General features: G+C 38.0%; 1 protein-coding gene and 1 pseudogene across 6 annotated transcripts; one reads left to right on the forward strand and one right to left on the reverse strand.

Moving 5' to 3' along the window:
- Window positions 1-14: 14 nt before the first annotated feature.
- LOC311176734 (large ribosomal subunit protein eL15-like) lies at window positions 15-4,769 on the reverse strand (annotated as a pseudogene). The gene is made up of 2 exons: window positions 4,181-4,769; window positions 15-279 (listed from the first exon to the last, which is right to left on the reverse strand). The product of its transcript is annotated as a large ribosomal subunit protein eL15-like (transcript).
- A 20,407-nt stretch (window positions 4,770-25,176) lies between these two features.
- Window positions 25,177-56,169, forward strand: CNOT6 (CCR4-NOT transcription complex subunit 6; the record flags this gene model as incomplete). Of its 5 annotated transcripts, none has more annotated exons than XM_084241916.1 (11): window positions 25,177-25,288; window positions 36,361-36,592; window positions 38,466-38,551; window positions 47,963-48,067; window positions 48,149-48,217; window positions 49,282-49,454; window positions 50,267-50,421; window positions 51,014-51,168; window positions 52,071-52,301; window positions 53,806-54,008; window positions 55,957-56,169. In XM_084241916.1, the coding sequence occupies 11 exons, from the start codon at window positions 25,177-25,179 to the stop codon at window positions 56,167-56,169; spliced, it is 1,734 nt and encodes a 577-aa protein (XP_084098042.1). The 5 variants fall into 5 exon arrangements, with proteins under 5 accessions (XP_084098042.1, XP_084098041.1, XP_084098043.1 ...); XM_084241915.1 differs by having other exon boundaries at window positions 36,406-36,592; window positions 38,466-38,569; window positions 47,885-48,067; window positions 49,297-49,454; XM_084241917.1 differs by having other exon boundaries at window positions 36,406-36,592; window positions 49,297-49,454.
- Window positions 56,170-72,089: the final 15,920 nt, after the last annotated feature.

Here is a 72,089-nt window from a genome sequence, read left to right on the forward strand (position 1 = left end):
GCGGCGGCCGGGCGCTAGCTGGCTGGAGGGCGGCCGCCGCCATGATGCTTGTTTGCTTTCAATGAAAACGAGGGGGGCGCGGAGGAGGAGGCGGCGGCGTCGGTGGCGGCGGCGTCGGCGGCGCGGCGGGCGCAGCGAGGAGGGCGAGGCCCGGGGCCGACCGTGCCGCGGGGCGTAGTGGCGCCCGTCGGGGCGGCGGAGGCGGGCGGCTGACGCGGTGGCGCTCGGAGGGGGAACAAAGAGCGCGGCGGCGGCGGCGGAGGCGCGGCGGCGGCGGCGCTGCAGCGGCGGGCGGGACTGGTATGGTGGTTCCACAGGGCAGACCCCGCTGCGCTCACAGGGAGGAGGCGGCGGCGGCGGGCGGCGCGCCCCGTGAGGTGAGCGAGGCGGCCGGGCCCGGGGGGGCTGCTGCGCTCGGCCGTGCCCGGGACGCGGCGCGCGGGGCCGGGCGCGCGCCTGGAGTTCTGCGGGCGGCGGGCGGGGCCGGCGGCTGTTGGGGCCCCGGGCGGCGGCGCCGTCCCGATCCGGCCGCTCGCGGGCCGCACCCCCGGGCCGCGCCGGGGCGGGGGCGCTGACGGACGGCGGCCGCGCGCAGGGGCCGGGGGGGCGCCGGGGCCCGCGGACCCCGCTGCGGTCGCCGGGACGGGCGGGCGCGGGCGGCAACTTGGGAGGCGCGGCCGCGGGGCCGGCGCTGCGGAGCGCGGAACTCGGCGGTTGCCTGCGAGCGGGAAGCCAACGGCCCCCCCGCCCCCCGGCCGCGCAGATTCAGTTGGGAGCAGATGGGGCGGGGGCGGGGGCGGCGGTGACAGGTTCCGGGGGGCTGCGCCCCGCGGGGGAGATGGACGGCCCCGCCGAGGGCTCGGGGGCGGCCGCGGCCCAGAAGCGGTTTGCTGCGGAGCCCGGAGCCCGTCCTCCCGTCGCCGCCTCTCTCAGCACCCGTCGTCATTTTTTTGGAAACTTTTTTTTCTTTGACTCTTACTCTTCACCTTCCCCGAAGAGGCTGCTAACGCTAGTAAAACACCTGTAACCTTGTGAGCTGTGACTGCACGCGACAGCGTCGTGAATGGTCATTTGCTTGACCTTGTTGGGTTTGTTAGTGTCTTAAGCTGAGGTTGGAGTAATTTGATGGAATTTGAGTTCCCCTACTTAACCTGTTTTTCGGCTGTATTGCCCCGTTAGTTGGTGTGTAAAGTTAATTTTGAAGAGGAAGAGAGTGACTTATGAATAAGTGAAAAATGAAATGGTGTGTGTTAGCACGTTGTATTTTCCAGGATACACTTAAAAAAAGTTTTGTATGCTGTAGGCGCTAGTGTGGCCATTGATGAAAAGGTCTTGAAGACTTTTGTAATCTGTGTCAGAGGGACTTTCAGGTTTTAGAATGTGATGAATTTGAGAATAAAATCCCTTAAATATTTTTAGACCAGTGATTTAGGCCATCTGATTACTTTAAACAAAATATTGAATAGCTACTGATGAGGAAACTGAGGGGAAAGGTTAAAGGGACTTGCTCAAGAAACACAGAGGGAAAGGCCCTGGCTTATGTGAATATGAGAGTGTATGGGAATGTGATAGAATTGCTGTAGATCAGTTCATTTGGGAGGGCAGATAGAAGTTAATTAAGATGCTTGAGTCTGGTCACTTCTTAGTAGTTTAACAGGATTATTAACGAAACCGTTGAAAAAGATGTGAAAAAAGGTATGTGAAATTTCTTCCGAGAGTCAGAAGAGTCTCCCTGAAAGTCCATCCTTGCATAGTTCAAAAATATTTTGATCAGTGGTAATGTAGCTGAAAAAGTTGCTTTTGAATGCCTAGTTGATTTACAGGTATTTCCTTGGTGGCTAGTAAAACTACAATTATTGGGAAATTTTAAGACTGTTTCCTTTTGAACAGACAAGTGGTTGGACTATATAGAACTTTGTCCTGACTGTGACTAAAAGGTTTATAGGAATTTGCCTACTGTACTTGTAATTTATAAATAAGCATTTTGGCTAAGTGTACCATGGTTGCTTTGATTTCTTATATTAGCCTTCTTGTATTCTTTATTTTTTTTAAAGATTTATTTTGCATAAAAGAGCTGGGGTACAGGCCAGAGGTGTGGGAGGTGAGAGAGGATTCCTCAGAGACACTGGGGAACAGAACAGGCAGACTGACAAATACACTGCTGAGGGGAGCAGTGGGTGAAGCAGGAGAGGTCTGCTGTACCATATGGGTTGCTCTCTGGCTGGCTGGGGATTGAACTCATGCTGTAGAGACTGCGATTGCTTCATATTGCTGTGCTTAATCCCTTGTGCCACCAGGGAGGCCCCCATCCTTCTTGTATTTTTTTTTTAAAGATTTATTTATTTATACAAGAACTGGGGTACAGTCAGAGGCGTGGGAGGATGAGAGAATTCACCAGAGACAGAGCAGGAGAGATCTGCCACGCCATGTGTGTTTCTCCCTGGCCAGCCAGGAATCGAACCGGTGCTGCAGAGAGCTCCGCACTCAACCTGCTGCGCCACCGCGGAGGCCCCCTTCTTGTATTCTTTAAAGCATAAACCTTTTTCATATCATGTTGCAACAGAAAGGGATAATACATGTAAGTTGTGCTGGAATAAATGGTCAAGACTTCTCAAAGCTGTAGCTTTTGGGCCATGAGGAGTGAAGGGACTAATATCTACAATACACCTGAAACTTTCCCATACCTTGGTTGGAAAATGCTTTTAAGGTGTCTGTCACTTTGGAAATGTCCAAATAGGTTCATCTAAAAACTTGTATTTTAGTGGAGAAAATGCATGGATTTGTGAGTATGCAATACTGTATTTCACTTTTGATTGGAAGTTAATGATAGGTTATCTAGGAAAAAATTCCCAATTTTAATTTTCAGGTCCCTAGCTTCCACAGAATCTTTTGTTGATGTACTTTTTTTTTTTTTTTTAAAGATTTATTTATTTATTTATACAAGCACTGGGTACAGTCAGAAGTGCAGGAGGGTGAGAGAGAATTCACCAGAGCCAGAGCAGGGAGCAGAACAGGCAGAAGAACCGAAGCACACTGCTGAGGGGAGCAGCGGGCAGCAGGAGAGGTCTGCACACCATGTGGGACCCTCCTCCGGTGGCCGGGGAGCAGCCGGGGATCGAACTGGCACTGCAGAGGCTGCGGGCAGCTTCACAGCCCAGCGCTCAACCGCTGCGCCACCGGGGAGGCCCGATGTACTTTTTCCTTTAACCTTACCTGCTATTCTGTTTTGGAAGGTAGCCATTTTAAGATGATGTATGATTAATAAAACACTATATGTGAAAATTTCTATATATGAAATTAAGAAACGTTGAATAAGCTGTTAACTTATTGTCTATCTAGCTTCTGTACATCAAAGTTATGAAGGGATGTGCCATATTTTGGTATATAAATAAATAGGTAAAGAGAAGGTTATTTGGATCCAAGATAGTATCAATTGAGGCTGCCTTGTCTTTAATTTCTGGGTTTTACCTCTCCGTCATGTGTTTGTATTTTGCATAAGGAATAGTATATGCTGCATGCAGTGTTGGATTCTGAGAATTAAAAGATGACATTTATTTCTGCCTTGTAGTCTCTCAGCTGTAGTTGGTATAGAGTGCTGTGAAAGAACAGAGGAGAGAATGATTAAATTTGTACAAGGTGTGGGAGCAGTTTACAGAAAATAACACTGAGTACTAGGTCTTTGCCAAATTGGAGGGTGGGGGGCATTTCAAACAGAAGGAACTGTGGGTGTGAAGTGTTGGGTAAGGTCTATGGTGAGGTAATACAGGAACAAGAAGAGTGGCTGGAGATGAACCTGCAAAGTGTGTTTAGCCTTGATTTTTTTTTTTTTTTTGACCATCCTAATTTGTTACTATGTAGGTAAGAATTTTACAAATATGAGGCTTCCCTCGTGGGGGAGAGGTTAAAGACAGTGCTATCAAGCTGTTGACAGCCACTGCAGCATGACCACTGCAGCATGAATTCGATCTCCAGCCAGCCAGCGAACAACCCATATGGCGAAGCAGACCTCTCCTCCCTCATCCGCTGTTCCCCTCAGCAACCTATTTCAGTAGATCTGCCTGTTCCGCTCCCCACCCTCTCTGGTGAATCCTCTCACCCCCTGCACCTCTGGCTTACACCCCAGTTCTTGTATGTATAAATAATCTTTAAAAAAAGAAAGAATTTTACAAACATTACTTACTAGTGGTAATGGTGGTGCTGGAGAGTATTGTGTGTTCTCCAAGCTGCGCTGTGAGAACCACTCATAACGTGGTGGAATTTGTGGCCCTTTCCAAGCTCTTGTGGCCTGCAGATGTCAGCCCTCGAATCTCATTGTCCTTGTGGACTGGTTTAGGACAGTGATCCACTGGGTATCAGAATTTCTTTGGATGGCTTTGTGGAATGGATTGATGAGGATAACCTCAAAAATTTTGTATGTGGAATCTTCACCTACCCATTAAGAATTTGGGGCTCTCCCACAGTGGCATCCAGCTCGTTCCCCAGCAGCAGATTGAAGGCCTCTAGCAAACTTCTGCTGATTAACACTATGATGGGCAGGCTTGCCATAGGTTGCAGCCTTTGGAACTGGATGTGACCATCACAGCACACACTACTGTGATGTATGACAAACCTTGCTTGACCTTACATCCCAGTTTGCTTTATCTGGCCAGGTGAGGCAGTGTGCCCTGTGAAGGGCTGGCAGCACTGCTAGCAGTGCCCCCTGAGAGGAAAATGCATCACATTGGACTGCTTCTTCCTCATAGTTCCTGAATGTGCTTGTAAGTGCCCATTTTGACTTACCTGATGGCTTCCTTCAGGAGGAAAGGAAAGAGCCCCAGCCTTGATTTTGAAGGATCAAGCTTGCTAAGCTCAAAGTGAAGTTCATATCTTTATCCTCTAGCAAAGGAGGGAGCTGAAATATTTTAGTAGGGGAACAAGGTGATTTAAACATCACTTTCACATAGGTGTGAAGATACAGTGAATATAAAAATCAAGTCATATTTGCCATAGAGTATTACTGATTCCAGATCTGTTTAACTTGGGTATAGTGTCTCTTGTGTCTTTTGCAATGGGCTTGAGGACTACCCAATTGCTCTGTAGTATAGGGAATTTTTGGAAGAAGTTTAAAGCAATCGAAACAGTGAAACTTACAAAATGGTACACATGGAAAGGGAGGCATTGAGAATGCCATTGTTTTCTCAGACTTGCACAGGTTCTAGAGCTGAAGCTGGAAAAATTCAATCCTGTGCCCACCAGAAGTGAGAGCTACCAAGATTAAAAGATTATGACTCTCCTTATGGTCTGTTGTAATATGGGCAATGAACATTTTGTGAAATTTGGGGGACAGCAGAGTTCTCCCCTGAGTAGATGATTAAAATTGGAGTATTGAAACTTTCCTACATCGGAGAAGTCTTTATAAAGCTGTTAATTTTATACAATGCTGCTATAAAGCAACATCTAGGTTCCTTAAAGTCAGCATGCTGTGCAAAATTGTGCAGTAAAATAACATACAGGGTTTATGGGCGGGTGAGATTAGGGAACAACAATCAAAAACTTGTCAGTTATTTTTTAAAGAGGAGCCTATAAAAATAGCAGTTTTACACATGTTAAATGGCTAAGAAATACATAAATACTACAGTAAACCAGCATTGTACTTTGAGAAAGACTTGGTTTGCTTGTGGAATGGGCATTAGAAGGGTTGCTGCTTGTGAATTATTGTGAAGTGTGGTGGAAGGAGGGTTACCTAAAATCAGTTAGAATGTTAGATTAATAGCAGTTATGGATTGGTGTGATGCACACACCCCAGATAGTGAACTGATTTAGCTGTTTTGTGTATCTCCATGCCACTCAGTTTAGCTGGGTACACTTTACTACCTTTATCTTGTGTTTTTTGGAGACAGAACCACATATAAGCAATTGGGAATTTGGGGTTACACTCAAATTCCCTGTTATGTCCATCATTTTGGAACAAATTCACATTTTCAAAGTAAGTGATGTAGCATAACTGATTATACTTAAATATGGCATTTAAAAGTACTTCTAAAATTCAGTTCCAAAAATAATCATTCAACACCCATGTATCAGTCTCCATGTATATAGACTTAGAGGGCTATGATCTTTTGTCCAAGTGGTTACACAGTGTTGCATAGAGAAAGACAAATGACAGGTTATATAGGAATTAGTAATATAAAGAACATTTGATATAAATGCTTTTGATATAAATTAATGTAAAAAGCAATTAGTAATATAAAAAACATTCAGGTTACTTGGGAAACCTGAAATTGTCTTCTCAGAGATCTTTGAGCTGAATTTTTAAAGAGTGAATAAGGACCTGTCAGACTGAGTAGGACAGTTCAGAGGGAAGGAACAGCATGTGCAAAGTTAAGTTACAGACAACTTGGGTTGTGAAACATGGCATTCATGGGTGTGAAGGATAGGAAGGTAGACCAGAAACAGCTTGAGATAGTCCTGGTTTTTTTTTTTCTTAAAGTGTTGGGATTTTGTTTTTTCTGTATATAATGAGGTCATAGAGAATTCAGTTGAATAGAGGAGGGAAAATTATGTGTGTGAGCAGAGAAAATTCTTCTGGGACTAGGTATGTAAAAGTCAGATTGTAGATTAGCCTGAAAGCAAGTGGGAGGGTAAAATGAAAAAGACTGCAGACTGCTATTTGGAAAAATGTAAAGTAGAGGAGAAGGAAAAAGGGGAATTATTTCATGAGGAGGTCAAGAGAGTCTTGGCACCTATGTCGGTTGCCAGCCTTCTTTTTGTTGCCTTCAAGTCCAAAGCTTAGCAAATTAATTTTTAATATATATGTACATTTTTCAAATGTTTCCCTGAAATGATTGACTTTTAATCACATAAAACTGTTTTCTTTGTGGAATTTTATGATTTCAAAACTAAAATTTCTTCACTCAAGGTGATATGATATTAAAACTTTATTAAAGACTAATATTTTTTTTTATCAGAAGAAGGTAATATAAATAGGGAAAAAAATAAGAAATTGCCTGAAAACACAATTGGCGTGAATTAGTTCTGAAAAAGAGTTTCATGGCTTGGTAACCATGATTATTGTAAGAATTAAGAGAGAAATAAAAATGCAAATGCTTAAGAATTTGTGAGTTATTTGCAAATTATTTCAGGAGTGGAAGAATCCTTGGTCATTTATTAATATCAAAATTTACGTGGGTTTCTCTCTTAATTATCTATCGTCTACATTTAAAGAGGCAGTCATACTGTGTTTCCCTATTTTCCATATGGGATACATTCTGTAAGCCAACTCCCAATAGAGGGGTAACCTGGTACGCCTTCACCTAGACAAAGTGCATTGGAATATTCCATTTTGTTAATTTATAGATGTCTTCATAGGTATCCTCATCAATTTCTATAGTAGTCACTTTCTTTCACATCTCCCAATATCATATTTAAATGTTGATTATAAGTGTGTAATCTGCCTTCAAGTTGTCATTTCTCATTTTCTCATAAATTTGTTCCTCTAGATTGAGTCTGAGATTCAGGGTTTCTTCTACAGTGTTTGTAGTTTGTTGCTGGTTCATGTTATCACCATGTTTCAAACCTCACAACTCTAATACTTGCTTTGTATGTTTCCTGTGCTAGGTTAGTGCTCAGCCGCCCAAAGCTCTGTTAAATACTTTATGCAATTTTAAACATGCAATAGTAGCAAGCAGAGAGTTGTTTGTTACAAATAAGATTATCTCTGCAGAGTAATGTTGTGAAGACTTAAAACAGAAAATAGACAGTGATCTTGGTATGCAAAAAGAGTTACTGGTGATTTTCTAGAAGCATCCTGTGATTGCATATAGATTTTTTCTAGGCTGACTTTGAGTTGAGAAATGTGTAGGGTGGTAGGTGAAAAGAGACAGGCTATTAGGGGTCTCTCCTAATTGAAGACCCAACAAATGAAGATAAAATTTATTAAAAATAGGGCCTCCCCTGGGGGCGCAGCGGTTGAGCGCTGGGCTGTGAAGCTGCCTGCAGCCTCTGCAGCGCCGGTTTGATCCCCAGCGAGGGTCCCACATGGCACGCAGACCTCTCCTGACGCCCGCTTCTCCCCTCAGCAGTGTATTTCTTCAGTCTGTCTGTTCTGTTTCCTGCTCTGGCTTTGGTGAATTCTCTTACCCTCCTGCGCGCTTCTGACTGTATCCAGTGCTTGTATAAATAAATAAATAAATCTAAAAAAAAATTAGGTGAAAAATTTTATTTGCTGTCAACTTTTTTTGAGAGGCATAATCTTTTTCTTCTACAAAAGGCATCATATAACTGATAGTTAGCTTCATGCTTCAGACCTTACCTCCCTTCATATATTTTAATATAAAATATTTGAAAATGAAAACTAGTATATCTAAAGAATTTAGATAATTTATATCTAAAGAATTTTCTATATCTAAAGAATAGCTATATTTATATCTAAATCTTATCTAAAGAATACCTGAATATTGATATATCTAAAGAGTTTTCATTTGTTTTCTAATTTTCTAGAATCTACAAATAACCAAAGGGGTATGCAAAGCAGACAGATTTGCTGTCACAGAAAGAAAGCAATTATTGAATGCTAATGATGCGATAGGTTTCTCCTCATGCTAAAATCGTGGGGTAGATATCAGCATTTTATAAATGAAGAAACCTTAGCTTTGAAGATGAATGGTGAACACATGGATGCAGAGCTGGAACTTTTTGACTCTAGTTTGTGTTTTTAATCTCATTGCATTTTGCTCCCTGATTCTCATCGTAACACACATTCCTGATGCTGTGATTTGGAGCGAACCTGTGATATGGATTTGATAATAGAAGGAGACCCTATTGCTGCTCCCAAGTTATATATATACTTATATTCGTGGCTGATCATGTTGACATAATAGAACTAACTGGCAGAATATTTCAGTATTTGTGATTCTTTTTTTTGATTATGCATTGAAAAAAATCACTAGAATTCATTTATGAATACTGTTAATGTTGATCAAGAATTCAGTTTTAAAGCATTCCATATTTTAGGAAGACAGTCACTTACACATCTGCAGTCAAAAAGCAGTGTATAACTGAATTCCCTTTGAACACCATTGCCTCAGATTTCTTTTCCAAGTCGTCTTGAAACATCACACCGTGGCTTTAAAGCAATATTCTAGCATTGTTAAAGACTTTTTGATAATTTGTAAGGTCACTATTTCATCGATAATTTCCTTTCTAAGTTTTAAGGCGGGGAGGGGGGGACATCCATTGATGTATTGAAAGTGTTTGCTAGTACTGTTAGGGGGAAAGGATGTCCTGCACTAATCCCATACAGGCTTTGTGGACCACTGGAGTGGTCTGGACCCCACTCCAGAACAAAGCCATCAGGACATTGGGAAAGACAAATCCCATCACCACCAAAGGGAAGGTGGCTGGGACATGAGGGTGGAGTTAAGTAGCCAGGTTGGGTATAAAAACCAAACACGTGGGCCTTGGGGGTCGCTGGCTCTGTCGCTTGGCTTCTCGGCTCCTGGCTTGCAGCCAGCTCCAGAGTGCCATTTGGGATTCCAGAATCGGGTAGGACGCATTTAAAACTTTGTCTCCCATTTTTCTCCCTGAGCTGTACATTTCCTCATTTTTCCTTCCCATGTAAATAAACCTTTTATTAACCTTTTGTGTGTGCCTGCAGTAGAGCATTGATAAATCCTTTTAAGCACGCGGGTGAGGACCCACAGTCAGGCACCCTGTTTTGTATCGGGGCTGCCCTATATAGTACATCAGAACTTCTGAAATGATTGTATACATGAACTAGGAGCTAAAAAAATGTTGAATGTTCAAAAGACCCAAATTCCCAGTACCTAGTGATAAATTTATTCATTATGAGAGAGGAACAAATAGGTTATATAAGGTCTAGGAAAAGATTAAAAAAAAAAAAAGATTTCTGTTGAAAGCCATTATTTGATGCTGAAACTGTAAATTACATAGTTGTTGCTTGTCATAAGCAGATTTCGAATTGATGGTCCCCCTCTGCTTACCTTTCTGATCTTGGTGAGATTTACCACACAAATCTTGGTTTTGATTTAATACCCTCCATATTAGTGGGGCATTTAACTTCTCTTGATTGGATCTCGTTTGTCTAATATTTTCTTAATATGTTTACCTGTAATTTTGACTTAAAGTATATCGATTAAAATTTCTAAGCTGATATTGTCATTTATTTTTATATTTTCATTTATTTAAGTTTGTTGATCTATACTCAGTATACTTTTATAATTGTATTTTGAGATATATTGCAGGTATTTGACCATTTTTGGTATTTTTATGTGGCTTTTTAAAAAGATTTATTTTTGATTTATGCATATAAGAACTGGGGTGTAGTTCAGAGGTGTTGGGGTGTATGTGAGAGGATTCACCAGAGACAGAGTGGGGAGAAGGCTTCCCATCAGCGGATCTGGTGAAATACACTGCTGAGGGGAGCAGCGGGTGAGACAGGAGAGGTCTGCTGCGCAGTGTAGGTGGCTCCTTGGCTAGCTGAGGATAGAGCTCGTGCTGCAGAGGCTGGGAATAGCTACACAGTGCTGTGCCTAACCCCTTGTGCCACCAGGGAGGCTCCTAGAATTGCCTTTTAATTGCAGTTTAGTAAAATGTTTTGGCTTGTCCACTGTAGTCTGGGCACTGGATGCAGATGGGAATGACATTTTTCCTATTAGAGCTTAATACTGACTAGTACATTTGCTGTTCACCTCTGTTTTGGAGGCATATTTTACCTAATTAAAAAAAAATGGGTTGAGGTCTTGCTGATTTGAAATATTGGCTGTGTCAGTTTGAACTGGTATATTCTGTACTACTTGAGAAAAGAGTTTGAAGACATTGTATAAGATTTTGGGGGTGGGGTGGGGAGGGAGGTGACTACAGAAACCTTAAGTTTCTTAGATAGTGTTGTCTTTCTCATTCTTGTTTTCTTACTGGAGTACAGTGGAGTTTTCCAGAGCCTAGCAAAATGATGTGTGATATCTGATTAGATTGGAATTCAGCACAGATATATATACCTAATAGCCTGTCAGACATTAACCACATTTGTAAAAATGTAATACAACGTTCCTCTGCTCATTAAATTTTACTTTTTTGTTTTTGAAAATATTTACTTTTCACAAAAGTTTCTTTGTTCTAATTTCTAGTAATTTACCTTTTTAAAAATGATTTATTTATGCATGCATGAGCTGGGTTATAGGCCAGAGGTGCTGGGGGTGAGAGGATTCATCAGAGACAGTGAGGAGCAGAACAGGCAGATCTACAGTGCTGAGGGGAGCAGCTGGAGAGGCAGGAGAGGTCTGCTTTGCCTTGTGAGCTAACTCCTGGTCCAGGAGGATCAAACTTATGCTGCAGTGGCTGCTGATAGCTTGATAGTGCTGAGACTTAACCGCTTGTGCCACAAGGGAGGCCCTAGTATGGTAACTATTGATAGGTGTAATCCACGTAAATGAAAGTTCTTTGAGGTACTTTCAAGTTTTAAATGCCTATAAGCTCCTGGAGTGATTGAGATCTGTTGTCTTAGATATTATTCAGAGTTTGGGAGTAGAAAGTACAGGTTGAAAAGATGATATATCTGAGAGTTAAACTAGAAAGTTCATGATCTCAGCAATGTAGTATTTGGAAGATGAACATGAAATCTTGGGTTTTTATCAGTGACAGAATCCTACAGTGTGAGGCAGTCATGAAATACATAGTGTACATTTTTGTAGTCTGTTATCACAGGTTCAAATTTCAGTTTTATTTATAAGGAGTATGTGACCTTGGGCAAATTATTTAAAGCCTGGGTCTTGTTTTCCTCCTCCAAAAAAGATCCAGAAAAGATGGAGGATATCATTTGTCCCTGTGAGAAGTAAATTGAGGTACTATAGATCAATTGTTGCATAGTGGTTGAAAGCACAGACTTTTGGATCAGACTGGGGTTAAAATCACAGTTGTGTCACTCTGTGATTTTAGTCCAGTTACTCATTCTCTGGGTCACCCTTTCTTATGTGAGGAGAATAATACTGTCTACTTACTGAGTTAATGCATGTGAAGTACTTCATAGGTCTTCCTGGTGGTGAGTGCTCTATGAAGGTTAACTATTATGTACCGAGTGCAAAGCGTGGCAGATGGGCACTCGACAATACATTTGCCTTTGCCAATATCTGAGGGTTTCTTATTTTTCCATGGTATATCACTGAGATTATGTTTGCAGTTGAACTTATGTTAACATAAGTTAAGTTTCTTTGCTGCTTATTCCAGCCTCTCCTCAAACTAGTATTTACAGTCTTTGGCCACTAAGATCCTTTCTGTCTGGTTTCTCTAGATTTTGCCTGTACGATTAGATACCTAGTTACTAGGTTTTCCTATTCTTGGTAAGATATAAACTGCTTCTATTAGTACACTTGTCTCTTACAGAATGTTTGCTTTTTTGCTATCACAGTTACTTCACGTGAATTTATGTAAGTATTCATTGAGTTCTTAGCCTGGCTCTGAAAGTACGCAAATATTTAATGTATAAGTGTAAAGTGCAAGGAGCCTTTATTACAGTATTTGAGTGACACATGATGGGGTTAATGAATACAGCAATAGAGATATACTCATGGTTCGTAATAGCTCAGCAGGAAATGATAAATTCCTTTGTTTTTGGAGGAATAGGGGAAGAAGGGCCCTTTTGAAGTTGGATATCTGAGTTGGCATTTGAAGGATGGATGACTTGAGGCTAAAGATGTCTGGCCACAGGGAGAGATGAACATTTCAGGCAGAAGCAATAGCAATTGTTAAAGCATGGAGATTTGTGAGAGGTAAGTGGGAGTCCTGGAGATCCAGACCATGAGATGGACAGACCTCCATGGGACTAGGGGGTGTGGGCGGGTGGCTGCTAGATCATAAAAGCACCTTAGTTGTTTTGTAACGCAACCTGGGTTTCCTCTGTTTAGTTCAATACATATTTGAGCATCTTCTGTTAGGATTAGTCAGATTCCAAGGTTCAAATGTGGAGATGTAGTTTTAGGGCCATGAGGTGTAAGTACTTTTTTTATTTTTATTTTTATTTTTTTTTAATTAGGAGAACACTTGGCAGGGGGAGGATAAAGGATGGGAAGAGAAGAAAACTTGGGTCTGAGAGCTGCTGGGGAATTAAGGCAGAGTAGATGAGAAAGATGGAGGAGGTAAAATGGGCAAGAATTAGAGAATGGTTATGAATGCTGTGATTAGATGGGAGAGAGTCAAGATTAGTTAATGCTCACATTTCTGGCTTGGAAAACTATGTGGGGATAATAGGAAGAGGATCAAGTTTGAAGACCAAGATGAGAATTTCACTTTTCAGTGATATTTTTGATATCATGTTTCTTTCTGTAGCTTTTTAGTCTGTCCCCTCCTTTGCAATTCAAATACCTTGCTTTGAGAGATTATCATGAGTCCTTAGATACATACCATGGTATCATTGACTGCTTTTTCTTTTTAAATTATTTTTTTTTAATCATTGACTGTTTTTCAGTAGTAGTCTTGAAATATGTAAATCCACAGTTAGGATTTAAATTTTGGTTTTTAGATAAAAAGTCATCTTTTGCAGAGGATATGCATTTATTTGGCACTTGGGATAGACATTTTGCCGCTGTGTATAGCTCTTGAATGAGGTTTATCATCTGACCTATCTTGGAAACCTGAAAGAAATACCCGTGATGTGTTGCTATTGAGAGGCAGGATGATTTGGCTTTGAAGTGAGATGTGGAAAGTATCTTACCTGAATTGAGGCTATAGAAGGACTTAAACAATGTATTCCAAGGGAGCCAATGGTTCTGTTTACTATAGAGTCACATTTTGTTCTTTATTTGTAGAATTCAACTAATATACTTGGCAGAAACAGAAGATGAATAATTTAAAGAGTATGATAATTATGCCATTTCAGCCATGATTAATATCATAAATATAAAATTCCAGAATATTTCCATGAAAAAGTCTAATTGTATTTATTCATATGCCATTTCAGATACCTTACATGTCTCTTGATAGAAACAGATGAATACAAGTTGTTAGGATTTGTGTTACACAAAATTTTTTAAATGTACCTGTGAATGAAAATTGACTCTGGATTGTATTAAGAAGGGATGTTTTCCTTTTATGGTTTCAGAGTAGTGACTTGATGTTTTTGTAGTAATTGGAAGTATGTTATTTATGATTCATGTTTATAATTTGATTTTCTTTATAGTTCCTTTTTCATTTTAAAATACCACTAAAATAATTCTATTTCCCTTTTCATCAAAAGTGTGATTTCAAAGTAAGTTTGTTTTGAAAGTTGCAGACTTTATTCATCAAGTTATTTCAAGTGTATCTTCTCACTGTAAGGAATGAAACTAATGGACACTGTAATAAATTTGGCATAGGGTTATTGGAAACAAGCCATATTTGATTTTAATAGTCTACTGAAAGCTGTGAATTACAGATTGGTCTTTGAAGAATTACATTCAACAAATTTATTCTCGTCTAGTCTTGCTTTGTGGCAATCATGGTTCTAGTACTATGGGAAAAGAACTTGTGAGTATGAGAAAATAGTTTATGATGTACTGTGGCCTGGTGGGGATGCTAGTAGGGGATAGTATTTGGACTTAAATTCGAAGAATGGACAGGATTTTAGTGTGAAACAGTATGACTAATAGTATGGAGATCAGGAAATGTGGAGCATATTTTGAAAGGTGACAGTTTGTCTGCCAATATCATAAAAAATTAAAAAGAGAAGGCTGGACCAAAGTCTGAAAAGATGGAATATTTTGAATTGAAAACAAAGGGATTTGAATTTGTTTTCTAACAAGCAGTAGAACTTTCTCTAAAGCGGCTGGGGAATAGAAGCCACAGAATCATAGTTTTAAAGCAGCTATGGGATCAGAAGTCATTACAGATAAACTTTCCAATTCCTTAGTCAAAAGTCAGCTCTTCAAAAAAAAAAAAAATTCATTGTTAGGAAGAATAATTTGCGAAAGGTTTGTAGACTAGTTGTAATCTTAAAGACATAAATATCAACTATGGGATGCCATTATTAGTAGTTGAAGAAGTGGAAAATAAGTTCCTAAATTAGAATGTCTATAAAAAATAAGAAAAGGTTGTAGTTTGATTACATGGAGATTTTTATTTTCTCCCTCAGTAAGTTGTGATCCAACAGCATGTGTTCTTAACTCTTTGTTCTTAGTAGCTAAGTGATTATTAGTAAATATTTGTTGAATGAATGGTTCTATTTAAAAGAAAATAAACAAGAAGTATGGTTTTGTTACTAAATTGTTTTGGGTTTTTCTTCTATGAAGACTTGATTCTGGATCATGAAGAAAAGAATGTTTAGACTTGTTCATTAGCGCAATGTTGCTAGACAATTACATAAGACACTGAGAGATACAAACTAGGATGATGGGTGCTACAGCAAATGTATGATCGACAGAGGAGGGAGTAGTGAACGTCTGTGCCTTTGTGTGTAGGGACTTACAGACTCTTAACATGTGACCTGAGTTGGCATGGAGGCTAGTAGGAGTTTAAGATGAATGTATTAGCATGTATTAAAAGACTATGCTATGTCTTCGAGTAAGTTTGCTGCAATTAATTTAGGATCTGTAGGGTGCATGTGTGTAAGTGATTGAAGATAGGAAAATAGTTGACTAAGTCCAAATTGTAAAGGACTTTAAAGTTTGGATGTAAGAAAGGTAGATAGGAAGGGCCATCTTAGCTTTTTAAGCAGCAAGAGTGGCATGAGCAGGCATCTGTCAGGAAGATTGGTGTAGAAGAGGTTAATAGTTGAAGCTTAGAAATGAAGGACTAAATTAACTTCAATTGCAATGAAAATGGAGACAACTGCTAAGAAATCCCATGGAAGTTAAACAAAAATCAGAATAGGATTTAGCAAACAATTGGAAAAGACCCAGTGGAAAATTGGATTGAAAGAAGTAAATTGGCACCAAAGTTAGTGTCACTACCTTTTCAAATATGCCCTAACTTGTAGCTCTAAGAAGAGCCTGATCAAATAAAAGGGTCTCTCTACACATGAATTTTTCTTCCTGCTTCCTCCTCTTCTTTCCCTCCATCCACCCTCTTTCTCCGTTGTGTTTGGGAAAGAAAGCATAGGATGAACCAAAAGCACATAAAGGAAAAGGGAGATATTATTTTTTTTTGTTTGTTTGTTTTTTTAAACTAGGGAGCTGGAGTAAACTTTTTTTTTTTAAGATTTATTTATTTATTTATACAGTCAGAAGCGCGGGAAGGTGAGACAATTCACCAGAGCCAGAGAGGGGAACAGAACAGGCAGACCGACGAAGTACACTGCTGAGGGGAGCAGCGGGCGGCAGGAGAGGTCTGTGCGCCATGTGGGACCCTTGCCGGTGGCCGGGGATTGAACCGGTGCTGCAGAGGCTGCGGGTAGCTTTGCAGCCCAGTGCTCAACCGCTGCGCCACCTGGGGAGGCCTGAAAAGAGAGAGATTAAATTTAATATTTTGTCTTGTCAGTTGAGGTGGCCTTAACTTCATTTTCCTTGAAAAAGACCAGGCTCATGTAATTTAAATAAATTATTTAACTTTATGCCTTTTATGAAAAAACTTACTTTTCTGTATGTGGCCAGAATAATGTGACCACATAATGAGTCATTAACATTGTAAATATAAACTAGGTATTACCACTTATATCCAGCTGTTCATAAAATGTCATTTATTGCTAATTTGTGGTTCCTGTATGGGGACCATCATTTTGCATCTGATTGTATCCCTTAATTCTCTTGGAATCTAAAATAGTTCTGACACCAGCTCTTTGAAGGCAACAGACCAGTTAGATACTCTGCAGAAAGTCCCACTTTCTCATTTTGTGCTATTGCTTCTTTGGTGTTATCTGGTCAATTTCTCTAGTTCTTAATCAAGGTAAACATTATTGATGAGTGCTTTATATTTTTTCACATCAAGAGATCCAGTATCTGGTTCTCCCATTAGTGTGAAGATGGAAGAGGGTGACAGTTTATTTCTCCCTTGCACATTTTCAACCTATGATCAGGAAAAGATATGGGGGGTAGTTATTATACCAGTGCCAATGATTCATTGAGTGGTTTTAACTTTGCTCAATTCTTGCCTAAATAAGGTTCATTAGGAATTACAAACTTAGGTTGGATTTTTTTTTTTAAGATTTATTTTTCATTTATGCATGCATGCAAGAATAGGGGTGTAGGGAGTAAGGATTCACCAGAGACAGAGTGGGGAGCAGAACAGGTGGATCTATGAAATAGACTGCTGAGGGGAGCAGCTGGTGAGACAGTAGAGGTCTATTGCACCATGTGGGTAAGCTCCCGGGAAGGGGATTGAACTCATGCTGCAGTGGCTGTTAATAGCTTGATGTTGCTGAGACTTGACTTAACCCCTTGTGCCACCAGGGATGCCCAAAATTATGTTGCTTTAAAAGAAATTGTTTCATTTTTCACTTATTAACTATCATTCTTTTGTAAAGTAGGTCTTTCCTTCACCTGACCTATTGGATTACTGTGAAATACAGTTCCTGCTGAAAGGGTGAACACTAAAAAGTCTCTTTAGTTACTAATTATCATAGCTTAATAGGTGCCTCAAATAGTCATTGTTTCCTCCCCCCATGGCTTCCTCCCCCCTTTCTCTGTCTCATCTTCAGTTTTACCAGCCCCCCCCACCCCCATGCCTTGATTATTTCTTGATTATTGCAGTAATTTCTTCTGTTACTAATCCATCTTTTATGTCACTGCCAACTGTTTTCTACATTTTTATTGATTCAGTATATTCCATTCTATTGTAAGTATGACTCTTTTTGTTTAAATTGTCACAATTTTGTCCAGTGTAGATCCCTTCTAGCTGACTATTATTATGTTGACATAATGACCTCAGTAGTTCTTTTTTTTTGAGCACTAAGAGATGTCCCCAAGCTCATTTTCAATACTCCTGCCCCAAACTTATAACTGGCCATTTTCCAGAGAACATTGCTCAAAATCAAGGATTAGGAGTGCTGTTATTCCAGAAGTAATATTACTTCTAGAACAAAATACTTCAATGAATAGTTAGAAACAAATTAAAAATCAAGAGTTTATATTGTTATTTTCAAGTAAGTTTTAGTATTTGTTTTTATTTGATTCATAACTTTTTTCTTACCCTGAAAATCTTTTTTTTTAACATTATTGTAAGTACTTACTTGCTTAGTCTTATAATAAGTAATTGCATATAATCCCAGTAGCTTAACACATTTTTTTTTTTTTTACAGCTGCCTGCATGGTAACTTTTTTAACCATGTATTCTTTTTAGTGGTGGTGTTTGCATTATTTGTCACGAACAATGTTGTAATAAGTACTTATTAAAAAGTACATGCGTTGTATGCTTAGTAATTGGAAAGTGCCCCTTTGTCTTCACACTTAATCAAGTGTTTGAGTAGAATATTTTTTTGTTGAGGTAAAATTTGCCTCAAATTTAATGCAGAACCAAAACTGAAATGTATAGGCCTTAAATTAAGTTTTGATAAATATTTATACCCAAGTAAACCATACCAAATTGAGTAATTTCATTTCTCCCGTACAGGAAGGTGGTTACAATTTGTCTCCACAGGTTCCTTTAAGTGTAATCTTTCTGGGTTCTCTCTCTCTCTCTCTCTCTCTCTCTCTCTCTCTCTCTCTCTCTCTCTCTCTCTCTCTCTCTCTCTCCCCTCTCCCTCTCTCCCTCTCTCCCCCTCCCTCTCCCCCCCTCCCTCTTTTCCCTTCTCTCTCCCTCTCTCTCTCCCCCCCACTTCTCCCTCCTCTCTCTCTCTCTCTCTCCCCCCTTCTTCCTCTTCTCTCTCCTCTCTCTCTCTCTCTCTCTCCCCCTCTTCTCCCTCTTCTCTCCTCTCTCTCCCCCCTCTTCTCTCTCCTCTTTCTCTCCCTCCCCCTAGTCTCCCTCCTCTCTCTCTCCCCCCTTCTCCCTCTCCTCTCTCCTTTCTCTCTCTCTCTCCCCCCCTCCCTCTCTTCTCTCTCTCTCTCCCTCTTCTCCCTCCTCTCTCTCTCTTCTCTCTCTCTCCCTCTTCTCCCTCCTCTCTCTCTCTCCCTCTTCTCCCTTCTCTCTCTCTCTCTCCTCTCCTCTCCTCTCCTCTGTCTCTCCCTCTCCCCCTCTCCCTCCCTCTTCTCTCTCCTCTCTCTCTCTTCCCCCCTCTTCTCCCTCTTCTCTCTCCTCTCTCCCTCTCTCTCTCTCTCCTCTTTCTTTTTTGTTTGCTTTTTTTGCTGAGTAGTATTCAGTTGTTTAAATATATCACAATTTTATTATGTCACTGTTAATAAACATTTGAGTTGTTTTCAGTTTTTGGCAGTTAGGAATAAAGCTGTTGGGAATATTTATATAAATATCTTTTTGTGGATGTGTTTTTATTTCTGTTGGGTAAATAAGGGAGGATTTGCTGAGTTATAGAGTAGGTAATTGCTACCTTAGATGTTATGTTAATTATTTCTTTGCTTTTGTTTTTCCATAAAACTGTTTAGTTACCCTTAGTTTTCCCTTTTAATTGGATTTACGGTAATATATTTATCTGTGACTTGCATTTTTGCCTCAACCTTGTTTTAGGATTCTGATATTCAAATTCTGCATCCCCATTAAGTATGCACTCTACCTTTATATCTCAACTTGTCTTTCCCCATACTTGATGTCTTTATTGGTAGTTTTTGTTCTTTGGTTTCTTTAAGCATAAGAAACTTTTTTTGTGGATCTTTTTTCTATTTCTGTAGCCTCCCCCTTCCATTCCTTCCTTTCTCCTCCCTTCCTCCTAATTCCTCTTTCCCTCTCCAGTAATGATCTTGCAGTCATCATGCTGTGTATGTGTTAAACTTGTGTTTGACATTGACTTCTCTGTGTTGTCTTGCCTTTTATTCAAAAATGGTGTGGGTGGTTCCTTTGGCACTTCTGTTGTTTTCCCCTCAGGTTTATTTTGAAGGTTATATCTAGATAGAGTAGAGGATAAGCAGGCTGCTCTGGTACACCTTTTGACTGTGGGCAGTTATGACTGGTGCATTTCAGCTCTGGTTTTTGTAATTGTATATTATGAAGTTTTGTATCCTTTTCCATGGGGAGCATCCAGATATTTGATTGTACCCAGTTTTGGTTTGGTGTAAATTTGATTCCTGATAGAAAAATACATCCCTGTTATCTCTCTTATCCCTGTTCCTTAACATCCCTGTTTTTCCTAGGTAAAGGAGGGTTGAAAGGTTAGTTGGTTAAAGGTAGATTGGTTAAAGATCTGTAACAAGGGAACTGTTAATCTGTTGGAGGCTATGGTTATAGGTGGATGTAACGTTTTATACTGGGCCTTTGCGGATATCTTCATTGCAGTATGCTTTAGTTCTTTCTTTCTTTTTTACTTTAGATTATAATAAATCCCCTATACCCTTCCCTGTAGTTTCTGTCCCAGCCCCTTCATTGATATCATATCCATACACACACACACACACCCCATTTCTGGAATTGGACTGGAAATAGTGCAGATTCCTGATGTTTTCCCTCTTCTAGATGACAGTTATTCAAAATTTATGGTATGCAGTTAGTCCATCCTTTGTTTAAATGTTCCAGGAAGGTCTTTTATTCATTGTATTAGGGTTTATAAATCTATTTTGCACTACTACTTTCACAGGATGGGTATATTTCTGTATTTTAAGCCATTTCATAAATATTACATCACGAAAATATGTTTTTCTAATAAATTTGGTAAATGATGTCCTTTGTTTCTTTACAGTAGATAACTATTCTAAGATTATGAATAGGACCTCCCTGATGGTGCAGGGGTTAAAGAGCACTATCAAGCACCAGCCACTGCAGCACAAGTTTGATCTGTGGTTGGCCAGGGAGCAACCCACATGGCACAGCCTCACTCGGTGCTCCCCTCTCCTGCCTCACTCTCTGCTCCCCTCAGCAGTGTGTTTCAGTAGATCTGCCTGTTCTGCTCCCACTCTCTCTGGTGAATCCTCTCACCCCCTGTACCTCTGTCTTACACTCCAGTTCTTGTATGCATAAATAAATAAATCTTTAAAAAATGAAATATGAATAACTTAAGTCTGAGATTTAGAACAGGGACAGATTTTATGTGGTCAGGGTCAGTAGTGGCATCTGGCATTGGATTGAAGAGGTTAGAAATTGACTAGACAGGTGCTATGTACTGGCTGATTCTGGCCTAGCTATTTTTTAAAGGTCTTTTGTAATTCTTCTTGACAGTTCTTGGGTCTATTTTAGGAAGCCCTTTGTTCTCTTTGGATAATAACCTGTAGTGACATACATGTATTTAGAGAACAAGATCTGCTTGTTGATTTCAGAATACTGGGAAAATGCTAAATTGTACTTATTACCTACTTTTCTTTACTTAGTCTCCAATAAATGTTTTGTCTGACTTCCAGGAAAATGGGTGGGTTGCTCAGTGGGCAGATGTCCTCCTCATGCTGCTTCTTTCAAGTACTTGATTCTGTTTGTTACCATTTCTTTTATTCTATAGACTTTTTTTTTTTTTTCTGCTTTCTAATTCTTTGGCGATTTGGGAAAGAGGTCTCTTTACTACTTTCAAGTAGTGAACTGTCTCTTAAATTTTAAGACAGCCCTTCTTGATTTGTAAAAAAAAAAAAAAAAAACAAAAAACAAAAAACCAAGAAAGAGAGTAGATGGCTGTTTAGGCAGAAATCATCAGTCCTTGATGGAATGACCTCAGATATAGGGCCTGATTTTTAGAGTTCTTGTTTTAGTAACACTTTTATCAGTTCTCCTTAGTGTGATCAGATTTATGCTAATTAAGCTTACATGAGATTGGTTAATCAGAGTTCTGAACAATCACTGGGAAGTCAGTTGATTAGTAATAGGTCCAAAATACTAATCTCACCTGGAAAAACCAATGAAGATTAGAAGGTTGTTTTGTAAGTAGAATCTGGTCAGAATAATGGCGTTTGGGTGATCTTAAGGGGTGTTATCAAGCTCTGGTAACCTTCCACAACATCTTGTATTTTCTTTTTTTTTTTTAATATTTTCTTTTATATAATTACATCATTTTTCATTTTTGCACAATGTATGCATTTTCATTTTGGTTGTATTCCCCATACAATTGCGCCCCCCCTTATTATTTTCTAGGTCATTATTTGGTATATTAATGTCATCCAGAAAGGGTGACAGATTGCCAGATTGTACTCCAGACAGGATGGGAACTGTTCTTTATTATATACTATTTCTCACTGTTAGGTATTTTGTATCAGTCTAAAATCTTCATTCATTGTATGTCTTTGTCTAAGAAGAAATTAACATCTAAGAGCTTATTAATTATATCTAGCAAAAACAGTAGATGTGCTCTTTCTTGTGCATGTTATTAGTGTCACCACTTCTAGTCTTATTTTAAACAACTTTTACTTACCTCCTGTGTTTGGATTAACTCTTCCAATTCCATTTCTATCTTTGAAAAATAGTTCTACTTACCATAATCAGGGAGGCAGCATGATACAGACAGCATATTGAAAGTAGCTTTTTTCCATTTTTTAAATTATGGTAAAATATACATAAAATAAAATTTATCACTTTGACCATTTCTAAATGTACTGTATTAAGTGGTATTAAATGCATGCATAATGTTATGTAACCACAACCAAACATCCATCTCCATAAGTCTCCTCTTGTAAAACTGAGACATTGTACCCATTAAACAGTAATTCCATGTTCTTCTGCTCTTAGTCCCTGTCAGCCATTCTGCTTTGTCTCTGAATTGAACTACTCTGAGTACCTCTCATAAGTGGAATTTGTCTTTTCATATTTTTGCAGCAGGCTTATTTTACATAGAAAATTGCTTTAACTTTTAATCTCATACACTCAAAGCCTGGCCCAGGCTTGTAATACTGGGTGTGTGCAAGTCTCTGTGTGTGTGTGTTTTGTATGTTTACCTTTTTAGGCTTCAGATTTCTGTTGATAAAATCATGTTAGTTCTAATTCAGCTGAAAGAACTAGAAAAAGACTAAATAAATCTACAGATGGAGGAGGAAAGTGAAGAGAAAAACTATCTTGGAAGCCAAGTGAAATAAGTGCTCTTAGGAGGAAGTGAATATCCCCATCAAATAGTGATCATAGGGCAAGTAAAAAGAAGTCTAAGAAATGACTATTGTATATGTGGTCACTGGTTTTCTTCGTGACAGTTTTTGGTGGGATGTTAAAAACACTGATTTGAGTGGGTTTAACTGGAAATGGAGGACAAGTAAGTCTCTTAAGGAGTTTTTGTAGTTTTTGCTTGTAAAGAGGATAAAAGAAAAAAGCTGGAGGAGGAATTGAATGGAGCCCTTTTTTTTTTTTAAACAGGAAATGCCATGTGTACATATTCTGAAGGTAAAGATCCAGTGTGGAGGGATGATGTGATGTAGGAGAGAAATGAGAGAATTGCTGAGAAATATCCTTGAATAGCCAAGATGATGGGGTGGGATTTTAGTACTCAGAGGGCAGTTTGTGCTAGTAAAAGAGAATATAGTTGAGCTTAGGATAGAGTTTATAGAAATTCCTCTTCTGGTAGAAATTCCTCTTCTGTAGTTTTCAGTAAGAAAATAGGTAAGTTGTGGTCATCAGTTGAGCGGGAACATGAAAGAAGTAGGTGTTAGAAGTTTAAAGAGAGAAGTCACCTAGGAGAAGGGCCTAGAAGAATTCGTATAATTCCTGGGAGCAGAGTCCATTTGAAGCAAGTGATTACTGACTGGGCTGGCTTTGAATTCACATGGTAGTAGGTTTATTTTTCCGCTGTGTTTAGCTTTGTTATTATTCAGTGTAGGTGGAGAGTTGGTTAGAGCACATTATGGGTTACCCAAGTGAATAAGACGAAGTAGGCGCCACAGGAGGTAAGAGGAGCATGCCAGAGAGTGAGATTTCATTTTACCTAAATGTTTCAGAATTGTAACAGATAAGGATTTAAAAAGCCACAAACAATGTGAATAATACTTCTTTAATATTAACTAATATTTAGCCCTTCAAATTTGTCCAATTTTCAAAAATATCCCTTTACATTTGATTTGTTCAGATCAGAACCAAACAAGGTCTGTGCATCACTGTTGTACTTTGTTCTGCCTTGTTAATAATCTCTGCAAATGTCTTCTCCCCCCCTTTCCTTGTCATTAATTTCTTGAAGAAATGGGTCTTTTGTCTCATAGAACTTTCCATATTCTGCATCTGGCTGGCTGTATACTTGTGCTATTTTAAAAATTATTTAAAACTTTAATTGTGGTAGTATATATATATATATATATAGCACAAATTTGCTATCATAGTTTTAAGTGTACAGTTCAGTAGTGTTTAGTATATTCAGATTTCTGTATCTTATGTTATTTTGAGCATGTCCCTCTTTTTCCTTTATTTTTTTATGAGCCTGGTACTAGACCTAGAGAAGCTTGAATCGGATCACTTTTTAATTTTGGGGAGGTGAGAGGGCAAAGGCATAGTGTTTTTTACCTAAAGTTTTTTTTTATTCACCAGTGATAGTCATTACCTAAAACCATTTTTTTTACTAAGAGTTGTGAAAGTGATTTTCTAATTATGGTAGTCTTTCTGCATTTATTAGCTCGAATCATTTTTTTTAAAGGTTTATTTTTATTTATGCATACAAGAACTGGGGTGTAGGCCAGAGGTACAAGGATGTGAGAGGATTCACCAGAGACAGAATGGGGAGCAGAACAGACAGATCTACTGAAATATACTGCTGAGGGGAGCAGCAGGCAAAACAGGAGAGGTCTGCAGGGTATCAAACTCATGCTGTAGTGGCTGGCCATAGCGCTGAGACTTTAACCCCTGCGCCGCCAAGGAGGTCCTGTTAGCTAGAATTCTTTTAAGAATATTCCCGCATCTACTTTCTGCCAGAAATGCAGGATACTCGATTCTTTCCCTTTATTTTCCAATTTTCAGGTGACTGAAAAAGTCGTGAGTTCATGCAGTTTATAATGACTTATTGTAGTCATTCTTTTGATGTTTAGATTGTTCTGTCTGTACCTGTAGGAACCTTGTCAGGCCTGCTCCTTGCCCTCCGCAGGCATAGTACCTTTTGTTAGTTTACAGGCTTGTTTATATCTTTCTGATCCTAGACTTGAAATCCCCCATTTATCCAAGGAGTCTCCTAGTTCCTTTTAAGTGGGAATGGTGTTTAGAGATCATAATATGGATGTCTACTTTTTAAAAAGATGTTATTTTCACTTACATTATTCTTCAGAATACTGATTGGTTTCTTTTTTTAATTCAATAGGCATGCCCAAAGAAAAATACGAGCCCCCTGACCCTCGGAGGATGTACACAATTATGTCCTCTGAGGAAGCAGCAAATGGAAAGAAATCACATTGGGCAGAACTTGAAATAAGTGGTAAGATATGCAAGCATACATTTATGGGATGGAAATTAAGACATGGTAGAAAATTAAGTTTTCTAATGTATAAAAAGGGAGTGTACATCAAATGTACAACAGAAAAAAGCGTTGTGTTTTACCAATGCCAGTTTATTTTGGAAACAGGAAGATTCAGTGGAAAGAACATGATTTGAGCCAAAGTTCAAAACCCATTCATTGCTTATTCTTCCAATATCAATGTCCTTTTACAAAATGTGTATAATATCAGAATGAAATGAAAATAGTACATGTGAAATGCTTAGTGCCCTCTTTCTTAAAAGGCTTGTTCTGATACTAATTCTCTGATAAAGTAGGATGGAGCGTTTGTATTATCAAATAACAGAATTCAGTAGGATGGGATGTTCCTATTCTAGCATAGGTTCTGTGATAGATTTGTCCTCATTTTCTTCATTTACTTTTCAGTGAGTTTCTGAAGACTGCCTTATTCAGAAACACAAAGTCTTAAGGGTTTGAAACAGATCTCAAAGTTCCCTTCTACGTTCATTGCCTTCTAGGAATACTCAAAAGAAATACAGAGGCCCCCAGACCCACAGAGAATATGTTAGCAGCCTGAGTACTTGCACGCTCTAAATGGGTCCTGCCAATTGCCACAAAGACAAAGCAGACTCTCAATTTGAAAGAACATTAATAGGATTAATGTGCATAAAGAGAGAAGACAAGAGAAAGGATAATAGTTTTCCAATAAAATGTTCAAAGTTACTCATCTCCTTGTGGGTAAATGTTCAACTAAGATGGTCCACCCAAAGTGGAACTATTGAGTCCCTAAAACTTGTCACAAGACTAAGGCACCTTCTGGTGGGGAACCATAGGAAAGGGCAAATAGGGCCAGGCAAGTCTGGGATGAAAGGAGCAAAATCAAAATATAAACTAGGGTAACTGGTTGCCATTGTCAGCCCTGCGCACAGTCTCTCACCCACGTCTTTTCCAAGTGTCTCTACATGTCTTGGCTTCACGTGTCTTGTCTTTCAAGTCCCTGCAAGTCCAATGCTGAGAAGCAAGCGAGATGATTTCTTCATGTCTCTTTGCCCCATATACCTCTTCCAGTTTTTCTTCCCCAAATCTTCTCCCTGCTCTTTCACCCTTCATTTGATGGGGCAGGGAACATGGTACCTCCCCTTTTTATGGAGATCCCTCTCTGTAACTGATATTGCCAGCATCCCTGCTAATGAGCAAGCAGCCTTTTTTTTTTCCCAGTAATTCAAAGGTGGTGAAGGTACCACTTCTCAACACAACCAGCTAAAGGAGTTTTGTGTTAATGCTAACCTAATATGTCCCCCTATGTTTTCCTGATAAAACTTTTTTCACCTAACTGCTCTTGAAATTTTTTTTTTAAAACGTACCAAGCATGTGATATGTATAAAACATTTTGCCAGATACTGTACTTTGCATATGAAAAATAAAATAGATTTAAAAACCATAATTTCTGTCATTTTGGAGCTTATGACATTTAGGAGTGGTAAGAAAGGAGTGTAAGTATAAATAACAGACAAAAATAACTGCCAGATATAGGTAGAAAAGTACATAGAGGAAGCAAAAAAGGAAGTGATAATTATCTTCCTCCTTTGTCAGCTCACATTATCTGGTTAACCTGTTTTGAGTCAATCTCTGCAGCCATAGTAGAGGTGGGTACCCACACGAATGTCTGCTGTTTTTCCTCTCTCAGTTTTTAAAATGCTGGCCTTAATTAAAGCAAGTGAAAGTTCATAAAGTAGTTACAGTGGAGAGTTGAAATCTCTTTTTTTTTCCCGCTCTCCTATCAGATTTGACTTTGTTTGGTGGTGGGGGGGGGGGAGATAGGGAAGGTGGGAGGGACAAGAGAGAGGTTCTTTTTCATTTACATTTACCTTTGAGGCACAGGGAATTACCATTTCCACTTTTCTTAGTTCCTGCAGGATTTTTTTTTTTTTTAAAGATTTATTTATTCATGCATACAGGAACCGGGGTACAGGCCAGAGGGTGAGAGGATTCACCAGAGACAGAGCTGGGAACAGAACAGGCAGAATGACTGAAATACACTGCTGAGGGGAGCAGCGGGGTGAGACTGGAGAGGTCTGCTGCGCCATGTGGGATTCTCTCTGGCTGGCAAGGATTGAACCCATGCTGCAGAGACTGTGGACAGCTTCACAGTGCTGCGCTCACCCCACTGCGCCACCGGGGAGGTCCCTGCAGGATTCTTTTTTAACGCTTTTTCTCTCTTTTTTTTTTCAGCCTGTACCAGCAGATTTTGCATTAGAAATCCTTTGCTTGTAAGAAATTTCTACTTTATACAGCTGCAGATAAGCTAGAAAGTACTCATTTAGGTCACTGAGATTATTTCTCTGAGCCTAAGGAGATTCTCCTCCACTCTCCTCCCTAAAGTTGGAACTCCTTGGTTGGAACTCCTTGGCAATTTTGAGTTACTGTTCTCCACTTTGACTTTAGGGAAGAAATCTGTATACAGGATTGGAAGGAAGAGGAAAGAGTCCTTTACAGTAATGTTCTTGACCCAGTTTTGTCTTATCTTTACCAAGTAACATGGGTAAAACAATTGGCTGAATAGGTCTGTGGATTGGATCTTATAATTAACAAAGCCACTATCAAGGTCACTTTTTTGTCTTAGTCCTTGATACCTAAGCTAAGTGTAGAAATCATCTTGGCTGAATTAATTTCTAACTCAGTTTTTTTATTGCCTGCTTTAACATGAGTTCCTTATGGTTTAGTAATACCAAGTTACAGGGATTTGAAGTTAGTAAATCCTAGACCTACAGGTTTCTCTGTGCTTCCCTGGTTCCAAGGGAATGGTATTGGTGTTGCGTTCCTTGTGCCATGGGGGTTACCAGTAAGTCATTAATCATTAAATTTTTGGTGTTAAAGATTATTTATTCACGCGTGCAAGAACTGGGGTACAGGGCCTCCCCGGTGGCGCAGCGGTTGAGCGCTGGGTTGCGAAGCTGCCCGCAGCCTCTGCAGCGCCGGTTCGATCCCCGGCTGCTCCCTGGCCACCAGAGGAGGGTCCCACATGGCGCGCAGACCTCTCCTGCCGCCCGCTGCTCCCCTCAGCAGTGTACTTCGGTTCTTCTGCCTGCTCTGCTCCCCGCTCTGGCTCTGGTGAATTCTCTCACCCTCCCGTGCTTCTGACTGTACCCAGTGCTTGTATGTATAAATCACTCAATCAATCAATCAATAAACAAATCTTAAAAAAAAAAAAAGAACTGGGGTACAAGCCAGATGTGCAGGAGGGTGAGAGGATTCACCAGAAGACAGAGTGGGGAGCAGAACAGGCAAACGGACTGAAATACACTGCTGAGGGGAGCAGCGGGCGAGACAGGAGAGGTTTGCCACACCATGTGGGTATCTTGCTGGCCAGCTGGTATCGAACCCATGGTGTAGAGGCTGCGGTCAGCTTCATAGGGCTGCATTCAACCGCCAGCACCACCAGGGGAGGCCCAATCATTAATTTTAAAAGGAACCTTTGTTTTAATTTTAAAATGAAGCGCAAAGTAAAACACATAGACAAATATATTCATGAATTATCAGGACTTAAGCCTTGTAACCATTGTCCAGGTGAAGGGTAGAACTTTTTTTCACTTACGTGAGAATCCTCTTTATATACCACAACCAATCATAGCCCAAAGTCACCTTACTTCTATAGTAATTTCTTTTTTGTCTCCTTATAGTTTTAACACCAATGTATGTATAACTAAGCATTATAGTTTAGTCCTCCCTCCTTTTATTGGTGTATCTTAATATATAAGTTTCCCTTGATCTTTTTCATTTCTTTCCGGTTTATCTATTGAACCTCGGTGGTTTGACCTATCATTTTTCTGAAGTCTGTATATATTTTGCATTTAACCCCTTTAACTCAGTCATGCAATTTAACCCCCTTCTCATCCTCAACATTTCCTGCAAATGGACAACTGGAGATTTAAGCCTAGCAGTATTGAAGATGGTGCCATGTAGTGGTGTGTTTTTTCTTCAGTAGGCACCTAAAGTCTGAATGCCTTTTCTACTCAGTGCACATTTTGTCTTTCTTTCTGATTAGGTGAGCTACAGCTATAAAGAGATGCTTTCTCTCATTTACTATTTGATGTGCAATGTACAGTTTATATAGGAAAGGCAGAAAAAGATGCTTGTTTCTTTTATTTGCTAGATTTTGAGATAAACTATTGTCATTTGAGGGTGACCAATTACATTTTTTAAAGTATTTTTTTTAAAGAATTATTTATTTATGAATACAAGAACTAGGATACAGGCCAGAGGTGTGGGGGGTGAGAGGATTCACGAGACACAGAATGGGGAACAGAACAGGCAGATTGACTGAAGGGAGCAGCGGGTGAATCAGGAGAGGTCTATGTGGGTTGCTCCCTGGCCAGCTGGGATCAAACTCATGCTGCAGTGGCTGCAGATAGTTTCATAGGTTGTGTCTTAACCCCTTGCGCCACCAGGGAGACCCTAAATTATCATTGTTAACTGATAATATATTTTAACATTTGGGTTACAAACATGCTTACTGATTTTTTTTTTTTTTTGAAAGATTTATACAAGAATTGGGGTGTACGCCAGAGATGCAGGGGGTAAGAAGATTCATCAGAGATAGAGTGGGGAGCAGAACTGGTGTATCTACTGAAATACACTGCTGAAGGGAGCAGCAGGTGAGACAGGCAAGGTCTGCTGCGCCATGTGGGTTAGCTCCCTGGCCAGACATCGAACTCATGCTGTGGTGGCTGGTGATAACTTGATAGTGCTGAGACTTTAACCCCTGCATCACCAGGGAAGCCCTTCATGATTTTTAATTATTCTCATTTGGGGGCATTAGTTGTCCTGTTGTTGGTTAATAGGATAACCTCTTAAAATGATTTCTGAGTTCAAACATAGAGCTTCCATATGATCCAGCAATTCCACTCCTAGGTATTTACCCAAATGACAGAGAAACAGTAATTCCAAAGGGCACCTGTACCCCTTTGTTTATAGCAGCACTATTTACAATAGCTAAGCTATGAAGCAACCCAAATGCCCAAAAATAGATGACTGGATCAAGAAGATGTGGTACATATACACAATGGAATATTACTCAGCAATCAAAAAAGATAAACACATGCAGTTTGCAGCAACATGGATGGAGCTAGAAGGGATCATGCTCAGCGAAATAAGTCAGAAAGAAAAAGAAAAATACCGGATGGTCTCATTCATAGCAGGAATTCAGAAAACCTAAATAAGAGACCAGGAAAAAGACTAATCAATACAAAGTAAAAGTCAAAATTAACAAGCAACTATAAACCAGAGACACACTGGGGGGATGGGGGGGAGGCGGCAGGGAAAGGAAGGACTAGAGTTAAATAAGGGGGGAAGTGCAGTTGTATGGGGAATATAACCAAAATGAAAATGCATACATTGTACAAAGATGAAAAAGATGTAAGAATTATATAAAATAAAATATTTAAATAAAAATGAGTGAATTCAAGTGAAAATTAAAAGAAAAAAATGATTTCTGAGTTCTTTGACACTCTCTAGATCTCTTAGTTTATTTGCTGATTGAGGAAAGAGTAAAAAACCAAAAGGAGGCATCACAGGACCAGAACCTGACTCACAGAAGGAAGTTTAGGTTCTGGTCTTGTGATGCCTCCTTTTGGTTTTCTGTTCTTCCCGCCATCATTTGCTATCTGGTATGACAAGATTTTCCTGACTCATCACACATATTTCCTGCCTCAAACCTGGGATAAGCTATTTTTTTTCCAAGAAAAGAAATTTCATTTTTTACATTGGAGATGTTATTTCAGCGCTGTAATGCCGGTGCTCTGGGATGCTACTGGGTTGGCCATTGTTCCTGGGTCTTTTAACTGGACAGGGCTAGGAAATATGTACAATGTATGTGTCTATGTTCCTGTATATTTATGAAGAAAATAAGTGATCTGTTTATGTAAGGTATATATTTACATGCTAGAAATATCTGTAAGATATAAATTATATGTGTATATTTAAAGTGTATTATGAAAATAAGCTAATACTTTTTATTTAAATTCATGGTAACAAGGATTTCTGTTGCTCCCAATTGGAATCTTGGTGATTTAACAGGGTCTTCTGTGGTGGTTCTTTATGTCCTATTTTATCATTCCAGCTGTGTAAGAGTATTTAAAGTTGTGCTTACAACCTCAGCCTGTTAGCCCTAGCTAAACAGCCTCATTTGCTTCATCTGCTTGCGTCTTGCTGCTTGTCATTCTACGCATTCTTCCAGATGTAACTCTGGACATGTCCTATTTATTCTTCTCTGTGCTTCCCTTCTCTCCAGGTTCTTTTTCCCCAGTGGGATGGGTGGCCAACAGCAAAAAAAAAAAATTGTTGTTGCAGGAAGCTGAAATCCAAATGTATATACATTTTTCTGCCTAAACACTACCAAACAACTCTCATGTTCTCTTGTTCTTCCTTTGTATGGAGGTGGCATTGTGGATGTGTGCTTTTGGGATACATCTGTAGCCCAGACTAACTACTTGTTACAGATCCTTGATGTGGCAGTGTGGGTCAGGGGAGGAATGTACTAACTAGAGCAATTCTGTGATTACCATGTGAATCTCCTACAATTTAACTCAATTCTGACACCGTCTGATATATTGTCAGATCCCACAGGTTAAGAGCTCAGTCCCACAAGACTACTTCCAGTGCCAATCACAAGTCCAGGTTGTTGTCTGTACTTCTGACAGATGGACTGTAAACCAGAGATTCCCACAACCCTTCTCTCCTTGGGGTATGATTAATGTGAGAGCAATTCACAGAACTCAGGAAAATAGTACATATTAGGAGTAGAAATGCTGGGTCAAATGGAAAATGCTTAAACCTTTTAAGTTAAGAGTATAGTAAGACTGTACTTAAATTTTTCTGATTCATTTTACATCCTAACATATGTATATATGTGTTCCAACTTCTCCATTCCTTTGCAACCTTGTTACTGTCTATCTTTTTAATTTAAATTGGTTGTGAAAAGTGCCTAGGCCTGGTTTTCATTTGCATTTCCCTGATAGTTTATAATGTTGATACATGTTTTATATATGTTTTTGCCATTTATACTCCCCCCCACCCTCTTGAAGATAGAAACTTTTGATAAAGAAAAAGTAAAATAAGTGGATGGGAGGACATGTATATGATAATCTTTCTGATTTCTTGTAGGAGTTCGTTTATTTTTTTAGGAGTTCAAGTTTAAAAGTGAAATATGCATTTAAAATTAGAAAGACTGGCCTCCCCTGGTGGCGCAGTGGTTGAGCGCTGGGCTGCGAAGCTGCCTGCAGCCTCTGCAGTGCTGATTCAATCTCCAGCCACCAGCGAGGGAGGGTCCCACTTGGCATGCAGACCTCTCCTGCCATGCCCGCTGCTCCCCTCAGTAGTGCATTTCGTCAGTCTGCCTCTTCTGTTCCCCGCCCTGGCTCTGGTGAATTCTCTCACCCTCCCGCACTTCTGACTGTACCCAGTGCTTGTATAAATAAATAAATCTTTTTAAAAAAAATTAGAAAGACTTTAACCTTTGGTTTTTTGTTTTGTTTTGTTTTGTTTTTTAACAATCTGTGTTGACCTTTGAGGGGGTTTTAGGAAATCTTCTAAAGCGAAAAACGAGTTTGAAGGTCTGTAGTTCTGTCACTAAAGATTTTTTTCCCCTATTTTGACTCCTGTTTTTTAGTATTACAATATGTGGGTAATGTAATGGTAATGATAATTACACTGAATGATGGAATTTTTTTTTTGAACTGCTGGATTATTTAATAAGCCTGTTCATTTTAAAACTTAAGTTTGTTAAGCTTTTTTAAAAATGTGGGGAGGTGAAACTGGTTGAGCTGTTAGTGACACAGCTTGTAATAAACACAGCTTTATTATTGAATGGTAGAACTACTTAGAGCACATGTTAAAATAAGTCCCCTGACTTTCTATTCTTCCGTAGCACACTATAGTGGTCATTTTAATTTGAACAAGTTGCATCCTACCAATGTTCTGAGGACTGAATTCCTTCTCATCAGCGTTAAATGATGTGTACCTTTGGAATTGTGTTTGCCTTTATGAATTGATACTTAACATTCGTTAAGTCACATGCTTTGGCGCTGTTTAATACATTGCACTAATTATACTAATTATACCTGATCCATTTTGTGTTTGGTAATCACCCCTCTGATTTTAGGGAACAGTAGTTAGATTCCTCCAGTCTCCTTGTATTTGCAATAAAGGATTTGTATATCTTATTTGGAGAGTGTCTGTTCACATCTTTGCACTTTTCTAAACTGGATTGTGTTCTTCTAATTGAATTGAAAGAGTTTTTTTTTTTTTTTTAAAAGATTTATTTATACAAGCACTGGGTATAGTCAGAAGCGCGGGAGGATGGGAGAATTCACCAGAGCCAGAGTAGGGAACAGAACAGGCAGACTGATGAAATACACTGCTGAGGGGAGCAGCGGGCGTGGCAGGAGAGGTCTGTGCGCCATGTGGGACCCTCGCCGGCAACCGGGGATTGAACCTGCGCTGCAGAGGCTGCGGGCAGCTTTGCAGTCCAGCGCTCAACCACTGCGCCACCAAGGGAGGCCCAATTGAAAGAGTTCTTTATATATGTCTAGGTTCATTCTTTTGCATGTGAATATCAAGTTATCTTTTGCCTTTTTTTTTCCTGTGTCTAACCCGTCTTGTTTTGGGAATGCCAGTTACATATATTAAATATCTGAAGTTGTTCAAGAGTTGACCCATAAGAGCCTTCCCTAGTGGCATGTATTGCATCAGTGTATTTCATCAGTCTGCCTGTTCTGTTCCTCACTCTGGCTCTGGTGAATTCTCTCACCATCCCGCACTTCTGACTGTACCCAGTGTTTGTATAAATAAATAAATAAATCTTTAAAAAAAAAAAAAGAGTTGACTGATAAAATTTTTCCTTAGTATCTTTTTGCTCTTTCATTTTGGGTAGTTTCCATTGCTGTATATTCACTTTAAACACTGTTCAACTTTAGAAGTTCAATTTGTGTGTCTAGCTATCTTGTGTCATTAGCAAAGTTTTTTTTTTTTTTTTTAGCTTCTGATTGAAATACAGTTATAGTTACAGTTATAGTTACTCTAAATGTGTATCTGCTATTTATATCATCTCTTCTGGACTGGTTTTGATCAGTGGGTTTTTTGCTTCATTATATATTTCATTTTCCTGTTTCTTTGCATACCTGGTCATTTTTTATTAGGTGCTAGATACTTTGATTTTTACCAAACAAATGTGATGCATATTTTTATAGTCCTGTAAGTAGTGTTAAACTTTGTTTTGAAATGCAGTTATTTAGGAACACATTGGTTCTTTTGAGACTTGATCTTAAATTTTCTTAGTTGAGAACAAAGTGGCCTTCATTGTAAGGCCAGTTTTGTACTGTTAATAAGACCAATGCCTTGTGGGTTAACATTTTTGCCTTTGACTTTTGAGAATACCTACTCTCCTTGCTTCTCTATGAACCTAGAGGTTGTTGCCTCTCCTCCTTTTGAGTTTTGTTTTCCTCTGGCTCAGGCAGTTTCTCACATGCATGTGCTGATTAGTACTCAGTTGAAAACTTGAAGGGAACTTTCTTTAGATCCAGACCTCTTTATCTGTTCATCCTCTCCTTTCTGATATTCTCCCTTTGTAAATTCTAGTCACTTTCGCTCCTCTCGTTCTTACATCTCCTGAACTATAGGGAGATGACTGTGCTTCATCTAGAGCCGCCAGCCTGCTCTACTGTCCAGGAAGTAAGCTGAGGCAGTTGTAGGACCTTGTTTGCTTCCCATCCTTCAGTAATCGCTGCACTGGTTGGTGTTTATAATTTCTGAAGTTCGTTGATTGTCTCTATTGTCTGGTTTTGTTGTTTTCAGGTGGCATAGTAAGTTCATGACATCTTGATTAGAAGTAGGAACCTCAAGATTGCTTTTACAAACAATAGAAAACATTAATTATTTCTCAAAGTCTGTATTTTTCCTTTGTATCTATTTCTTTCTTTCTTGGACTAGATCCTCATACTGTCATATGAGTAGTAAATCAGTAAAATTTGAGAAGGAAAAAAAAAATTAAATTCCCCCCCAAATAAAGTAAATTATTATAAGTGAAACTCCCCCACATGAAGAAAAAAAGATTATGGAGAAATTTCTTACATTGTACAAAGAATTAACCAAGAAATGCAAAAGTACAGAATTAATATTACATTGGAAGGAATTATGGAATCCTGTATCTACTACTGTTTATGTTGTTATGACAGTATCAGGAATGTCTCAGAGTGAGTGTTTTTCTTGTAATTACACAGCTACAGATTTTATTTAGTTACAATTTTATTTAGTTACAATGCACTATCACTTAGAGTAGTCTGGTCCTAAAACTTTAACTGAGAATATCTTGTTTTCCTTTTTGTTTTTGGACAGTATCCCTGTTTTCTGAAATATAGCTATAAACAACCTCTGAGATCCTGGAGCTGATGTTGTGTGTGGTTTTCTTTTTTTTTTTTTTAAGATTTATCTATGCATGCATACTAGAGCTGGGACACAGGCCAGAGATTCGGGGGGTGAGAGAGGATCCACCAGAGACAGAGTGAGAACAGAACAGGCAGATTGACTAAAATACACTGCTGAGGGGAACAGCGGGTGAGATAGGAGAGGTCTGCCTCACTATGTGGGTTTCTCCCTGGCCGGCCCGGGGATTGAACTTGTGCTGCAGAGGCTACGGACTGCCTTATAGTGCGGTGGTCAACCACTTGTGCCACCAGGGAGGCCCTGGTTTTCTTTTTTTAATGTCAGAATCAGTCATGTTGAAATACGGGATTTGTCATTATATGAATTAGTCATATATTTTCTTTCATGTTGTAGCTGAGATAATGTTAAAGGATAAAGTCTTAACTCTTGTGCTCTTAAAAATAAAGATTCAATCTATTGATATATTGCCTTAAATTTTTTTCTTTCAGTACGCTAAGTGGGGAACTTACAGCTTTATCAAAGCAATAAATTGCTCTAGAATAGATGAGGTTTCTTCTGTTTACCCCTTCATAATTTTTTACACAATAGATTGTCATTTAATCCAGGGACCAAATTAGGGAGAACACTATATAATCCTGGCCTCATTTTCTCTTTTCTTATAGGAAAAGTAAGAAGCTTAAGCTCATCTTTGTGGTCATTAACTCACTTGACAGCTTTGCATCTGAGTGACAATTTCCTGTCCCGCATTCCTTCAGACATTGCCAAGCTACATAATCTGGTGTATCTGAATCTGTCCTCAAACAAAATCCGGAGTTTACCAGCAGAACTCGGAAACATGGTATCACTCAGGTATGCAGATTGAATTCAGTATTTAACAATATATTCCTTAAAAACAAAATACAGCATTCATTTTGATAGGAAGTAACACTACCGAATAATTGGTATTTGAACAAAAGTTAGCTATATCCTTTACATAGTTTTTTTTTTTTTTTGAAACTGTCAGTAAATATTTAATCAATTAATTATTGCCTGAAATTGGCTTTGTTGCTGTGTTTTGTGTACTGTGTTTTATTCTTGAACCAAATGTTTGGACAAACTAGGGGCAAACAAATAGAAGGCAGATACACGGATATACACTCACCTGTGACACACCGTTATGATGCTTTCTCCCCACTAAATTCTGGGGCATCATTTTATCCTTAATACCGGTTCCAGGAAATCACTGATAATTAGTGAAACCTTTTGACATCTTAGGGCTTGTACACATAATAATAATAAAGCCTGGACTTGAAAAAAGTTAGAATTAGTTGTTGAATTTGGGAAACTATGCTGTGGGTCTATAGGAGGTGGGTAATAAGCAGAGTCACAGAATTTAGATGGGAATCCTGACTTTGCCTTTTACAAGTTGTGTGAATTTTGATGTGCTTCATAACCTTGCTGAGCTCCTTATCTGTATGTAAAGTTGCCGTGATACATACCCAGCCAAGGCTGAGACTACAGATATTTGAGAAGAGTAGAAAACTACTGAATGGCACATAATGTATTTAATAAATTATTTTTTAAACCTGTTTTTATAAGGTAGATGAGATCTACTCAAGTTGACTGAATATAAAGACAACCTCCAGCCTTTTAGTTAATCCCAGTGGAAAGTCTTGCCCCATTTCATCTTACCTGCTTTTTTGTGATTCCACTGACTTTGCGGCTTCCTTGTACTCTATACTGCACAGTAAAAAAAATAAGGACCTTGTGAAAGTTTCTTTGCCCCTATTGCTCCTGGTCCAACCTTTTGACTTTCTGTAGACTTAATTTTACTTATTGAGTAATACTATGACTGTTTTATTCCCTGAACCAAATTTGCTTAAAGAGCCTCCGTTCCCATGTGATATACTTGGAAATAAACAGCAACCAATTATTCAGTGTTTGTTTTGCTTGTTCAGTTTATGACCTCACCAACCTTTAGTTTAAACAATAGTAGCCAAGGTTCACTTAAATTTCAAGAACCAAAGATTATAGATACAGTTCTCATTCACATTTAAAATTTGATAAGGAAAGCTTATTTTCGGAATTTACCAGTATGTCAGTTTTGGGTCTTTGTTTTTTCTTACTGAAGATTCTGTTGCTGTTTATATTATGGTTACCTGTACAAAACAAATCATTGAAATAGTCATTAATAGATAATAGAACTACCATTACTTCTAACGTACAGCTAGTAATTTGGTGAAATGTTGATCATAAACTTAATTGTGCAACTATCACAAACTCTTTTACTATGTGATCATTTTATTTCCTTCAGCAAATCATATATTAGGCTGTTTTATCATTTCCACTTTCTTAAGTATGTGTAGTAGATCCTGTGTGTTCTAGAACAGTGCTGCTCTCAGGGTGATCTGTGCCAGGTACACAGCAAGTGAGAGTGATTTTGAATCTGTTGAATGTAGTACTCCTAATGGGATGTGTATTTTGTTTGCCTTTTTTTCCTCATTTCATTTTTTTAGTCATTTTCCCCCTATATTTTATATATGTATTGGTCTGTGAAAGTTTAGCTCTTTTTGTTATGTTTTTACCACATATGGTTTGAGAAGCACTGTATTAGACATTGGAATATAATACAACATTTTTGTCATTCTTAGGAGTTTATATTCCTAGAAATTAAATTGTTGATTTTAGCTGTTAGTTAAAGGTTACTGTATCTTCTGACTTCCTGGAATTTTTACATCAACAGGGAACTCCATTTAAATAACAACCTGTTACGAGTTCTACCTTTTGAGCTGGGAAAACTGTTTCAGTTGCAGACTTTAGGCCTGAAAGGTATGCCTTCCCATATTTGTGCTTCTTATGGTTTGTATGTATGTCTTTGAGTCTAAAGAAGCCATAAGAGAGAATCTTTTTGCCAGGGGATTTTCAGGCTCTTTCCTAAACTTCATCAGTTTTTTAGCTACATCCCAATGGTTTTCTTTCTTGTCTATCTGTAGATAGTCTAGTCTTTGTATTCTTTTTGCTTCTAGCCCAGCTTTGCTTTTCTAGTTTCTGTCAGTCATTTCCATGTTTTCATAGTACATTCTGGGTTCATATTTTATTTCATCTCACTCTAAATACCTTTTCCCCTTATTTTCACATCTAAGAGGCTCAGAAAGTGAAGAAAAACAATAAATAAAAATTTTGATCTATTTGGACCTAATAACACTATTTGAGCGACTTTTAAAAAATTGATTTATGGCTCATGTTAGAATTTGGGACATAACTTCAGTATGAACTGTTGGGAAACCAGTGTTAAACTAGCAATATTAAAAGTCACATTTTAATAATATATTAACGTTTATAAGTTTATCACATTAAGTAATTCTTCACCAAGCTTGCCAGTCTGTCCATATTACTCCAGTTGATTCCTTTAAAAAAAAAACACACACACACACATAATTCTTCAAGAATTGCATTATTTCTTAAAAATTCAGTTATAAAATGATATTCCTATAAATCTATTTCCTGTCGTGAAAGTAATATTATTCACAGAAAAAATTAGATGGACAACTACAAATAAGACTAAATGATTTACAGATGTATATAAAACTGTATTAAACAAACATCAGCTTTATAAATGGTTCTTTGGAAAGTTTTTTTTTTCCTGTGTGACTGGACTGACTGAGGTCACGGAAATACCAAGGAGATAAACCTAGTTTGTTGCACATATCAGTAGCTTGCCTTTTCTGTAGCCTCTCCCTAAGGTAAGCAAGCCTATCTTTTAAAATTTTCTGATAGTAAACTTAAAAACAGAAAAAGGATAAAATGCAGCAAAGTGTATCCACATACTGATCACACTTGAATCAGCAATTAATATCTTGTTTATTAAGGCAAAACAGAACATTACAGAATTATTAAAGGCTCTCTCTATTACTCTTTTAGTCCTTTTCTCTGTAATCTTACAGTATTTATTTTGCAATCTTAATTCATATTCTAAGGTTTCACTATTTAAATTTAGGGTCATCCAGTCACAAATTCTCACACTGATTTTTTTTTTTTAAGATTTGTTTATGCATGTAAGAGCTGGGGTACAACAGGCCAGTGATGCGGGGAGTGGAGGATTCACCAGAGACAGAGTGGGGAACAGAACAGGCAGATTGACTGAAATACACTGCTGAGGGGAGCAGCAGGCGAGACAGGAGAGGTCTGCTGCGCCGTGTGGGATTCTCCCTGGCAGGCTGGGGATCGAACACTTCATAGTGCGGTGCTTAACCCGTTGGGCCACCAGGGAGGCCAACTCTCGCACTGATTTAAATGCAGTAAAGCCGCTGAAAATAAATGCCCAGGAGGGATAGAACAGTCTTCATAGCAACTTCATTTTGATGATCCCCTGCTCTTCTCTTTTACTGTTTTACAGCTAGAATTTTTCTTTCTTAGAAGTTCAGTTTCACAAATTCTTATTTAGCTTAGAGAACCTGTTAAACATAATTACATATATGTCTGTACTGGCAGTATTTCCACAGATTTAACTTTTTTTTTTTTTTTAACAGATTCTATGTTATTTTCCTGTGCTTTGCAATTTGCACTTTAACTTTATTTAGTATCGTACCAGCTACTTCTTATTGTTATATTGTCCCTGTTCTCAGAAAACTTTTCTTATTGATTCTTACGAACTATTCATATTGAATTACTCTGCCATTTAGTTGAAAAGTCATGTTAATTTGCTGTTGTCCATTCAGACAGAGCCAAAGTATTTCTGCCTCATGAATCAGTTTTACCATTATCTTTAAAGTTGATTACATGGGGCTATAGCTTGCTTTACTGATTTTTATATCTGTCCCTTTTCTTCAGGCTTGTTCTACAATGAAATTAGGGCAATAACCTTAAATGTGTATTCATTTTTTTTACTTTTTATTTTGTGATTCTTATAGATTCACACAATCTATAAGAAATAAATGCAGAGCAATATTTACTCTTTACTTAATTTCCCCAAATAGTGCCATCTTTCAGAATGATAGTATAGTTTCACAAGATACAGAACTTTTCCATCACCTGAGTATCCTTCTTATTTTCCTTTAATAGCTATGCTTACTTTATTCCTTCTCCTCAGTTCTTAAGTTGAACACAGATATGTTCTCTATTTTTATTATTTTGACATTTCAGAAAATATTATAGAAGCAGAATCATGTTGTATATAACCTCAGAATGATTTTTTTTTCCACTCAAGTTAATTCCTTCAAGATTTATCTAGGTTGTTGCATGTATCAATCCTTTATTCCTTTATATTGACAAGTAGCATCTCGTGGTATGGTTGTATCATGGTTTGATTTAAGCATTCACTCATTGAAGGGCATCAGAGTGCTGTTATAGATGAAGCTGCTGTGAATTTTGTATACAGGTTAATGTATGAACATAATTGTTCATTGCTCTAGGACGAATGCCAAGGAGTGCAATTGCTGGGTCATATGGTAGTTTCATGTTTATTTTTTAAAGAAACTGCCAAACTTTTCCAGCGTGTCTGTTATTTTACGTTACCGATATTGTCGCTCTTATTTTAGCCATTCTGTTAGATGTGCAGTCATATTTCATTGTGGTTTTAATATGCATTTCCTGATGACAGCGAACATCTTTATATGTGGTTATATGCCACCAGTATTTTTGTGAAATACCTCTTCATGTCTCTGCCCATGCCCTATCCAATTAGATTGTTTGATTTGCTGTTGAGTATTGGGAATCATTTATATAATCTAGATACTAGATCTTTGTCAGGTAGGTGATTTGCACACATTTTCTTCCAGAATGCAGCTTGTCTCCTAGGATGAAGCTTAACAGGGTCTTTGGTGTAACAATTTTTAAATGTTGATAAAGTCCTTATTTTGGTGTCCAATTTGATAAGTCTTTGAATAGCTCTAGATCCCAAAGGTTTTCTCCTGTACTAAAAATGTTCTGCTTTTCTGTGCTACTTTGAAGGTGGTGATCCATTTTGAATTAAAAGAAGTGAAAATTTTTTAAGAGTTTTAATTTTTTGCTTCTGTATGTCCAGTTGTTACAGCACCATTTGTTGAATAAGCTATCTTTCCTCCAGTGAATTGACTTCTGAACTTTTAAAAAACAGTTGGACAAACCTATTTTGGATCTATTTCTGGATTCTCTGTTGTTCCACTGATCTGTGTGCTTGTTTCTCTGCCAATACCATATAATTATTTGAAACTTGAAATAGGGTAATGAATCTTGAAATTGGATAGACTTCCACTTAAATCTTCATTTTCAAAATGATTTTAGGTACTCTGATTCCTTTGCCTTCCATATACATTTTAGAGTAATCTTGTTTAGTTACAAAAATTATTGCTGAGAATTTGGTTGTAATTGTATTAAATTCTTTGTATCAAATTAGGACGAATTGACATCTTTACTATGTTGAGTCTTACAATCCCAGGAACTGGTATAGTCTCTGTTTATTTAGGCTCTTGATTTTCTTTTTATCACTGTTGTGTAGATTTTGGTATAAAAGTCCTATAAATGTTTTGTTTGATCTATACCCTTTTTTTTGAGTGATTGTAAATTCTATTATATGTTAAATTTTGTGGTCTTTGTGTTCATTCTTATTTAGAAATACAGTGGACTTTTGTAACTTTATCTTTGTACCTGGTTGAATTCACTTCTAGAAATTCTAGAGTTTTTATAAATATTTTTGGATTTTTTTAATGTAGGAAATTGTCACCTGTAAATAGGGATGGTTTTGTCTCTTTCCAATATGTGTTCTTTTTCTTTCATTTTCTTGCCCTTATTGCATTGACTAGAACTTTTAGCACTGTTGAGTAAGAGTTGTGAAAGTAGAAATCCCTGTTTTTTACAGATCTTAGAAAGTATTCATTCTTCACTATGAACTCTGTTAGCAGTAGGTATTTTGTTAATGTGCTTCATCAGTTTGAGGAAGTTTCCATTTTTTGAAATTTTTTAATCATGAATTGTTTAATTTTATTAAATGTTAGTTCTTTTCTTTTTTTTTCCAATGTTAATTCTATACTAATTGATATAATCATATTACTTCTGGTAATTGATGTTTGAATATTGAACCAGTCCTGTATTCTTGGAATAAACCCCACTTGGTCCTGACATGTGATTCTTTTTATTTATTGCTGACTTATGTGTGCATATTTTTTTTTTTTAGGAATTTTTGACTCTGTTAAGGGATATTTACCCCTTTTGTTTTATTTGGTTTGGTTTATTTCATATTGGTTTTGGTAATGAAATTACCTGAAATTAATGCATTTGAAAATTTTCCTTATCCTCTGTTGTGTTCTTCCCACCAGTTGGTGTTGATTCTTTCAGTACTTGGTAGAATTTTCCAGTGAAGCAGTCTGGGATCTAGTGATTACCTTTCTGGTAGTTTTAAAGTTACAAATTCATTTCCGTTAATAAGTAAAGGGCTATTCAAATTACCTGAATTGAGACTTTGCACTTGTAATGCATGCAGTTGGTGCTTCACATTTCCCTCATAGCTCTGCTGTATACCATATCAGGTATACATTTTGATATGTTGTATTTTCATTTTAACTTCCTCATTGCATTATTAAATTTCTATTGAGGCTTCATCTTTGATCCATGGATTATTTAGTTTTCTAAGTACTTGCATATTTTCCCATTGTCTTTCAGTTATGGATTTTTAATGTGATTCCACTGTGGTTGAATATATTCTGTAGTAAGCAGTTTCTGTCTCATTCTATCAATTACTGAATTTATTGTAGATTTTTATTTAACCTGCTTTCAATTCTTAAAATATGTTGTAGTTTTGTTTGGTAGTTATATGATTAAAATTACTGTGTCTTCTTGGGAACTGATCCTGTATCATTAAAAATATCTTCTTCTGTCACAGGTAATTTTATGTCCTCTAAAGTCCACTTTCTCTGATACTGTTACCACTGCAGCCTTCCTTATTAATGTTTGCACTATATATGTTTTCATTATTTCCCTTTCAACTGCTTCTATTGCTATTTTTGAAATGAGTTTCTTGTTGACAGCATAATCCACTTTTTTAATCCACTCTGCCAAGCACCTATCTTTTAATTAGTATATTAAAACTGTGCATACTCAGTGCCTATATCTGCCATTTTATTATTTATTAAAGATTTATTAAAGTGGGGTACAGGCCAGCGGTAAGGGGGTGTGAGAGGATTCACCAGAGACAGAGTGGGGAGGAGAACAGGCAGACTGACTGAAATACACTGCTGAGGGGAGCAGCGGGTGAGTCAGGAGAGATCTGCTGCGCCATGTGGGTTGCTCCTTGGCCTGCCAGGGATCGAACTCGTGCTGCAGTGGCTGCGGATAGCTTTATAGGTTGTGTCTTAACCCCTTGTGCCCTGAGGGAGGCCCCTGCCATTTTGTTTTTTGTTTTCTGGCTTTGTTTTTTATTTCCATTTTCTTTTCTTTTCTTTTTTCTTTTTTTCTTATGGATTACTTGAACATCTTTTGCATTTCCATTTTGATTTGTTCGTAGTGTGTTTGAGTGTATATATATATTTATATATCTTTTTAGTAATTGCTCTAGGTGTAACGTTGCATATACATAATTTATAGTAGTCTACTGATGTAACATTTTACCTGTTGGAGTGAGTATAGAAACTTTGTCTATTTCTGTTCTTGTATTTGTCCCCAATTTATTCTTTTAAATATTTCCTCTATATCCATTTAGAACCGAAGCAGTGTTATAAGTATTTTTAGTTGTCAAACATGATTTAGAAAATGTAAGAGAAGGAAACCTAATTGCCTCCTTTTGTAGCCATATTCTTTATTATTCCTTCCTAATGTTTCTTTTTTTCCCTATCATTTCTTTTCTATATAGAGAGCTTTTGTTAATGATTCTTTAAAGACGGGCCTGCTGGGAACAGATTGTCTTACTTTTCCATTATTGAAAATGGGTATACGATTTTGGATTGACAATTCTTTTCTTTGAATACTTGAGAAGTATTGTGCCACTTCTTTCAGGGTGTGTGATGACAAATCTGCTATTAATTGACTTTCCACTATTGATAGTGTTTCTGTCTGACTGCTTTCAAGATGTTCTTTGTCTTTCGTTTGCAAAAGTTTAATTATGATACTGTTTATTGTAGATTCCTTTGGGATTTGTTCTGTTTGGATTTTCTCAGCTTTGTAAAACCATAGGTTTATGTTTCTTGCCAAGTTAGGGAGTTTTCAGCTCTTATTTCTTAGAGTAGTTTTCTAGTTCTGTGCTCTGTGTCCTCTGCGCCCAGAATTGTGATGACAGGAACATACACAGGGATCCCTGTGTTCATTTTATTCCTTTCTCTGTCCACATTGCTCTATCTTTTGATTCTTTCCTTTGTCTTTCTATTCTGCTGTTGAATCTGTCTTCTGGGCCTTTTATTTTATTCATTCTACTTTTTAGTCCCTTTTGAGTTATGTTTTATTTGCCAAAACTTTTTTTCTGAATCTTCCTATTATTACCCCCCTCACCTCCAGCATGTTTTTAATTTCTCACAGAAGTTTGTTTTTCAGTCGTGATTGCTTTATCTTTGTCAGGTCATTCTAGTGTTTGTGTCATCTATATTGAAATCTGATATCTTTTTTTTTTGTTTTTTCATTAAGTTTGAATCTTTGTGGTTTCTTGTGTAATGAGCAATTTTTACTCAATACTGAACATATTCTTTATTTTGTTACAGGGCTCTGGATTTCACCTAAACATTATTTTTATTATTTTTTCTGACTTTATTTAACACTACTCTGTTGGGAAAGGAGGGAGCTGTGTACCATATTAGGGAGGTAGAATTTCAGATTTCCCTTAACCGCTGACATTTGAGGGTACATCTAAATGGTGGTGGCAGTTAACTCTGTATGTGGTCTCCACAGTAAACTGCTTTGGAGTGACCTCATTATGACGAGGAAATGGTAAAAGTCTAACTCTACTCAGCCTCTGACATCCACAGAAGGGACACCCTGTTACTGTGAGTTGAGCTGAAACTCACCTCACTCACATATACCACCTGGGAATGTTGGGATATTCTTTTTCTTTCTCATAAGGGTGGAGATCTAGCCTTTACTGGCATGTGTAGAGATGATGCCATGTATGATTCTTTGGTGTTTAGCTGGAGTAGAGATGTTGCTATTTTAAGGTTTTATCTTGTTTGACTGCCCTTTTCTGGTCTTTTCACTTCCATTGGATTTTCTTGTCTGTACACATTGGTGTTTAATTGTTGCTGGTTTCTTCAGTTACATATCTGGAATACAAAAAGCAAAAGATAAACACCCAAGGAACTTATCATTATATTGCTGCTCAGTCCTGAGAGCCCGAGCCACTGTGCTTTCTCACTACATTTCAAAGTTCTGTGTTTATTTAGATATTATGTACAGGGTTCACCTTCTCTCATTCATTTTTCTTCCCTCTGAGGGCTTGGTACCATGTTTTAATTGTTCTTATTTGCTCAGTATTCCAGACAGTAAAGACATTAATTTAAAATATAAAAAAATTTCAAAAGGTAAGCAGATACTGGGGGAAAGTTTGACTTCAGCTGTGTTTATTAGTCATAAATAGATGTTTGCATTTGAATATGGTTTTTAACTTAGAAGGAAGGATCACAGAAGTAGTGGTCTCTAAATATGTTTTGCATTAGAAAGTAGTAAAAAAGACAGCATTAATGTAGGTCTAGTTAGAATATGCAGCTGACTTGTTACTAAGAAGTTTTTAGTTGACTTTTTTTTTTTTAAGATTTATTTATTTATACAAAAACCTGGGTATAGGCCTGATGCGGGGAGGGTGAGAGGGTTCACCAGAGACAGAGCGGGGAACAGAACAGGCAGACTGACGAAATACACTGCTGAGGGGAGCAGCGGGTGCGACAGGAGAGGTCTGCCACACGATGTGGGACCCTCGCTGCCTGGCCAGGATCGAACCCGTGCTGCAGAGGCTGCGGACAGCTTCAGAGCACGGTGCTCATCCGCCTGCGCCACCAGGGGAGGCCGTTGACTTCATTTTTAAAGATCTTTTTAGCCTAAAAGTTATACCTGTCTCATAGGATGGTGATTAAATGAACATTTCAGGGCTGTTGGTAGGTACAAAAAGCTATACATGTTAGGGAATGATAATAGTATAATGCCATCGTGCAAAGACATATTTTATAAAATGTAGGAGTACATCTTTACCATTATAATTTTAGAATCCTAGAATCTTAAAAGAGGTCTTAATTTTCAACTAACTTAGTTTGTCTTTCCATCCATGTAATTTGGCTATCCAGAGAATACTCTCTTAACTCACAGGGTGGGTCATTTCATTTTAAATAGTTCAGTGTTTACCAACTACCTGTACTTTGATGTGGCTGTTCCTATTAGCTCCTGTCCTGTGATCCTTATCCTGCTGATTTAATCTAGTTGTTCACAAAAGAATAGGAAAAAAACAGGTTTCTGTTTAGACTGTAATATCTTTTTCTTTTTTTTTCCCCCTTTCTTTATTTGGTGTAGTTAGGGCTTTCCTCATTTTACCTGCCTTCTTTAGTCTATATTGTTTATTAGTCTTTCTTAAAGGGAGCTGTTGCAGCCAGAACATATACTGCTTGTGTGACATATATAAAAACTTTGCTGTTCCAAACTCACTGTTCTGTTATTTCTTATCTGAACATAAGAAAATCTGAGAGGATTTGAGACTCTTATCTAATGCATGTAAATCATTGCAGTGGAGTTCATTTTTGACACTTAGGAAAAAGTTAAATTTATGGAGTTATGATTTCATGGTTGTGGGGTTATTTCCTTTCCTAAGTGACTTAACTCTTGAACAGGTCCGTCCCATCTTGATTGTTTATTCAGAAGAATTTTAAACAATCTAAAGGCTAAACACATCCATTTGTCATTAGAATGTTTTCTTGTAAGCTTTGTTGGATTCTTAGATTTTGATTCTGATTCATGATATTGACTGTCATCTTTTTCTTCTCTAATTCTTATTTCCACCCTTCCACAATCCAGTTTCTCCCTACCCCTTCTGGTCATCATGAAAGTGTTGATGAAGTAGGGTCAGTTACAGAATACTACTAGGTATATTCTGAGTTGACATCAGTCTATTAACATCTCTTGCTATTTCTATAGAACGTGGTATATTCTTTAAAAATAGAAAAAATACTTTCCTCTAGTTTGATGTTACTACAGACTGTATATGTATTGTTATAGATGATCTGATAGTTTTGGTATATTTTTCAGTCTTGAAGTATTTTATTACTTCTCTTGGTTTTATTTTACCTATTCTAAAAATATTTCCAGGAAATCCACTTACCCAGGATATATTGAACCTCTATCAGGAACCTGATGGAACCAGAAGGCTGCTGAACTATTTGCTTGATAATTTGGCAGGTACTGCAAAAAGAAGTAAGTGGTCATTTATTTAAACCATTCAATTAGGAAGATTTGTAAGAATATTGCTTAATTTTTTGTCTTGCATTCACTTAGTTTCATCAGAACAGCCACCTCCAAGATCTTGGATTATGTTACAAGAACCAGACAGAACAAGGCCAACTGGTTGGTAGCCTTATTTTTTTTTTTGACTCCTGTCTTTCCTTTTTGTTACAAACCTAGTATATTGTTGTCATGCTTTAGATCATGGGTAGCATTGTGATAGAATGCTTAAGGTTAATGTGGTTTTTAAACTTCACAACAATGAAATAATAACTCCATAAATTCAAGTAACTGTTTCCTAAGTATCAAAAATGCAAGTAAATGCAGTGCAATTAAAGAATTCTTTAATTCTTACTTGGTTTCTGTATATACTGTGCATACTGTGCTATAGAAAGGATGCTGCAGAGCACTTTCTCAGTCATAGGTAAACCATCACCAGAGGACAATTGACATATCTCGAGAAATTTTGGATTGGTCACAACTGGGGAAGAATGTAGTGACTGGAGACCAGGGGTATTGCTAAGCATCCTACACTGCACAGTTCGCCATGACAAAGAATTTATCCACCCCCAATATCAATAGTGCTATTGTTGAAAAGTACTGCTATAAACTGTTAATCAAATTTAGTAAAATAAATACACCAAAATCTTCCTACAGTGGAAATTTCTAAACCCAAGCATGTTCCAAATATATTTGACACTACAAAATTGTAAGACAGCCAACATCTTTACTTAACAGAGAATTTGAACAAATGACCTCCAGTCTTTTTTATCTTAAATTGTATGAAAATAGTTTGGGAATTTCCATGACATTTGTAACAGAATTTGGTCTTTCTGCATGTATTAATAATAGTTACTCTGTGAAAGAAAAGTAATTTATATATCCTCCATTAGCAGTTGGCTAAGTGGCAAAGGGAATGTGGAAATGAGGAGCACTGGTAGTAGAGGCTGTAGGGCTCAAGTTCTTAGTCTTTTTAGCTTCCAGACTTTCTGTAAATACCTCTGTAGCAGGTAATACATGATATTTTTATTTGTCCACATGGCTGTCCTTCCTTTATTACCTAACTTTATATCCTTGTGTCTGTCATATGAGTAGCTTTTCAATGATTGATTAAAATTGAACTTAGTGTTTAAGTGAAAACTATTGAAATGATTTTTTTCCCCTGCCACATGTGTGAATAAGTAAAGTTATCTTTCCTGCAGCCTTGTTTTCTGTCATGTGCTATAATGTTCTTTGTGATAAATATGCGACCCGGCAGTTATATGGCTACTGTCCAGCATGGGCACTAAATTGGGACTACAGGAAAAAGGCCATTATTCAAGAAATCTTGAGCTGCAATGCTGATATCATAAGTCTTCAGGTGAGTCATCAGAAAAGTATTTGTTTAAATTGCACAAATGCCTCAATATTGATAAAATAAGGAGCAATCTGGGAATGCATTATGCTGACACATTCAAATTCCCAGCTCCAGCAGTTTTTAAAATACTGACTTTTTATGTTGTTAGTGATTTCTGGGAATATTCACTCTAGCTGCTTTGCTTTATAGTACTGTGATGCACATGGGTTACGCTGGGTTTTAAGTATGCTTTGACAGCTAACCATCCACAATCTCCTCCCCTACCCCTCTCTCCCCGCCAGCAGTTATTTTGGAGTTGGGTGGTAATGTTACTGAAACTGAGGCATTGCTAGGGTATAATTTTGCTTTACCACCAGTGGTAATAGAAATTTTAGGACATAGTAGAAAGAGCATTGAAACTGGTGTGCATTACTTAGGGTTTTCGGTTCACCTCTCATTTATAACTTGCATCACTTTGGGTAAGTCACTTTCTGCCCATGGCCTGAAATTATGATCTTTGACATTTCTTCTACCTCCTGAATTTTGTTTCATGTTGATTTTAAAACAATAGCGGAGGGGAAAAAAATACTTAGAGGTATACATATTTCCATTCTTTACTCCTAAACAACAAATAACCTTGTCAGCTGGTGCCTGTAAATTGACATGTGAGTGTTCCAGTTGGTTTCACATAAATTGCATTGAAAAGATGTTACATTTTTTATTCTGCAGATCAGTCTTTAAAATTATTTCAAGTTCTCAAACTATACATGGAAAGTTAGTGCATAGGACTATCATTGCTATTTTACAGAATAACTTTGTCATTTATAACTTTTCAGGAGGTTGAGACAGAACAGTATTACAGTTTTTTTCTGGTAGAACTGAAAGAACGTGGCTACAATGGATTCTTTAGTCCTAAATCTAGAGCTAGGACAATGTCAGAACAAGAAAGAAAACATGTTGATGGCTGTGCAATATTCTTCAAAACAGAAAAGTAAGTCATCTTATTTTTTGAACAGAATCATTTTCTCAGTATTTGCAGAATAGAGGCCAAGGACATGGAAATCAGTTGGCATGTAAGACAATGGAATATATGTTATTACTCAAGAAAATAATAATATTGACTTACAGGGTTTTATTTTGTGTTGAATCATTATTAGTAATCTCATTTGGGAAACATGTTGAAAGTGCTGCTGTTTCTTCAGGTGTTTACCAGGGTTTAACTCCAATTGTTACATGAAACACCTTGTAATTGACATTCTCTAGAATGTTAGAGGGATTTTTAAACACATACTTTAGAAAAGATTTAAAAATTATAAGGTGGAATATTCCAACATGAAACCTAAACAGAATATGACCATATTACCTGAAGTTGTAAAATTATTTCAAGATGTTATTTGTATCAGTAACAGACTGAGAACAAGTTTAAATAGATATGGGAAGCTTGGTGTTGAGTGTGGAGGATTTTCCATAATATAATTTTCACATGTTATCTGTTAAGTTTGGGGAAACTACATTTCCCACAAAACTAATATCTTGGTATTCCCAATTCTATGTTTGTGTGTGTGTGTTTGTTTCTGTTTTAGATTTACTTTGGTTCAGAAACACACTGTTGAATTTAATCAGCTAGCCATGGCAAATTCAGAAGGGTCTGAAGCTATGCTGAACAGAGTCATGACAAAAGATAACATTGGAGTTGCAGTACTGCTAGAACTTCGAAAGGAATTGATTGAAATGTCATGTGAGTGACCGTTTCACTTCCTGTAAAATTGACCTCCAAAATTTAATAGAAAACAGAATTTGTTGTTGGCAGTAGTCTTGTCTAACACCTGAAGAAACTCAGTGAGAATTTAAATCTTATAAAATGCCATATTCCTCTTTCTCTACCCCAAAGCTTAAGGTGAGAAAGCATTATGCAGAATTAAGTATTTCAAATCTTGAAAGGAGTCAAACCAAAGGAAAAGTTGGGTTTTTTACTCCCAAGAATTTTTGACATAGAAATGTTTAAGTAAATACTAGTTAAAATAATTTCAGAGAGAAGAACTTGATGTACTTCTATAATTTCTTGATGGCAAGCATAGTCTGTAAGCTAACTTCTTTTCCTAATCCACTTGTAATCATTATTTTAAAGGCCTTGAGTTTTGGGTAGTGAACATCTTACTTCAAATTAAAAATATATTTAGTGTGACCATCATGTGAAGAAGTATCTATCACGTGAAGAATAGTTGGAGCTGGAGATATTTAACCTGAAGGCTAAAAAAGATGAAAGGTGGAACTTACTAACTGTCAAACATATCTTTCTTTGAAAGGGTATAGATTTAATTCTGTGAGGTTTGATTTAGAATATCTGAACTAAGACCAGAAGTTTCAAGACAACAGCTATTTAAAAATTAAGCAATCCCAAGTAGAATGGGCAGTTTTTGTTAAACTAGTAAATGTTCTGTGCTTGAAATATTCAACCAGAAGGTTAGCTATTTCTCAGATTTGTTGTATGGCAGATTTAGTCATCAAATTGGAGATGTTAGGTAAAATTTAAGGTTCTTTTTTATTCCTGAGACTGAGATGTTACTTGCTTTCAAACCCCGTAAGAACATATGGGCTGATGGGCAGATTTTATGTTTGTTTTCTTTTTATCTAATTTAGCTGGAAAGCCACATCTTGGAACAGAAAAACAACTTATGCTTGTGGCCAATGCTCATATGCATTGGGACCCTGAATACTCTGATGTGAAGCTGGTTCAAACTATGATGTTTCTCTCAGAAGTGAAGAACATTATTGATAAAGCCTCACGAAACCTCCAGTCCAGTGTATTGGGAGAATTTGGAACTATTCCACTGGTATTATGTGCAGATCTTAATTCTTTGCCAGACTCTGGTAAGAAGAGGATATTCTTTTACGTGCTTTTTAACTTAGCACGTTTTGTATTCTTTTTGATAATGACAAACGTGGCCAAAACAAAAATTTAGTTTGTAGTGGTAGTTGTGAATCAGGTTTAAAATTTTATGTTTTGTGTGTCGTAGGGGAGGGGGTTGTTTTTGAAAATGAAATGAACTTGTGAAAACCTAAGGAGGAAGGGCATCAGTTATCTTGGATAAACATAATTGATAAAATAATTCAGTAAATAACGTAATCATTGCATTGTCCTAAGGGCACATCTAATTCAGACTTCAAACAGGCTTTTATGATGCTTCTTTGGGAGTCTAGCATGTAGTGATATAATTCAATTTAAACTTACCCTTCTTTTTACAAGCTCTCAAATTTTAGTGGGCTTGATTAGAAAAATACAGTTTGGGTAGAAATTGATAACCTTTATTTACATAGCATCATGCAGGTGATTTTAACAACAAAAGAACAGGGGTCTTGATTTTTATATCAGAGTAAAAGAATACAAAGCTCCTGTAATAGCAAGCTTAATAATAATTCCATTTTTATTTCAACTGTTTATACTTTTACTCATGCAAGGATATTTTTCCTTAGATTTGCCTGCATGTGTACACACACACACACACATTTGAAGCAGTTAAATTCGTAGCACATCATTGCCATCATGATGGATGAGCCATTAAGAAAGATGAACAATTGTTAAAATTCATTTTCAGGGAAAGTAAAAATCATAATTTTTTAGTCCATTTCATTAAGCTGTGGGAATTACTGCTACTAAAGCAGTTGAGAATTACTCTTTGGCAGTTTCTCTATACATTTTCCACCCTCTTTAGCTTATAGTGTATCTGACAGGCAAGAAGAGACTAGTTAAATAATACACATCTTAAGACCTATTTCAGTGTTAAAAAATAATAACAAACCCAAGAGAAAATATCCAAACGTACTAATTTAATGAAAATGAGAAATAAGTATTTGTAGAGTCATCTGGCCCTTACAAAATTAGGAGGATAGTGTCTTGGGATGGTGAAGTTACTACATATAACTTCACCTAATTCTGTAACTAACTGGTGGTAATATATAATGATGGATTCCTTGGTGTCATATCAATTAAATAAACAGAAACCTGCATAACTAAGATCTTGATTACATACTATTTCTTTGTAAAAAGTAGATACAACCTGAGGTTTTTTTTAAAGGATCTAGTTTAACAAATATTATATACCAACACACTTATATTTTGCAGCCATTATAAAAAGATAATTGAGAAGTTATATAAGGTCATGTGATACAATAAAGCAAGGTATAAAGTATACTATTAAAAGTATGTGAAAATGAACTTAAGTCTGGCAAATGTGGAAACAAATAGGAACATTTTAGGAAGTGGATATATGTGTGGTTTAAAACTATTGATTATTGCATTATCTTTTTTATTTATGTTTTATAGACCTGTATGATGATTGTTGACAATGAAAAAGTACATTTTTATTTACTATAGGTGTTGTAGAATATTTGAGCACTGGTGGAGTAGAAACAAATCATAAAGACTTTAAGGAACTGAGATATAATGAAAGTCTTACAAACTTCAGCTGTAATGGGAAAAATGGGACAACAAATGGAAGGATCACTCATGGTTTCAAGTTGAAGAGTGCCTATGAGAATGGCCTCATGCCTTACACAAATTACACATTTGATTTCAAGGTAAGTGTTGAGATTGAGAATCTTTTCCTTTTTAATTTATTTTTAATTAATTTTTAATTGAGGTAGTAATAGATACCCCCATCAGGTATTGCCTCTGTAGTGCACCCAAGATTGATAAACTTTTAAGACCTCTGTTTTTTCAAAGCCTTAAAACTTTGTTATATCTTTAAAATGTGAGTATGTGTTCAGACTAGAATGAAGCCATCTTGAATTAGTTGGCAGTCATGTTCTTTTATTAGTCTTCTGTAGAATCCCATGTGATTGGTGTCTCGTCCCTATTTTATAGATATCTTTTAAATAATTTCCAGGGTAAGAAATCAGATGAAATAATGTTGGTAAATCCTGAGTTAACTGTCATGATTTGGGGGTAGTTACGTTTTTTATGTGCTCCTTACAAACAGCTGGATATGCAGCGTGTTGACATCTAACTTGGTGTCAGTTGGGGTGAGAGGTCCCATCTCATATTTTAATGTAATTGATACTATACTCTTTAGATGCCCAAATGTGGTTTTGTATAAGCCATTTTAAACTTTCTTTCCATTACACAGTTAACAGTTTACTATGTACAGTCTTAACTTAGTTATTCTGTTCATTTTTAGTATGGCTTATTGTTTAGGGCTTATGTCAGCTGTCTTTTTCCGCTACCTTTTGCAATTCTGCTCCCTCAAATTCTAGTTTTATAGTTGGAAAGATTATTCAGGTTTGATTGTTTATTAGAGTATAAATGCTAATGTTAGCTGCATCTTACTTTTGGAGGGAGCGCTTTTAGACTTCTTTGAGAAACAGTTGAAGGCTATAAAAATGTATTATTTGACTTTGGAACAGCCACAGCAACGTATCCATAATGATAGAACCCTGGGGACAGAGGGGTATGTGAAGGTCTTCTACTTGACTGAAGTGGATTGGGTAAAATGAACATTTAAGTGATGGAAGTTAAGCAGAAAGGGGACAAATCAGGACAGTGTAGACACTTAATTGACCAGGAAAGAAGGTCTTTCCAAGGAGTGATGAATGAGTGTTAAACTTCAGAAAGATGTTAATAAGAGTTGTTTCACTAGTGAGCTAGAAAAGAGACTAGACTGTGACCAGTTGGTAAACACCAACGTGTTAGATTCTTGTTTCCAGCAGATTGAAGAGATGAGGTTGATATCCAAAAGTTGGGAGATACTAGGAGGGGTCCCCTCGCCCTCCCCTTGTTCCTGTTGCTGATACAGAGATAGAAGAAAGGCGCTTTAGTAATTGTAAGTTCTTTTGGCCAAGAGCATATTGATGAGAGGCTGAAGTTACAGGGAAGAGATGATAAACCAAGAAATATACTTATCTGTTGGTGTCAGATCTGTGCCTGGGTGCTGCTGAAGACTCTTCTGGCCCCTGTGGAGCTAACAGTCCCATGGTTTTGACCACACACATGAGTGTGTAGTTACACCTGGGGTGTACAGCACCATTTGAAGAGAATTGGAGGTGGTAGGAGGTAGTAAGTGGGTGAGGGCAGGATCCAGGCCTTTGGAAAGTGATTGAATTTGACAATTGAAGGTTGAGAAAGAATTAACCAGATGACACATAACACACAGAAGAAAGCAGAAGGGACAGAACATGGGCAGAATCCTTGAGAGCTTGTCACCTACAAAGAGTGTCATGTCATCCCCCCTTCCCCAGGCTCATGTGGCGTGGGGTAATGAGCAAGGAAAATGGCACAAATAAGTTAGTAAAGAGAAGCACAGACCATGTCATGAGAGCATGAAGAGATCCAGATAGGAGAGAGAATAGTTATCCCTAAACTGTCTGTATTCTACTAGATTTGACATTTGTGGGACCATTTGGTTTATATATGTTATTGCCTCTTCCTATATATGAATAAGTTTCTTATTTACCAACCATGAACTATAAGATTATGTCTTGAAAGCTATCAGTATTTAGTGTTATCTTATTTTCTCCTTCTGTTTTTCAGGGTATAATTGACTACATCTTCTATTCTAAACCTCAGCTGAACACTTTAGGCATCCTGGGACCTCTGGATCACCATTGGCTAGTTGAGAATAACATCAGCGGCTGCCCACATCCACTCATCCCCTCTGACCACTTCTCACTTTTTGCACAACTGGAGCTCTTACTGCCTTTCCTGCCTCAAGTTAATGGCATTCACCTTCCTGGTAGGAGGTAGTCAAGTACCTTCAGAGGATGACCTCAGTTTCACTTGTAAACACATAAAACTCTGAATATTGGGGAGTGAGGTATGGCCACTAGGGATTTAGGGATTTTTTTTTTTTTCCTTAATGATGATTTGAATTTTCAATCTGATTATTTGATAAGGATATAAGTATGAAAGCCAGGTGCTAGCAACAGACAAATTCTGAGCCCAATATGCTTTATATACTGTTAGACAGGGATTGGTGTGTTTGCACCTATCTTTAAATTGTTACAAGTAATTTTCCTGTTTCTTCTATCTAATATAATATTTTCATGCCTTGAAATAGGAAAGTGTTTGAACAGCATATTCTCTTTGCACAGAAATCTGTAGCACTACTTTTTTGAGGCCAGTAATACCATCCAGTGACCATTCTTCCATACCCTACTCCCTCCTTTTTCAGACTTGTTTGTATAATACAGAATTTGAATTTAGCCTTTATGATTGTATATGATCCACAGAATACCTGATTTATGAAATTTTGTACTAAAAAAAAATCAGATTTGGAAATGATTGTATTGTAAAACTAAGGCTAAGGGTTTTTTTTGGGGGGGGGGGGTTTTTTTTTTTTTTAAACCTGTTTCATGCGTTATAAAGGCCAGCTTGTAAAAGAAGTTGCAACAGACTTTCTCTGCTGATGATTTGCACTGTTGGGGTTTTGTTAGCCCTTTTATACTACTTTATTTTTAAATTGAGAACATTGCTCTTTAAATCTAAAACTCTTTAAAGCTTAGATTTTCTCAAACCAGAGGCAACTTATCTATGAATTCCTGGGTTTTTACGGTAAACTTTATCTACGGGACAGATAAACTGAGCAGTGAATCATCTGTAGGCATTTGTGAATTGAATGTAATGGTTGATATATGTACATTCTGATATTTTTAATTTTTTAACTTTTTTAAGTTAAAAAATTCCAGCTACTTAGGGTACAGTTTCTTAACTCCATTTTAGACGCTTCCTGTCCTATCTCCACTGTGCCTGCCTAAATTTGTTCTCACCAAGCACTGCCTGTGCATGCAGAGAAAATCTGTGCATCCTCTTTTATATTTTTTAAATAGTTTAACATTTGTGAGAATTTTAAGAAAATGCTTTTGTATGAGCTGTGGCTTTTTTCCATTGTGAAGCATTGAATATCACATTTTGGAACATGTTCATAGGGTGGGTCCTGGGTCTTTGCTCACCAGACCCCAAGCACTGCTTATTGGTGTCATTCATTGCACAGTGCTGTTGTCACCCAGAATACTACTATCATGTGATTGTTTTCCATGTATTCTTTAGTCTTCATGTTTTTTAAAAATCATTCCTTTTTTGAAGAAAATAATTTTCCATTTATGGAAATAAGATGTATTTTCAAAACCAGTCCCTAAGACAATTCTTCAGATCATTTTTTTAAAGTGACTAAGTCATTTTAATATGTCAACTAAGATAAAAGTTATACTGTACCCTGTATTTTGCCCGTAGTGCCATTAATTAATTAGAGATTAAAGCCAGCATTCACCTTATAAAGTTTAACTCGTGTATATTCTGTTCTTAATTCTTTCATTCTTCTCTCAAAAATCAAATGAATTCAGAGGGAGCTTGGTCTTAACTGCTTTTGTTTCAACTGCAGGCAGGGGAGCAAAAGGACACCATGTGAGCATTAAGAAAAAAATTGTTGAATGTTCTTAACAATTTTTATACAGAGATTTAGTCATTTTGGATAATGACTTAAAATTTTATGATAAAATGTCTAGCACTTAATTGTGCTTACTCTGTTTTTAAGAGAAAATTATAATTACATATTGTTTAAATAAGCAATTTTTTTTCCTTTTTAAAAAAATTCTCCGAAAAGTTTTGATCTTAAGTCTTTGTCTGGGACGTGGTTTTTCCTTTGAGGTTTTCTAAGATTTTGTTGTGATGTGTTGTTTTGGGTTTTTTGTTTTTTTTTTTTTTTTTAATTTTTTGCTTTTCTTTTAAGTTGTGCTGACACCAAACACATCCAGTTTATAATCAGTACATTGGAAAGCTGGTATTATTGATATAGAACCAATGCATAACTTTTTTTTTATGTGGGTTTTTTTTTTTTTTTTTTTTTTTTTGGTAAAGTGTGAATAAAAGGTGTGTTTACTCATTTTTCCTAAACACTGTGTTGGTAATGTGCATCATGACAATTTCCAGCAAGGGCGGGCTGGAGCTAGTTGGACTGATGAGATGAAAACCGCTTTTCCTATGATCTGCATTATGTAATCACAGGTCCAGAGAGCTTTATGGAAGGGGAGGGGAGAAGCACTTACTCGTTTTGTATTTGTTAATGGAGGATGTATTCTTTTCATAGATGCTGGAACTAGAGTGCACTTGTTAGGTTCTAAAGGTTTGAGCTTTATACAAAATGTTTTCATCCGTATTTGTTATTGTCTACAATATATTTGAATTTGGGAACAGCATAGTAAGATAAAATGGCCTGTTATGTCTTGAAAATACTTGTTTTTGCCTCTTCTGGGCTTACTGCATTCTGTGGGTCAGTTTGAACAGCTTCTCTACCTTACTTAAATAGTGGTAAGTTGAACCAAGAGTGTAGATTTGTAACTGTAACCTTCAAAAGAGAAGAAAATATTTTGGGTCTATACAGAATAAACAGTCACACCAAAATAGGCTATGATACCTTGTTTAGCAAGATTTTGTGTTTTAAGTGTTTCCGTGTCCTGACCAATTTCCAATAATCCACACTTCCTAAAATGCAATAATAAAAACTAGTATGTTTTTTCAAAAGTTCTGTAACAAATACATTTAATGTGGTGTTGCCATAATGTAATTTCAGTGTTCTTGCTGGATAAATCCATCTTATTAATGTTTTACAGAAATTTGAGGTATGTTTTCTGTTTTAATGATCAGAAATTTGGAGGCACTCAATTCCTTGTCGTGAATCTCTTGAAGTACAGTTTACCGTGTTAGTGATAACTATTTATGCTTTGAGAATTTAAATAATGTTCATCAAAAATTAATTTATGGCATAATTTAAAGCTATAGAAATAAATTGTTGATTGCAACTTTAATAGTCCTAGAAGATATGCAAAGAACATCTCCTAGAAATGTGTTTATTTTTATTGGATTTGGTGACAGCCAGGAAGACTTATTTTGTGTTAGCACTTTGAAACTAAGGACATTGTTGAATTGGATAGAATGCACTTCTAAATATTGAGATTAAAATTTCAAAGCTCTTCTGAAATTCAGATTTTCAATAATAAATTCCAGTTTTAGTATTCTGTTTTTTTAGTATTTAAACTCTTGGAATTAGTTTCTATAGTGACTTTTAAGGTCTGGGAGCCATTGCCACATAAGGACAAAAACCAACCTAGGCAAACCAATTAATGAACTAATTAGACTGTCCAGTACAAATACAGCAGGTAATTCAAAGAACACTTTTAGCAAGTGTTTCAACCCCATTCATAAGCAGTATTTTAAGATGTTCACTTGGCTTTTTTTGGTTAGATTTTAATACTAGTATGTTGAGGTAGTGTCAGAAATAGAGTATCTAGTCTTTATTCACAGTACATTATATTGTGTGATGCACTGGACTAACTTTTGTTTACCATTCATGTAACAAAATCCAGCACATCTGCACTAAGCTCAAAGAATGTCACATTTGCCTAGGCAGCTCTTTCAGAAGGGTGATGGGAAACTGAATATGTACCTATGGACTGACTGGTGGTAACAAGGGCTTTTACTGTTCTTTTCAGTCGAACCTTCTTGGTCAAATTGTAACTAGCTAGTATTATATTTATATACAGGGTCTCTTTTCTTTACTGATGTATTTTCCTACTCATAGCCAACCAATAAATACAATATCTGTTTCAAATATCTTAAAAGTGTAATTTGTATAGCTGTAGAACTGAGGTTTCAGAAAAATGTTAATGAGCAAGACCACATATTTAAAATTCTGAATCATCTGGGACAGGGTTATAATTATAATCACCCTTTGAAAGGGAAGAGTAAATGGGGGTAGGGCCATGATTTGGGGAGATGGTATAAACTTAAGGATTTCTTTATTGATTGTGGTATTCTGTGTAACACTCAAATCTTTGCCAAAGTTCAATTTTATATTTAGGCAACTGATAGTCCTTTTTGAATTTAGGATTTTTGTTGTTGTTACCATATATCTAATTAGTATAAAAAAAATGGATCCATGTGTCTTCTGTCTTTTGAAAAGGAAGTTGACATATTTTCAATAAATGTTTTTAAATTCTGTAGCAAACATTGTATCGGTGGGATTATACTTAATGTTTTGTTACATGTATATTTTATTGTCTATATGAAATTTGAAAATGTGTGACTCCCAGAACACTAAGTCCCATTTCTTTCTAGAAACTAATTCTATAACATGTCAGTTTTTATGTAGATTTGCTAGGGAAAAAGTTAAAATTAGAAGGCAGTTTTGATAAGCGAATATTTGCTTGAGATGTCCAGTTTTTAAGGCAGGCATTTTCTACTTAATCCTAATTATATAATTTACCTCTATATACAGAAGTCTTGTTACTCCTTTTAATTGTCAAAAAATAAATGTAAGAAAGTTAATGAAGTATGCCCATGTTACTTTATTCTACTTAATTTTCTTTAGAGAAACAAGAACCTTAAGGAAACATGATTTAGGTTTTAGATGATAGTGTTACATAGAGAATTTCCTTTCTGAATGAAGTATTATTTAGATCTTCAAATTTAATTGATTTTAAAATAAATGTTCATAAATACTGTAGAGACAATTTTAATATACAGATCATATACTAGAAGAATCTTATACAAGATAGTTTTAACTAGAATTTTCTGAGAATTTGAGAAATACTTCTGTAAGTAAATTTCTTCCAAATAATAAAATATAAAATATTCAAAGTAGCTTGCTGCTTCTGAAATGAGTCTCACTAGTCTGTAGGAATTGGGAACAACTGGGTTTGAAACCCAGTTTCTAAGGTTTCTTTAGTAGCATTACCATCAGTCAAATGTATAAGGAGACGTCAGTTTTCTCATTTTCATGAGTGGCAGACTTCAAATCACTCTAATCTCAAAAACTGTTGTTAGGTCCTGTCATTAGAAACCACTCACATCACCAGCAGTGGGCTCCCACTCTAGCTGCAGAGTACTTCCCTAGCCTCCTAGCACAGTGAGTCGGCTGAGGGATCCCAGGTTGTCCACAGCATGACTGCTTTATTGGGAACTTGTGATTTCAGTATCTCCCCTTCACTGCAATCCTAGTACTGTTTGTTTCCCAACTTCATGTAATTCTTGAAAACCTGCTTCATCAAAGATAGTGAAGAGGAGTCGTGGTGTGACTGAAACCAGGTAGAAAGAATCTGCAAAATGTAGGATGTGCTTGCCTTCTAATATTCATACTCTTTCAGATGGCAGCTTTTTAGGGCAGTAATGTAGGTATGGGGTTGGAATCCCTGTTGTACTCAGTGTTCTGAGCTTTATTTGGGGGATTTGCCAGAAGCTCCCCCCCCCCCCATTGTAATATTTGCTGTTGGTGACTTTGGACAGGCCCAATGGGTAAGAGGACTATAAGTAATTGGTTCATTTTGGCGATCAGTTGTTCTTAATCTATTTTTCTTGGCCATCATAATGATCACTACTCATGTAAAATTTCTTGCCAGGCTTTGTGCTTAGATTAAAAATAGAGGTTTATCAGACTTGGTCTCTGACTCTAAGTTTCTCATTGATTATTATAATCTTACTGCAATACTTGAGAAAGACCAAATATGAAGGGAGCAAGTATGTCTATGTGGGTCCATGAAGTCTTCCAGAGGTGAGCTTAAAAGGCAGTTTTGAAGGACTAAATGTGTTTCCTTGATGAATAATAGGAGCTGTATTTATTTTATAAAAAACCTTTGTAATGTGTGTAGGTGTGAATGGAATGGGTTTCAGACTTGTGGATCCTTCTTAAAAAAAAATTTGCGTACAAAAACTGGGGTACAGGCCAGAGGTATGGGGGGGGGGGTGTGAAAGGATTCACCAGCGACAGAGTGGGGAACAGGACAGGCATACTGGCTGAACTGAGGGGAGCAGCAGGCTAGGCAGGAGAGGTCTGCTGAGCCATATGGGTTGCTCCCTGGCTGGCTGGGGATCTAACTCGTGCTGCGGTGGCTACGGGCAGCTTCTTAGGCTACGTCTTAACCCCTTGTGCCACTAGAGAGGCCCTTGTTGTGGATCTTTCAATGGATGTGTGCTAGTGGAATCTGAACTAATGGATGTCTTTGAATCTTAAGTCATGTGCTAAAGATTGAACTTCAGCCTGTAGGTGGTGGTTAAAACACACAGGGTTTTAAATAGGAGTAGCATTACCAGAACCGTTTTAGAAAGGTGAGTTTAGCAACTCTGTGGAGGATAGATTAAAAGAATAAGAGTAGTTAACTGGTTTATGACTTGGTCCAGCTGACAGATGGTGTGCCAAGGATGACTTGGAAGATGGGAAGGGTAGAAAGGAAGGGAAAAACGAAATATTTCAAAAAGAGATACTCATTATTAGACAAAGCCCTGACTAAGCATCACTACATTCTTACCACCAAGGGACTCATATTTTCTTTACTGACACAAACATTTGGTCAAGAGTTTTGCTTTCCAAACTACATTTTACTTCATTTCCCATTGCTTTTTATTAAGATTTTAGTCTGTAAAATAGATCCAGTGTTCCTCTACTGAAGATAACTTGCAGTGCTAATTTAATTCTTATAGCTTGTTTAGGCTTTTTATATTATTGAAAATGCTTTATGTGTAAAAAGACTGTCAGAGGCTACTTGGTAAGTCTAGGCATTGGATGAAACTTTAATAGATAAATATGTAACAAATGATAGGGATCTAAGAATTAAGCCAGTTGGGTTTCCCCTCATGCAAGGTTAGACCTCAGTGTGGTAAATCTTGCCATGTGTGACTTTTGAGCACTTGAATATGGCTAGCCTATTCTGGAACAGAGAACTTTTTCCATTCAAAGAAAGTTATTTTGCTAGGACCATATTTGTTGTATTGTATAAAATGTGAAACCAGTGTATTATTTATGTTAAACATAAACATTAGTGTGATGTCAAAGAATTGACTCCATTTTAAGAATGTTTCACTGACTCACCAAAGTGACTTATTGTATTTGAATATCTTGTGCAAGCAGCATGACTTACTGTAGCTATGTAAATCATAATTGGACATGTTTATCTACTTTGATATAAATTATTTTTCTATTGAAAAATAAGTATGGTCAAATTGCTAAATTTAAAATCATTTCTACAGAGAACTGAGCTAGTATGATGACTAGAAAGTACTGGAAGGTGTATCATGGATTTCATGGTGAATGACAGTGCAATTTGTTGTACTAGAGCAAGAGAAAAACTGCTATTCCTTGCATTAAAAAAGTTACAGATAATAAAGTGACACTATTAAGATACATTTTCTTCAAATATATAATTGAATGTAATCTTTTCTGTCAACAGATGAAATTAATCACCTGAAAATTAAAATTAGATGTGCAACAGATTTTTTTAAGGATTTATTTATTTTTATACAAGAACCGGGATATAGGCCAGATGCACAGGAGGGTGAGAGGATTCACCAGAGACAGAGTGGGGAACAGAACAGGCAGATTGATGAAATACACTGCTGCGGGCAGTAGCGGGTGAGACAGGAGGTCTGCTGTGCCATGTGGGATTCTTGGCGGCTGGGATCGAACCCACGGTGCAGACAGTTTCACAGTGCGTCACTCAACTGCCTGTGCCACCAGGGAGGCCCGCAGCATATTTTTTAAAAACAATTTAGAAAAGTTATGTACTTGTATATTTGGCCAGCTATTAAAGGACTTGTGTTCTTACACAGAAAACACACTGTTTAAATGGATTTCATGCATATAAGAACTGGGGTATAGGCCAGAGGTGCTGGTTGGTGAGAGGATTCACCAGAGAGTGGGGAGCAGAACAGGCAGATAATACTGAAATACACTGCTGAGGGGAGCAGTGGTGAGACAGGAGAGGTCTGCGCCATGTGGGTTAACTCCCTGGCTGGGGGATCAAATTTAGCAGCAGTAGTTGGCATGATAGCTTGATAGCGTTGAGACTTTAACCCCTGCGCCATCGGGGAGGCCCCTAATGGGATATGTTTTTTAAAGTATTTCTATGATAGACATTTTGTTAGAGAATTATGAGGAAGAGACTCAAAATCCTCTACAAAAATGTCTTCATGTAAGCCAATAAACCATATGTAACACCTTTCTAGTACAACTAAAGGTCAGGTGACTCAAAATTTGAAGAAGTATTTAGCTGTAGATAAGTTGTATGATATAAAAGACACCGCCCAATTAATAATTTGTCTTGAGGATTTCCAAATTTTCAAAGAAATGGAATTTTCTTCCTGAAACTAATGGCAGATATTTTTACATCTTCTTACATATGCCAAAATTTTTCTGCTTTATATGGAACAGAAATTTTACCATTGCAGATAGCTTTCAGCTGTGATAGCATGAGAATCTCGATTTATTGGAACTTTAAAATGAACATAGATTTCCTTTGTTTCCTTAATGATGCTTAGTGGAGATAGTTGTGTTCAGTTTTCTGAAACAGACGATTTGAAAAGTGGGATAGTTAAAATTGCTTAGTACGCATAGGTTCAAGTCAAGAAATTACAAGTTTGTGAAAACTTCAGAAAATAGAAAAGATTAATCTTTACCAATTGTTTTGTGAATTGTGAAGGAATATTTACAATGATTTGCTATTCAATTCCAGTTTGATTCTTGCAACAAAAAGAATGCCAAGTAATCAATAATAAAAACCAAATTGTGTGTGATACATTTTTTCACTGTATCAAACTTTATGAATACACATAACTGAACTTCCAAGGAAAAGAAAAACTTGACTTTCAAGAATTTGCTGAAACTTCATAATACAAATCATGAATACAAGTTCTTGCACATTTTCTACCAAATTTTTAATGAGTATTCTGTAAATTGCAAAAACAAAAATTTGATACTTTCCAAATTTAATGTTAGAGTTGACACGATAAAAGGGATTGCTATGGACAATTTCTTCTTGAATTAGCTAATGTATATGAAATAGATACATTTTTAGAAAGACAAACTACCAAAACTGACTCGGATGAGAAATCATGAGTAAAAATAAGGTTGATTTTAGTAATGAAAAAACTATATGGCGAGAAAAACCCTGGCTAAGATGACTTCACTGGTGAATTCTGCCTGAAACTTAAAAATAATTACCAATTTTTCATAAACCTTCAAAAATGAGAAGATGATACTAATAATATCATGACACCAAAAATCTGACCAAGATGACACAAGGAAAGAAAGCTACATGCTAATGTCATTTTACAATGAAGTAAAACTTGTCCTTTGCAGAGGATAGGTCTTGCACCATTGGGAATCCTCAGTGGTCCATACACCAAAAAAAAAAAAAACAAAACAAAAAAAAAAAACCCAGCTAAGTTTGGTGACACAAGATTAACATACAAAAATCAATTAGACTTCACTAAGGATCAAATTTTTGTTTTTGCAATTTACAGAATACTAATTAAAAATTTGTTAGAAAATGTGCAAGAACTTGTATTCATTCCAAAAATGAAACAGTACAATTAACAATAGCATTAAATAATATTTGGGAGTAAATTTAACAAGAAATGCAAGACTTGTGCACTGAAAATTATAAAACATGGAAAGGAAACCTAAATAAATGGAAGGATGTTATTCATGAATTGAAAGAAGACTGTGAAGATGAAGAGACTCCCCAAATTGATCTATAGATTTAGTGCAGTCCCTATCTAGATCCCAGCTGGCTTTTTGTTGCAGAAATTGAAAAACATCTTAAAATTCAAAAGAAAATCCAAGAGACTCCGAGTAGCCAAACCAATCTTGAAAAAGAGCAATGTTGGAAGACACAAACTTCCTGACTTCAAAACTCATTACAAAGCTACAGTAATCAAGATCGTGTGGTTTTGGCATAAGGATTACTTCAATGAAATTGAATCGAGAGTCCAGAAATAAATCCTTACGTTTTGGTCAATTGATTTTGACAGAGATGCCAAGACACCAATAGAGGAAAGAATCAATTTGTTAGGACAACTGAGTAGCCACAATCAAGAATGAAGTTGGATCCCTCTCTACACCATACACAAAACTTAGAATGAATTAAAAAATCTAAATGAAAGATTTGTAGGAGACAAAGCAGATAGTTATTTTCCTGACCTTGGATTGGGCAGTAGTTTCTTGGATTTGAAAGACACTGTCCAAAGAAGAGTGGCTTCTAATAGATGTGGAAATTTGGGTGGTGTTTTTGTTTTTGTTTTTGTTTTTTGGTGGAGGGCAGTCAGGGGGAGTGCTGTGTGATAAAAATGTGCTGAAATTAGTGGAGACTGGCACAACACTGAATATTTTTTAAAAAAGGAATTGATGGTATATGAATTATCTCAATAAAAGCATAGATAATTTTGTATGATTTCTTCTGGGAATTGAATTATTTGGCCAGTATGTTTGAGATTCATGTCGTGCATGCATGTATGCAGTCAGAATTAGTTCATTTTAACTGTAGTGTGATACTACTGCCTTGTATATATATATTCCAAATTATATTTCTCCATTGTCTGCAGGCATCCTTGGGTGGTTTTCTAATTTTCTTCCTTTTTCCCCCTACCCATCCAGACCATTCTGCCCAGAACATTCTGAAAGGTGGTGTGTGAGAAGGGCTCCGGAGTATAAATTTGAGGTTGGCGGTAGGACGTGCACATGGCTTGGCATCACCAGACATGCTTAACCCTGGTCAAAGTGTGTTCTGCTTTACTCTCCCAGCAGCAGCTTGGGGTTATTTCTTTTTGTTTTTCGTTGTCCCACATCTTTGCCAGTGCTTGTTTTTGTCCAATTTTTAATTTTTGGCAATCTCGTGGGTATAATATTTCATTCTGGCTTTCATTTCTGTTTCTCATTAATAAAATGCATGCTTGTTATTTCAGGTCCTCTTAATGATTTTATGCCTTCTAGACTTGTCCTTTCCCAGTTGATTCATAATTCTTACATCCTCAGAATACTTGTCATTTATCAGTTATGTGTGTGACATACATTCTCTTAGTTGTCTTGTAATATTTTTTGATTTTCCAGTTCAGATAACATCCAACACATACTAATGTGCAGAGAACACTTGAGTGAACTGATTTTATCCATCACTAAGCTTCAGTTCTGCCATTACGTGGCCACACGTCTGTTATGCATATCCTGATATTTTGAAACAACTGCAGGCATCACATCTCTACATGTTTCAGCATGGTATTTCAAAATGATAACATTGTTCTTTAAATATGTATTGGTTTTCAGACTAAGGAGTTGATTTCCTTGCTTTCTCACAAAAGTTACCAGACTCTCTTCCCCTCTGTATCACATATTTGAGTTTAATCCATTACACTTGTTACCATTGCTGATGTTCAAATACCCCTTTTTGGCCAGTGAGAGCCTTATTCAAAGTGGTCCCTGAGACTTTGGGGCTCAATCCTGGTAGTCCTTGACCTCTCCGATATAAAAAGGTGTTTCAATCTCATCTTTCACTATTCCTGCTCCAGATCTGGAGTTCTGGTTCCTTCAGTGGGAATGAAATCTAGAGGCCACAATCTGGATACAAGGATTCTCATTGCCATTCAGTTGGTCACTTTCAGGGGACAGAGATTGTTCCCCTAGATACTAGGTGACATTCTTGCTGTTGGAATTTTGAGCAATAAGTTTTTTAGATAACCTTCATGATCGTTTTCAGCTTCTCCTTTCAACTTTGCCAGAAATCTCAGGTGAATAATATTAACATAATTACTTATTTGATGTATCAGAAAACAGGTAGAGAAGGGCCTCAGTACAGCAATGCCGCCAGCAAGAAATGTTCGTTTACAGTTTCTGTTCTTAGGTTTTTCCCAATCCCACTTCTACAGTGTACAGTTACATGACCTTTCATGTTATTTGGAATAGTTCTTGTCTGTGATTATGCCGCCACGTGAATCAAAAAGTTAGGTTTACCTATTTGTTACTTTTTTAAACTTCAATTTTTAGAACTCAAGTTATCAAAATAAGTTGTATTTAAAGAACCCAGCTTTCCCTCCACAGTATTCCCTCTTCTCCCAGGATTATGGTTGGTCCCAGGAATCTACAGGGGGAAAGAAGCTTGCCATTGCAGTTAGCGTTGGCACCCAAGCCATATGCAAGGTCTCTTGAACTCTTTGATTTCCCCTCTAGTGTTTTCCTGGGGAGACTCCTCAGGTGAAAGTTAGCAGGGCCATCTCAGGATGGGGTCCTTGTTCTGGGGCCTAGCCCACCATCAGTTCCAACAAGCTCCTGTAGCATATAATGTTTCTTAGAATGCAAATCCAGTGCTTTCACTGCATAGAGCCTGGATGTGTAATGCTGGGAGAGCTTGGCCTAGGGTCAGGTCAGGTCCTGGGTCCACTGCTTTCACCAGAGGTGCTTAGTGATTCATCTCATTGGTTCATCTTTGTCCAAACCAGAGCCTTACACAGGATTCAAACCCTTTGTGAACCTTGAGGGCAATGTGTTGATAATGACACTCAAATTTAAGCTGAGCCCAGGTGGCGTCCTCCCTGCTCCAGTTTGAGAGTGAATGTGTGAAACTGACTTCCCAAATTTAAGTCCTTCTATATCCTTGTCGAAATAGGAACAGAAATCCATGTTTTAATATAAAATAGATGAAAATGGATTTCGGTTTGTCCGTGTTGGACTGATAATACAGGGAGAAGCTCTTCCTCGGGAGAAACTTAAAGCAGTTACGTTTTTCTCTTGAGTTGTAATTTGCCAACAACAAAGGAGTTTACTGGGAAGTTTCTCTGAGAGAGGTCACTGTCCAGGTTCTGGGCACCTTCCCACCAACCTTGGGGTACATTCCAGGAATGGCAGTTCCCCCAGTAGAAGAGAAGGGCTCAGAGTCACCAGGTTATTTCAGTGAAGCCACCAGAAGCCACAAGAAAAGCTAATAGTGTCTAGATTTCCTGTAGTCCTCAGTCCTGTCCCATTCCAGAGTAGAAACCTAAGTCGGGGGCGGGGGGTGGGGGGGGTGATGGAAATCAAAATCTCTCATATCACAGCAACAAATGGCTTCATTTTGGAGAATTCTTGCCACCTTCAAGGATTAGATAATTCCTGTGCTTTATAAACAATTGAAGAGCATAACGGAAAAATTCCCAATTCCTGTCACCTATGTTTGCTGGCTATGTGACCTACTGAATGCCAGTCCCTTGCACACACACTCACATAATCTGGGGTGTGGGCATGTGGCCCCTCCTGAGGTATAAGGACCATCCCAGTCCCAGACTGTGGCCTCTCATCCTTCAGCATGTTGCTCATAGCAAGGAGCGGAGCAGGGCTTGGCATGAGGCAGAAGACATCAACGCCAAAACTGCACTTACACATTTTTATTGAGAAAGTGGGGGGGGAGGTGTCTCAGACCCGGAGTAGGTCTCCACCTGCAGATGGCAGCATCTTGTCTCCGGGCATGGGTAAGCCAGCCTTGGCTCAACCAAAGTACGTCAGAGCCCCCTGGAAAGGAGAAGCCACACTTGAGTGTGCTGGCCCTCGGCACCCTGGCACCGGGAGGCTGACTGGCCTGTGTTCCAGGGTGAGTCATGGTGCCTGCTCCTTGCAGGGACAGGCATGCTCTGTACCCTCTTCAGTCCTTTATAGCCCCACTGCCACTCAGATGTGGTCAACCTGATTCCCACTCAAGGACACCGAGCTCCTCAGGGGTGGGGCATATTTGCAGAATTTGAGGGGTGGAGTGCTTCCACTCTAGGAGAGGGACTGGGGAGTGGTGCCCAATCAGGGCAGGTGCCCGGGTGCCCACATTACCAGCAGAGTCTTCATGGCCCCCATGGCTTCAGGACCCAGCTCAGCAACACACTTCTGGGAGCTCTCCACAAGTTGCCCCACTGGGATGCCCAGGCTGACCAGTATGAACTTCAGGGGCTTGAAGTTCTTGAGAATTGAGTTGGCCATGACCCTGGTAACAGGCTTTACAGTCGGAGCAGTCTTAGTTGAGTCCACAGACTTGTGAGAGAACAAAGCATCAGCTGCAAACGTAAGTAGAAAAGAATCACCCACCTGTACCTAGGGACCCCCAGGAGACCTGCTGAGCGTCTAGTCAGGAGGAGCTAGGGGTGCCTTTCCAACCAGTCCAGCACCTTTGACTACCCACTCCCTCCCTTGCTGACCACTGCTCTGTGTGGGGGGGTCGAGGCAGACCTCACAGGGGAGGGGCACTGGGCTGTGCCTTTAAGGATGAGGTAGAGAGCAGGTAGATGTTCCCAGACCAGGGCCTGTACTTGCTCTAACCTGAGGCTGGGAGGGTCTGGTGGTGGTAGGTGAAGAAGAGAAATCAGGGGCTGGGACCTGAGAGGAGGCCCAAGGCTCAGGTGGGACAGACCTTAGAGGGCCTTAAAGGCCTAGAAGCTAGTCGTTGCAGTTAGTGTTGGGGTTTCCCGCCAGAGGACGTATAAGGAGAGGTGTGGCCTGGTCCCTTGCGAGCACTGGCGGTATCAGTGTGAGGAGCCTGGGCTTACCGTGTGGATGCAGCAGGGTCAGGACCAGCTAGAGTGGTGCAAGGGGATGAAGTGAATCAAACCTAGAGCCCCATGGCAAAGGACCAGAAGCCAAGGCCAAAGGGTACTCACCAGAGTTGCTGAGCAGGACCACACATAGGACTAGGAAGGCTGCGGTGAGCTTCATGGCAGAATGGGGTTCTGGATGCTCCTGGGACCAAAGACACACTTCCCAGAACCTAGCCCTGGGGCCTGATATACCCTGTCCTCGCCCTTTTCCAGGACCCAGGCCTCACCCACCCCATCCTCCTCAGAAATACTCTGTTTGCTCAGCTAATAGGCAGGACCTGGCCAACTTCCTGCTCAGGCTGATGGGCCCTGGGAAGCCTGTGCCCCTCTAACCCTCCCTGGTCTTGGGCACTTCCTCTTGGCAGGGTCCCCTGGACCTCAGGCTGGGCCCTTTTGTGAGAGCAGGAACAGAGACTGTGCTTTGTCTGCACAAGACCAATGCAGGTTTGAACCTTCCCAGAGAACTTTCTGGCCTTGAGCCTGTCAGTCAGTCATGCTGTGGGCCCGGGTGAGGAAGGAGCAGGGTCTCAGAGAGGTCAGGCACCTGCAGGCAGCTGGCTTGTGTGCAAGGTGGCCGGGTCTCTCCCCATCCTGGTGAAAGGTGCGACCGAACAGGACCTAGGACATAGCCCATCTTGGAAATCAGTCCTGAAACTGGGGGGTCACTCTAAAAATCCTAAAATTCTCCCTTGCATCAGTCATCTAGAGACCTGTTAACTGTAGAATATGACAGACAACAAGCCAAGCATGTTCAGCACCATGACACAGGCTCATGGGTGGGAAGTGTCCACTTTGTTGACAAGAGGGTCCTGACCACTGCAGCCTGCTGGGGCTCCAGGCCTCTGGGGGTCCTGGAGCCCCACGGCCATAACCGCCCCTGCAGGTGCTTCTCCATCTCCGCCGCAGACAGCATGTGCTTTGTCAGGAGCTGTGGCCAGGGGCATCATCCTTGTGGTTTCCACACACTTCTTATGCTCTTCCTTGACTGTTTTGTTTGGGGGAAGCTTTACATTATAAATGTATGTTTTGTTGGTCCTTGTGGAATTAGTTTCAATAGGAAATGTTTTTTCAGCTTGTAAAAATTCACCTTTTGAGGGATTTTTCTGGAAGGAACACTGCTCATTAGGTTGGGACTGACTAGGCCTGCTGTGTAACTGGGTGTGGCACGGTGGGGAGGCAGCTTGCCCGGTGGCTGCACTCAGGGTATCCCAAACCTCGTCTTCTCAAGGGGACATTTGCCAAATGCCTGCTGCTTGAGTTCCCCTCCAGATAAGAGGCCAGAAGATGGGGTTCCCATCTCC

Source organism: Talpa europaea, assembly GCF_964194135.1.
Source record: "Talpa europaea genome assembly, chromosome: 9".
In the NCBI taxonomy this organism is placed as follows: Eukaryota; Metazoa; Chordata; class Mammalia; order Eulipotyphla; family Talpidae; genus Talpa; species Talpa europaea.